General features: G+C 38.6%; 2 protein-coding genes and 1 pseudogene across 3 annotated transcripts in view; 2 read left to right on the plus strand and 1 right to left on the minus strand.

The window, feature by feature from the left end:
• LOC143564318 (transmembrane 9 superfamily member 4-like) overlaps nucleotides 1-2,304 on the minus strand; it is a 3,713-nt pseudogene extending 1,409 nt beyond the window's left edge. Inside the window, exons 1-4 of the transcript XR_013140848.1 lie at nucleotides 2,200-2,304; nucleotides 700-861; nucleotides 571-611; nucleotides 1-494 (exon numbers count right to left, since the gene is read on the minus strand). The exon at nucleotides 1-494 is cut by the window's left edge and continues 91 nt beyond it. The product of XR_013140848.1 is annotated as a transmembrane 9 superfamily member 4-like (transcript). The remainder of the gene's footprint in view (nucleotides 495-570; nucleotides 612-699; nucleotides 862-2,199) is intronic.
• Nucleotides 2,305-3,497: 1,193 nt separating this feature from the next.
• Nucleotides 3,498-4,241, plus strand: LOC143564329 (uncharacterized). Its single transcript, XM_077051640.1, has one exon. The coding sequence runs from the start codon at nucleotides 3,498-3,500 to the stop codon at nucleotides 4,239-4,241; it is 744 nt and encodes a 247-aa protein (XP_076907755.1).
• Nucleotides 4,242-29,473: 25,232 nt separating this feature from the next.
• On the plus strand, nucleotides 29,474-36,928 carry LOC143564330 (CASP-like protein 4D1). Its single transcript, XM_077051641.1, has 4 exons — nucleotides 29,474-29,598; nucleotides 29,661-29,780; nucleotides 29,881-30,016; nucleotides 36,602-36,928. Exons 1-4 carry the CDS (start codon nucleotides 29,474-29,476, stop codon nucleotides 36,848-36,850), a joined length of 630 nt encoding a protein of 209 aa, XP_076907756.1. The 3' UTR covers nucleotides 36,851-36,928.
• The last annotated feature ends 35,161 nt before the right edge of the window (nucleotides 36,929-72,089 follow it).

Consider the following 72,089-nt stretch of genomic DNA (forward strand, 5'->3'; position numbering starts at 1 on the left):
GATGATGAACCGGTAACTGGTGTGGTAAAATTGAAGAATCGATGTATTTCTCCATTCTGTTTTCAAAAGTCTGATCTGTCTTCTTCCACCTAACAGAATATGTGAAGCTGACATTAACTTCTTTGTCCTCTGTCATGAATGCCAAGGATTGAGTATCTGCTCGATGAACGACCTCTTTAACACGGTCCTTATTGTAGAAAACTTCAAAATCAAAATGTGTGTAAACGATAGGTACGCTATCGATTGCTTCATTTTTATAGTTGTTTCGCATCCATCCAATGAAAGCCCATACAGGCAAGTCATCAAAATACAACTGCATAAAGTAATCCTTCGCGATTGCACTTATAAACTTAGAAAGTCTCTTTTGCTCAGTGTCTTGTTGCATAACACTTCATAATCTTTATCCACAAGGAATTCAATCTTGTATGGAGTTGAAACAAGCCGATCCCCGTTCAACATTTCACCTAGATTAAGGTTTTCTTCTTCCACAGTATCTGTTATCCAATAAACAATTAGTGCAAACTTAACAAAATACCAAAGAAAGATAAATATATCTCAAAAAAGAATTACCTGCAGAGCAATAGGGAAGATCATAATAAGAATATGTTTCCCTGCACACAAAATAAGCATATTTGTATAACCTGTAGACACATGATACCTTCTACATATTAAATATATATTTGGAGAACTGAAACTCACAGGGAATTACGGTATGGACCAATTCTATCGGCATAGAAGGGGACTATATCTCCTTTACTAAATCGATTATTAGAGGCATCTGATTCTGCTTGACTTCCAAAGCAGATCAAATGAAGAGCAATAATAAATAGCATTTTAGGTAATCCCATCAATCTTATTATACTGAGAAAAACAAGTGAGAGTATATAAGCAACTAACAAATAAACAGATGTACCCAGTAATATCTCACTGAGAATATATGAGTAACTATGATCTACCAAAGCAAGGGGTGTTCGGAATTCAACTCAGATTCGAAAATTTTGAAATTCGACTCTATTCGAATTCGCATGTCAAGGTTGAAAATCGGTTTTCAAAAATTTGATACAAATTTGAGTTCAGTAATCGAATTTGAAGCGAATATGAATATATGATTTTCAATTTGATGTGATTCGAAATTTGAATTCATAATACATATATATATATAGGGGAAAGTTAACGTACAAATGAAATTAACGTGTAAACTGTGAGAATCAAGTAGAGTAATTATATAATTACTCTATGATGTAATTACATAATTACTCTACTTATATATAATTACTCTACTTGATTCTCACAATTAGCACGTTAATTTCATTTGTACGTTAATTTTCCCCTATATAAATATTAATATGTATATACACACACGCATAGGGATGAGATCGGTACCAACCGGTCCCGGTCCCCAAAAATCGCAAATTTTTGGTACCGGTACCGAAATCTTTGGTTCGGTACCCTACCAGTATTGAAGGTAAAAAAATCGGGAAATACGGTACCGGTACCGGTACCGATACCGAAACTCAAAACTTTGGTACCGATTCGGTACCAAATCGGTACCGATTTCGGTACCGGTACCAGTACCAGTCCCGAATTTGCTTCTTCTTCTTCTTTTTTTTAATATTGATTGTTTCTTAAGTTTGTAGATCAGTAACATAGTTTATTATTTAAAGTGAATTTGAATTAAATCGAATTTATTCAGATTCGAGTTTCAATTATGATTTGAATCAAATTTTAAACTGGGCATAAAATTCGAATTCGGATCCGAATCGAAAAAAAAAATCTAAATCGGATATGAATTCAGGTATAAAATATAAAAATTCAAAAAAATCGATTCGGCTAATTCGAGAATTCGTTATTTGATTCGTTGAACACCCCTAACTAAAGTTGAGGCTAATAAATTAATAACTATGATCATTAATTCATGTAACTAGTGAAATTTTAGACCGAACAATGTTAAATCCTCGTGTTTGTTAATCCTATCATACGGGATTGCTATCACAAGAGGCTAAAGTCAACCACTTGTTCTACTGAGTTCAACTAAGAACTCGATAAATGAATCTAACAATTGCAAGTATATTTCAAAAATCAAGCTGAATCATAGCGTCTAGATATAAACAGTTTAAAAGTGATGAAACTAACATGTTAGCACAGTTGAGATAATCGAATAACACAGCTACAATGATCAAGTAAATTTGAACAACGTACAATTGAAAGATCAGTGAACTAGAGAGATAGAACCTTTTGTGTTGACCTGATGAAACTGGTCTTCACTGATTGAAAGTTTCGAACCATAAATGGTGTTTACTTGGAACTGGTCACTGGAGGAGACTTTGACTTCGACTTTGAACTGTTTAAGTTGAGTTGTGTGCTCGGTGGTTAACTAACTTTAATAAGTTACAAAATGGTCCTTTGACTTATGCTTGACATGTAACTTAAGGCTATAAGTTTTCTCAAATTGTTTACACGTTTTCATCTATATTAAGGCATCTTATATGAGTCATTTGATAATATGTGATTTGGTTTCCAACGAGATTTATTTTGGCATCCTACGAAATTTACTTTGGCTTTCGACAAGATTTATTTTGGTTTCTGACAAAATTTTTATGGATCTGACGAGATTCTTTTGGCTTCCGATGATATTTTTGGAAAAGTACCAGATGTAGGTTGGTTAAAAATCCCATCAAGTAATGATTAAAATGTGATCAAGTCGATATAGGGTTGACATATAGTGAATTGGTTGGTTAAATACACACTTTGTCGACATTGACCGGTCAAATAGATATTTTCAGTATCAGTTATTAATTTATATATATATATATATATATATATATATATATATATATTTGCAAACACTTATTAACATTTTTCAAATGAACATAAAAGGATATTATATAAGATAATTCATGACAAGTTTGGTAAAAGTGTTTCTGTTTAATAACATACGTTAATTTAAGAATTTTCTATAAATGATATGATAATAAGAAAAAAATGTGAAAATTATAACAATACCACCTTAACGGGCAAAACGGTTAGTACGGAAATAAACTAGGGTGGTTCGGTAATCTCTAAAGGGGTGGTTGGAGGAGATTAATAAAGTCCAAGGTTTAGTTCGAATTACTTGGAGGCTAAGTTCGTTTATTATTATCTGTTTAATTTTAAATGTTTAGATAATTCTGTTTCTTATTTGAGTTTGAGTAGGACTAGGTTGCTGGGTAGTATATAAGCCATCTATGTTTAGTTTATTTTTATAGTAATCGTATCTTGTTTTTCAGTTTAATAAAAACAAAAGAGTCAATCGCCGATCAATCTCAGCGTGTTTATGTGTTTGTGTATGCTTCCAGTTTAACAATTGGCATCAGAGCATACTTACGATCAAGGGGCCAGAGCAGAGTTCAATTGAAGAAAAGAAGAATCCAATTGAACCCTAATTGGAAATCGTGACTAACATACCAGGCGGTTCGTTTGAAGATTGCACAGCAACAAAAACCCAATTAATTCCGAAGATGGCAGATTCTCATATTGCAAGTGGGATTAGGAAACTCAACCAATCTAACTATACGACCTGGGCTACGTGTGTGAAGTCGTACTTGCAAGGGCAAGATTTATGGGGAGTCACAAACGAGCCTGATACGGAGTTGCCCAGGATCGATACGAATGGAGCGGTGCACAAGTGGAATGTTAAGGCGGGCCGAGCAATGTATATCTTGAAGACGACAGTAGAAGAAGAGATGTTGGAATATTTCCAAGAAACCGAGTCTCCTAAAGTTGCGTGGGATACATTGGTGAATCTTTTTTCTAAGAAGAATGACACCCGGCTTCAATTGTTAGAAAGCGAGCTGATGTCATTGTCTCAAGGTGAACATTCAATTCCACAGTTTTTCAGAAAAGTGAAGACTTTGTGCAAGGAGATTGGTGAGTTGGACCCACAGTCTAGAATCGGAGAACCTTGGATGAAACGAATCATCGTCCATGGTTTGAAACCGGAGTACAGGACCTTCGTTACCGCAATCCAAGGTTGGCCAACCCAGCCTACTTTAACCGAATTTGAATACCTGTTAGCGGGTCAAGAGGCACTAGTAAAACAGGTCACCGGGGTTTTGGTCAAGAACGATGCCGAGGCGCTTTATGTCAAAAAGGGTAAACATAAACAAAAGTATAATCGGTATCAAAACCGAAACGGTGACAAAGGAAGAAAGGTGGCTGAGAGAAAACAAGGGTTACGGAAAAGAACACAAGGTCGGGGATAGGAAAACAAATAAGAATAGCAAACGTTTTCCATGGAAGTGTCATAAGTGTGGTGTTAGAGGTCATATGGCAAAAGATTGTTGGGAAGAACAACAAGAAGAAGGAAATCATGCCGAGGTTGAAAACGAGCAAGCGTGGGATGTCGAGGCCCATGTAGCTCAAGTTGAAGATGTGGTAGCACTTACGGTAACCACCGAACAACAACTGAACAGCCTTGACGAGTGGATTGTTGACTCGGGATGCTCCTACCATCTTACCGGAGATAAGAGTAAGTTATCCAACCCGAAGAAGTACGAAGGAAGCCGGGTAGTTGTAATTGCGGATAACTCGAGACACTCGATCTCAAACATCGGTAACGTTAATTTTCCTTATAAACATGGCCAAAACGAGTTAACTCTCGATAATGTATATCTTGTACCCGGGATGAAAAAGAATTTAATCTCGGTACCACAAATAACCGAGACCGGGAAATATGTTTTGTTTGGGCCCAATAGGGTGTAGGTGTTTGATAAATTCGAGACGAAGTCGAAACCAATGTTGGTGGGGCGAAAGAAAGATACTGTGTACGTGTTATCTGTTGAATCAGCCTATGTCGAGAAGACAAGAAACCAAAGTAGCACGGATCTATGGCATCAACGACTCGGGCATGTCAGTTATGACAAACTCGAGTTAATGACAAGAAGAGAGGTAGTGAACGGCTTACCCAAAATGAATTTTTCCAATGAAACGGTGTGTGCGGGTTGCCAATTTGGTAAGGCTAGTCAACAACCTTTTGAAAGATCGAAGATGAAAACAGTTAAGCCTCTTGACCTTGTCCACACGGATGTGTTTGGCCCGGTGAAACAAAAGTCCCTCGGTGGAGCGGGGTTCATGATCACTTTTATAGATGATTATTCTCGGTTAGTTTGGGTTGATTTCATGAAGGAGAAAGCTGAGGCGTTTGTTGTAACATCGTGAAAATTTCGAGTTCAAAATATTAAGTTTTACAAACTCTAGGGACTGAATTTGCCAAATTCCAAACCTGAGGTTTAAAAATAAAAATTTTGATTTCTTGTCCTATCGCGCTACGCGACGGGACAAAAGACAGGCCCATCGCGTACCGCGATGGGGCTTGGTCAAAGCTTCTGGAAGAGGTCAACAGCGATACGCGATCGCTGCTGAACCAACGTCATCGCGTATCGCGATGACGTGGTCTGACAAGTTGTGACACGTGGCACACGGTGGCATCGTCTGCCGCCACGTGTTGCCATGCGGCACAACGCCTGTAACGTGTCGCCACGTGGCAGGTCTACGTGGTGACGCAGAAGGCCTACGTCGCGATACGCGACGGGCCTGACCAGGAGGTCATCGCGTATCCCGATGGGCTCCGAAATTTTGTCTATAATTAGCAGGTCCGTGGTCTTCACATTTCACATCAAAATCACACACACAACTCCCTCTCTAACATCTCTCTACACCTCGATATTTGTACCCTCGATCTACCTCGATAAACGTGCCATAATTCCTCGATAAGCGTGCCCAATCCATCGATTTCCGTGTCGACGTTACCTCGAAGTGCGTGCTACCCTCCACCCACATACGACCAAGGAAGGTGTTTGTTCTCAAAAGGCGTGCCAAAGAAAGGTGTGTCCAAGTTGATCGAGAAAGTGAAGCGGCGTTGGAGTGCTGCTCAAGTTCTTAGGGTTTCTAAACGCCAAAAAGGTTAGGTGTAATGACAAATGTATATAATATAAGATTATATTAAAGGCTTAAGCCTAAAGTTGAGGTTATATTCGATACCAAGATAAAAAGATAAATAAACATAACAAAGAAAAGAATAAAAGATTGAATAGTTGATAATATATATGTGTGTAAGTATATATTATTCTTTGTTATGAAAATATTATTTAAGCAATAATAGTTATTCTTAAATAATAAAATAAAAGAATACGTTTCTTGGAGAAGAAGAAATGTCGGGTTTTATATATAAACTAAAGATTTATAATTACTTTTTAACTAAAGGTTTTCAAGTAAAAGAAAATTATGAACTAAAGGTTCATCGAGGTAGAGATATAAAATAAGACTAAAGGTCTTAAGTCGGATTGTATATCCGACTAACAAATGGTTATACTCGTACTATAGGTGCGAGATAGCAAGGGAAAGACCCTCGGACGGTGTTGAAGCCGATCCCAAAGAGAAAAGGTGAATACGTCCCCAAACGTTTATAAACTTGTTTTCAAAGGAGTCAAACATGTTATATGAAAATTGTTTACAAGGAACTATGTGTTCCTAAAACCGTTATAAATAAGAGTATAAGCCTAGCTCTCAGGCTGCAGTATATGTGTGTCTGGATCCTTACATATGTGGTAGTACGCGGTGGGCGCATCGCACCACGCTTGGTCGTAGGACGCTCTCCTATAGGAAGCACGACCATGTGTATACTTACGGGTACTTAACTAAGTCGAACGCTGCGGTGTTTGCTGAGGTAACCTAGTGTAGAGGCTCGATTTTATAATTGTGTTATTTAACTTTGTTATTCCTAAGCCACGATGGGCCGAGGCAGGCGTAGTCTCGAGGGGTAATAAAGTAAAAGAAAATGTTTTAGCGTCAGCGTGTTCACCAGCATTCGTTGCTGACGTATTTTATTTACATTTTGCAGGTGAACAACGAGAGCGCTTGGAGAGACAAGGTGCTATGAATATCCAATGGCTCGAATTTGTTTTGTATAAACTTAATATATATAAATGGTGGTTTTGTAAAAACAAGTAAACTTAATCGGGAACCTTTTATAATCCCGACTTTTGTATATGTAAATATTTACAACTTTAATCCACATGTTTATAAGTCTTCCGCTAAATTAACACAACTCTGTTTTATTTACAATTGTGGTACCAACTGTTGATCGTACTCCTAGGCCCAAGATGGGGGTGTGACATTTGTGAAATTCAAACTGTTTAAACAGGAGGCGGACGGGTTACCGGGTTGAAAATAAGAATGTTACGGTCAGATAACGGCGGGGAGTACACGTCACGGGAATTTAATGAGTATCTAAGGTCGTGTAATATTGGTCGGCAGTTAACGTGTTCGAATACACCGCAACAGAATGGTATCTCGGAACGTAAAAACGGACACCTAACCGAAGTGTGTGGAAGTATGACGCACGGTAAAAACGTACCTGGAAGATTTTGGGCTGAAGCGATGAAAACCGCTGAGTATATAATCAATCGCTTGCCTCAACAAGGACTCGATCAGGTGTCACCATACGAACTGTTGCTGAATATCAAACCCGATGTAAGTTACTTAAAAGTGTTCGGATGTGTTTGTTATGTGTTCATACCGAACCACTTACGACACAAGTTAGAGAAGAAGGCCGTGCGTTGTATCTTTGTCGGGTATGACCAAGAGAGAAAAGGATGGAATTGTTGCGACCCAACTACCGGAAGATGTTATGTATCCCGGAATGTCGTCTTCGATGAGAATTCCTCTTGGTAGTCACCGGGAAAAGAAGCATTACCGGATACAGATCAGTTGAAGGCATATTCAGAGTCCTCGATGAACAAACTTAATGAGTTTGATAATAGTGAGCTGGTGGAAATTGAACAAACAGAAGCCGAGTGTTCTGTTAATGAGGAACCAAGGGTCGAAGAAACCGAGGAACAGCCCGTGAGACGTTCGGGCAGAAGCCACAAACCGAACCCCCGGTACGCGCATTATGTAACCATTGAAGAAGAGGTGAAAGAGCCAAAAGACTACTTTGAAGCGAGTGAGAAGCCAGAGTGGGTAGAGGCTATGAAAGCTGAGATAAGTGCACTCGGAAGCAACGAAACGTGGGAGTTGGTTCCAAGACCGGATGGAGTAAAACCGGTAACGTGTAAGTGGGTATATAAGATCAAGAAGAAAGCGGACGCGACGATTGATCGGTATAAGGCGCGGTTAGTTGCGCGGGGTTTCTCACAAGAATATGGTCTCGATTATGATGAGACATTTAGCCCCGTTGCTAAGCTAACCACGGTTCGGGTTTTGTTAGCACTTACGACGAGTCTTGGGTGGAGTCTAGAACAAATGGACGTAAATAATGCATTCCTATATGGTGATTTAAATCATACAATTTATATGGAACAACCCATCGGTTTTGAAGAGAAGGTCGTGTTCGGTTATGTATGCAAATTGAAAAAGGCGTTATACGGGCTCAAGCAATCACCGCGGGCGTGGTACGGTAAAATCGGAGAGTTTCTCAAGCATTGCGGATATAGAAGTACCGTTGCGGATGCGAGTTTATTTGTCAAGCAAGACGGGCCGAATATTGCTATATTTTTTATCTATGTAGATGACTTGATTATAACCGATAATTGGAAAGAAGAAACCGAGCAGCTTCGAGTTAACCTTAGTACTCGTTTTAAAATTAAGGACCTGGGCAGATTGGGTCATTTTTTGGGTATGGAGATTGAATACTCAAGTACTGGATTGGTATTACATCAAAAGAAGTATATGTTAGAGTTGTTGCAAAGGTTTGGAATAATGCCAAATTCAAAATTGGCAACAACACCCATGGATGAAAATTCTCGGTTGTATCAAGAAGATGGAAAGGAGTTGGAAAACCCGACTGAATACCGACAGATTGTAGGTAGTTTAATCTACCTAACTTTAACGAGGCCGGACATCGCGTTCGCGGTTGGTGTCTTAAGTCAGTTCATGCAACAACCTCGTCGTCCACACTTGTATGCGGCTTATCGTGTTCTAAGGTATGTGAAAAATTCGATCGGGCTCGGAGTGGAGTTTAAAAGGGAGTCGAGTACCGAGTTAAATGGGTTTTGTGATGCGGATTACGCGGGAAATCCAAACACAAGAAGGTCGACAACCGGGTTCGTGTTTTTCGTTGTTAAAAACATGGTGTCTTGGTGTAGTAAGCGACAACCAACGGTGTCGTTGTCGAATACCGAGGCGGAGTATAGAGCCTCGACAATGGCAGCTCAAGAGTTAGTTTGGTTGGTTCGACTACTTGGTGAACTTGGGCAGAAAGTTGACTATAAAGTAAAGATGTTTTGTGATAATAAATCCGTGATTCAATTGGCCGAAAATCCCGTGTTTCATGCACGCACCAATCACATAGAAGTGCATTATCACTACATATGTGAAAAGGTGTTAAACGGTGAAATCGATTTAACGTACGTGGATACGAAAGAACAAGTAGCCGATATGTTGACTAAGAGTTTGTCTGAAGTCAAAATGTTGAAGTTTTATTCAAGTATGGGAATGAAGAAGGTTGGTATTGAGAGAGAGTGTGAAAATTATAACAATACCACCTTAACGGGCCAAAACGTTTAGTTCGGAAATAAACGGGGGCGGTTCGGTAATCTCTAAAGGGGTGGTTGGAGAAGATTAATAAAGTCCAAGGTTTAGTTCGAATTACTTGGAAGCTAAGTTCATTTATTATTATCTGTTTAATTTTAAATGCTTAGATAATTATGTTTCTTATTTGAGTTTGAGTAGGACTAGGTTGGTAGTATATAAGCCATCTATGTTTAGTTTATTTTTATTGTAATCGTATCTTGTTTTTCAGTTTAATAAAAACAAAAGAGTCGATCGTTCGATCAATCTCAGCGTGTTTGTGTGTTTGTATATGCTTCAAGTTTAACAAAAAAAGATGTTAAATTTGACGATTATATAAAAGTATGATATAGTGCATTTGGGCGGGTGTTTTGGTGTTTGGTTTTCTAGCTTCTTGCTAGTCTTTGGCGTTCAATAAAATTGGTTGTTCAAATAAATAAATAAAATATTTTACTTGGGCCAACCAAACATTAGCAGGCTAAAAATGAGGTAAGCATGTGCACGTCAATGCACACCACCAGCAAATACAACCAACAATGATCATTAATTTCTTGTAGTTTCTTGTTTCAAACAAACTGAGGTTACAATCTTAACCTCAGTTTCTTGTAGTTTCTTGTTCGATCAATCTCAGCGTGTTTGTGTGTTTGTATATGCTTCAAGTTTAACAAAAAAAGATGTTAAATTTGACGATTATATAAAAGTATGATATAGTGCATTTGGGCGGGTGTTTTGGTGTTTGGTTTTCTAGCTTCTTGCTAGTCTTTGGCGTTCAATAAAATTGGTTGTTCAAATAAATAAATAAAATATTTTACTTGGGCCAACCAAACATTAGCAGGCTAAAAATGAGGTAAGCATGTGCACGTCAATGCACACCACCAGCAAATACAACCAACAATGATCATTAATTTCTTGTAGTTTCTTGTTTCAAACAAACTGAGGTTACAATCTTAATAAATACTAAAACGTAGTTAATAATGTAGTTTGACCTTTAATCTTGGAATCTAGTTTGAAGATGAGAGTAATATTGTAATTGACAATGAGTGTTCCTTCATATATAAACAGCAGGCATTACACTTGTTGATATCAAACAATATGGGACAACCTGAATCACCTGATCAGCAGCCTCGGTCTCAACCCGATGAGCCCCTAAAGATTCAGGTTTCTGACACTCCCCAAGCTGATGATCATAGTCAGGTTCAAATTTTTAATGACTCTAAGCCTCATTCTCCTCACGCCCCCGTTAGAAATGTGCAAGTATTTGCGATTGTCTTGTTAGGTGTAAGAGTGGTTACATGGCTGTGTCTCTTAGCGTCACTCATCATTCTAGCATCCAACACTACTCCAACCATTTATACGGAACTTTTTACATACAAATTCGGGTTCAACGATTTCCATGCTTATCAGTAACTCTCTTTCTCTACAAATTAATAAAAGAAATAAATTCATTATAAACTCGTGCTTTTTCGAATGATCATATATTATTTGCAGGTACATGATGTCCGCTATAGTGATAGGTTTTGCATACACATGTGTTCAAGTAACCTTTGAAGTCTATCAATTAGCCACGGGTAAAAGTCTTATAACAGGCAAATGCTCCCCAAGATCATCTTTTATGGTGACAAGGTTAATTTCTTTTATTTTGTTGTTATTTTTTTACAAATGAAAGATTTCATTTAAATGAGTAGTGTTTACATCAAAATAGAAGGCAAACGGGCAACAAAATGTACCGCTAGCCTTTCTGAATAACAATCTAAATCGTTTAAAAGTTTAAAAAACTTTATTATTATCATATTGTGTATGATAAGGTGTACACAAGGATGAATATATCATATATGTGTTCTGTCACAAACCTGTATCGAATTAAATTAAACTCAAACTCTAAGACCACCGGGAATTGGAACAACTTACAGATTCAATTGCAAATATGTGATTAATTCCTAAACCAAATCTTCACCAAAGGGATGATCGAGATTACAATGAGTCAAAAAATAAAGAAAAAAATTACAAACCAATCTCTCAAATGAACACTCATATTACAAAACAAGAATCACCTAACAATCTAGAGAAGATTATGAACGGGCCCTAGATTCATTGATGAACACAAGAAAATAAGAGTAAAACAAGAATCCTTTTAAAAGTATTCATTCAATATATCCACTCCTAATTATCAGCTGTCTGGTCCAGCGCTCCATCTTCAAGTATACTACAAACAATATTTCAAGTTACCAAACAAACTCAAATTTGTTAATGAATTGACTACCTTTTAGCATGTTCAAAGAACTGAAGAGTGTATTATGTGTAAGACCAAAACTATGAGGCTATCGTACCAAATAATGTTTGTGCAGCTAGTTGTTTGTTAGTTTGTTTTGTATGTTTTTACTCGTAAACTGCCAGTTTGTTTTATTCCATGACAATGCTATACTGATTAAACGTTATTTTCAGATTCTATTATGCTTTCTAGCTACTGGTGTTGGTGCGGCATTTGGTGCGACAGTTGATTTAAAGAAGAAACTTGATTGGATTGATGACCTTCTTTTGTTAATAAATGATGGGGATTCATTTCTGACTCCATTTCGACCAAAGCTTGATAACTTCTTCAACGTGGTTTATGTTTCGGCTTCTTTCCTTGTTATTGCCTTCTTGAGTTCAGTAGCTTCTTCAATTCTATCTTCTTTGGCCCTTCAAAAGAACGGATCATTTACAACCTTTGTCTGTCTTGCTTCTCATGTTAAAGAATAATTCAGATCATGCGAGCCGTTGAATGAGTAGCCATTGAGGAGATTTGCTGGTTCCAGGCCGTTGTGGGAGTCTTTAGGTGATAGTAATTCTTGAATAATTATAGGTTGTTTCATTTCTGTTTTTTTATTACCTTTGTTGTAAGTCTCATGTTTATTTAAGCATTGTCTTTGCGATCAATAAAATCACCTTGTTCATGTTGATGTGTATGTACATGTTCGGATCGTGCATCATGTTTGATCTCAAACCCATATGAAATCTGGCCATTGGACATTTGGACTCAAATTAACTGATTGACATACTCGCTTTTATGATAGGTTCATCTTCATTTCAAAATAACGCCTCTTTCTCTTTCCCCCTCTCTCCATAGTCGTTCTTTATACATAAATGACCTCGTCACTTGAATGATAGTAATTTTTGTTTCTTAAAATTTCATGTTAGATTCTTGAAAGCGAGCTAAAAAAGATTCCAGGTAACTAACTGATCTTCAAAATAGCTCGATTTTGGGGGATGAAAGTGATGCATGCGTTAGCGTTTGATTTTTCTTTATTTACTTAAAAGTGGTGGTTGGACTAAAATAAGTACCCTCAGCTGCTGAGACTGACATTTAACGGATAAACTGGACGATAGCCATAAGGACTCAAATCGATAACATTCTAAAACCTGAGGCCTGATAAAAATGAGAATTCGTACTCAAGTAGATAGAGTGGCCAAACCAGCTTAGGGACTCAAACCAAAATTGACTAAAAAAACATGTTTCATAGAGCTAGGTTCACTTTTGAATATCCGGTACCTATAAGGTTTAATGTCGATTCAACAATTTAATTTGATAGCTAATGAGCTAAACATTGTATTGAAAAACAAAAACAAAAAACCATGTATCATCATGATCAACTTATTACTGCAGCTTTAGCCTAGATAAATAAAGAAATTTTTAAAAAATCATCGATTTTAAGGTTACATAACGGATGCCTTTGGTTGCTAAATTTGGCTTCAAGTGATACTGTTACCACTTATTTGCAAGGGCTCTAGAAGAGATAACCGAAGAAATCACTGAACAAAAGCATCCAATGAGAAGAAACACTGCTGATATATTGGCCAACATGCAATATTTTCTCATTTCCGAACGATAGTCTTTGGCATCATAAACTTTGTCGGATCCACCGAAGAATTCTATGTTTTGAGCACCGTCGTTTGTTTGAACGGTTGCTCCAAATAATGCTCCAACAGCCGTTGCTAGTAATATCATGCAAATCTAAAAAATATGTAACGGAACAAAATTGTTAGCTTGATATATCATTAGAATGTAACATGGCAGTATAAAGTAATACTATATCATGCATATTGATCATAGACTAATTATTGATTTTTTTATACAAATAGGTAATAGGCTAGCAGCTACACTTCTGTTTGCTTTTGTAAATTTTTTTTGTTTTAAGTCAAACTTAAATTCAGATAGGAAAAGTTTAATAGAAAGTAGCATGTTAGTAGGTACTAATGGTGATCAGCAGCACGGATTTGTCGATGATAAGATTATCTTTCGGTTAGATCCGTTGCATGTGGTTATAGAGCAGTATATTATAAGAAGGAGAATATATTTTAGAGGACTTTTCACAATTTATTTTCGTTGTAATTTAGTCATAGTCCCGTGATTTACTTCAGTAAAAAGTTCGGTTAGAGAGGCGCATGTTATAAAGGGTTAGTGGTACAGCTTGTTGGTTTCATTCTATTTCAATGAAAAACTACTTAAACAGTACTGGAAAATATGCGCTATATAATAATAGTCCGCACTTCTTAAAAAGTTATTATTTTTTGAATCAAATGTTCCATATAATTCATGAAAATAATCTATACACTAAAATAGTGCCAGTAGGTTTTTTTTACAGTAAAACTAAGTTTTTAAATATTACATTAATAGATATTGAGGTTATAACATTATTATTCTTTATAAGTTAATTCTTTGGTATTGTAGATAAATCAATTATGTGATCAATTCCTATTCAGAGTTTTAAATAGGATATGACGAAACTTGTCGCCATAAAATTCAAACGCGAGGAAAGCTCTATTGTTGATGAGTCGTTTCTTGCTGAAAAAGAAGTACATAGCAAACGGAACCTGCAAGAAGGTGTAACACAACCCGACAACGGTTCCAAAGAAGACATACCTGCAAATGATGATTAGATTTTAATGTTATAAAAACTGCAAGTGTAACAAAAAATATAAAAATAAAAATAAAAATTCTAAAGGCCAAGGAAAGAAGTGGTTCATACTGATATGTTTGAACCGACTTAAAAGTGAAGGTTTCGCGACCTTGACCCCTGTCATAGGTTACACTATTAGACCTCAAGAGACCCATTGATATCACAAGTGTAACCAATGTGGTGACTCTTAGTGTTAATGCTGCAATTGGTAACTTTGATGCTTTTGGTTCTTCATAATGAAGATCTGACATTTTCATTTACCTAAGGAACTTTGTTCTAATGTGCTGTATTCTGGCATCTCGGACTACAGTCTTATAGCAACACAGTTTTGTCATTTGCCAGGATCCATGGACTTATTAATAGAGAAGACATGGTCAAACAAAGAAAATATACATTGAATTTCATATAAATATTTTATAAGCCTATAGGAGTGTTCGTACCGTATACAAGTGTCATGATGGACCAAACCTATTCCAACCGAAAAATATTGATACCGAAATTATTTCAGCAACAAACATCGGCGCCCAATGCGTACTATTAGAATCTATACCTGTATTCGTTCTATTGTTTTCGGTCGATATCCTTTTAGTCATATCACAACGTAGGTTTTCACATATGAGAAGAAACAAAATATGCATAAACAAAGCAAAACCGGGTACGTATAATTAGTTGTAATTCAAGCTTCTTACCACCACAACAGTAATCAAAAGTTTTTTTAGTTTCTTGGTGGTGTTACTATTCATACCGATCATCAATATTAATATATGCTAATATATATGTATTTGTTTAGTTACTTATTATTTTTTTGAAATGATAATTTTCTTGTGTGTTAACTTTATTTCTTGTTAAAGTTTATTTATTTGTTTAAAGTTCAAATAATTTTTAACATTTTTAAGTACTTCTGTTGTTTATACTTGCTATCTTGTTTCGGATGTTACAATTCACCCACCAAGTGTCCAAGCAAGAAAAGACAAATAGCGAGTAGCTTTGGTTGACCTCTTTGATGATTGGCATAAATTGTTTTCGGATATTACGAAGCATATTTGACACACACACACATATATAGTAAGGATTCTAAGAGAATCTTTTGCAAATTAAGAACTTAAAGAATTCTTTTGGACCATTAAAAACATCTTTAAAAATGATATTTAAAAAATCATAAAACAAAAAATAATAAAAATTAAAAAAAAAAAGTAAAAAAAACCAAAATTCTTATATTTCATTCCGGTTTCATTAAAAAAAATAAAAATAAAAAAACGTCGTATTATACACATATGTATAATTTTATATAATCTTTATTACGTAATATACACATATGTACAGTATCATTTATCTTAAATTATACACATGTGTACAAAAAAAACATGTAAATGTACATATATGTATATATTATACATATGTGTATATAATTTAACTAAACCGAGGTTTTTTTTATGAAACCGGGATGATAAATAAGAATTTTGGTTTTTTTACCTTTTTGATTTTTGTGTTTTTTTATTTTATGATTTTTTTTATTTTTGAGTTTTTTGTGGTCCAAAATGGTTCCCATAGTTCTCAATTTCAAAAAAAGTTATCTCATGATCCTGATCATATATATAGGGGAGATTTCAATTAAGAACCCCTTTGAGTTTTAAGAACTCGAAAGTACTCAGTATAACGATTTTTTTTCAATTTTTTTACACACACATAATATATGTAAGTTACATACATGTAAAAAAATTACAAAATTTTTTACGCACCGAGTCGACTTTTTACACATGTGTAACAGACGTAAAAGTTAGTGTAACCACTTACATATTTATTCTCTCTCCTACTTTGACTTTTTTGTCAGATTTAATCTCAACCGCATATTCCAATCCATTTAATTAAATGTGTGACCTATAATTGAGTTCTTAAGTTCTTAAAACTCAACATGGTTCTCAAAATATCCCTCCCTATATATATATATATATATATATATATATATATATATATATATATATATATTGGATAGTTCAAGAGAGAAATGATATTACTGCGAGAAATGTGGGAAATGAATACGAACCACTAGTTTTATTTAAGAGTTTAAAAGCTTAAAGATAAATTAAGAAAATATAAATGCATTATCTCACTTCAATTAATGTAACTAATAAACCATAATAATTATCTATTTAACTAATATAATTAATCAAATTACTATAATTGAAAAATATTAAGAATTCTTTATTTTTATAACTTATTTTTTGTCTCTTAAATTTTTGTCATATACAAGTACAATTTATTCATACGTTAAAATTTATTTCTATCCAAAACCAATTTCTTCCAACTCAATATATTAATATCCATCAACACGTAGTTACATTGTGATAAATAATACAAAAAACTATTTTACACTTGTTTGTATTAAATATCAACAAAAAAAGATACAACGTACACCAAAAACATATAGCCTACACTTGTTCTAACAATAAGAAAGCATATAACCTATACACAAAATTCATCATCAATAAAATAAACACACACACGAAAACATATAACCTACACACGTAAATTTTATCCTACACAAATACAATTTATTCATACATTAAAATTTCTTTCTATTTAAAACCAATTTTTCCAACTCAACTTATTAATATTTATCAACACGTGGTTACATAGTTATGAATAATAAAAAAAAGTATCCTATACATGTTTGCATTAATGTTAAATATACAACCTACAGGAAAACATATAACCCACACTTGTTCTAAGAATAAGTGTGGGCTTCTATTTTCCTTTTTTTGTCACACACCATAATGATATTTTCTTTACATGTATTATTATTATTATTATTGTTGTTGTTGTTGTTATTGTTGTTATTGTTATTACTGTTGAATTTTGATTTCTTTGTATTGCTTCATACATATGTACTTTAGAGCTGAGGGTCTCTCTGGAAACCACTTCTTTATCCCTTTGGATAGAGGTACGGTGTGCCTGCATCCCACTCTCCCCAGACCCTACTTATAGCTTTGCTATTGATGTGACTTCACTGGGTATGATTGATTGATAGTGTTCTAAGAATAAGAATATATATAACCCATACATGAAAAACAAATAACCTACACACTTGTAGGATATGTATATCTTTGTGTAGTTTATATAATTGTGATGTCCGAATTAAATATAGAAGTTGTATGTTTTTTGTATTTGCTCAAAACAAGTGTAGGTTATATGATTTTGTGTATGTTGTGTATTTATTGTTTATATTTAATGGACACATTTGTATGACATTTTTTTATTATTTATGACAAGTTTTTCTAGATATATCAATTGAAAAAAAAATTATGTTAATAATATTTATTGTTAAAAATTACGCATTGATAAATGCTAATAAATTGAGTGGAAAGATTTTTTTTAATATAAAGAACTAGTATTATATGAATAAATTGTATTTTTGTTAGATAAAACGAAGAGAATATAAATAAATTATAAAACTAAATTAGTGTTTTTTATCTTTTTAGTTATTATAGTTAAATTAGGTATATATATTAATTAGAGGGTGATTTATTATGGTTATATTAGTTGTATTAATTGAAGAGAGAGAAAGTGTATTTATTGTTGCATTTACATATTTTTTATTTATCTTTAAACTTTTAAAACCTAAATAAAACTAGTAGCTCATATTCATTTCTCGCGATAATATCATTTCTCTCCTGAACTTAAGCATATATATATATATATAGGGGCGGGTTCAAGAAGGAACTCAAAAAAAGTAGTGAACTGGTAAACTCATAAAGCTCGATTTCACGTGTAAAAAATTAGTTTTAGCTTAAGACTTTTTGCTTATAAATACATGTAAAAAACATTCCAATAAAAAAACGAATTTTGTAAAAAAAATTGCGTTTTTAGACTGAAAATTTTTTAAAAAAAGTTTTTTTTTATTTTTGAAAAACACTTCTACATGTGTTTATATGCAAAAGAAACTCTTAAAAGATTATATAAAAATGTGTTTCTTACATGAAAAATGAATTTTTTAGTACTTTTTTACATGTAAAATGAAAAGTTTCTTAGTTCTCTATTTTCTTAGTTCTCTCTTTAACCTGCCTATATATATAATTTTTTTTTAAAAAATAGAATACAATTCTTTAAATTATATCGTTGATTTTAAACCAACTACCCTCATGGTTTTTAAACTTAATAAAATTTCATACGTTAATATTTTAAAAAAGTAAAATTACATTATAAAAATGGACATTTTATTGTCATAAATTTAAGTTTGGTACACTACAAAAAAAAATGTCATATAGTGACATACAAAAAGTGCTACTAAAAAACAAAAAAGTGTCATTAAAGACTTCAGTAAGATTTTGCAGCACACAAAAGAAGTGTCACTAGAAGCGGTGACGCTAATGCCTTTTAGTGTCACTTTTTCGATGTGTCGCACAAAGTTTTGAAGCTTTTAGATGCACTTTTCTTTTTGCCACAATATAGAAAAAGACTTTAGTGGCTTAATTTTTGTGCCTTTAAAAAGTAGTCCTAGTTATATATCCATACTAGTTTTTGTGACACATTTCTTTTACCACAATCTAAAAACATCTTTTGTGACACAAATTTTGTGTCATTAAAAAGGGTTTCTATTTAAATATATACACTATTTTTAGTGGTACATAATTTCACATAAATCACAAGATTTTAAATATAAAATATACTATAAAAGTTCGATCAAATTGTAAATGACGAAATCATAATATTATAACTTAATAATATATTCAACCCGAAACATACTACAAATGTTAAAAAAAACTATGTAATAATTTACATATTCTAAATGTTTACACGATGAGTCTAAGCGTTCTTTTGGGTGAGAATTTCACTTTCATAAAACTTAGCTCCAAAGCTTTTCATGATATCTAACCTACCATCATCAACCGAATAACAAGCATTAGTATTGATTCAAAAAAACCTAAAGTTTCTAATTTTTCATTTTTTTATGAAAGTCATTTCTCTTTTATTGAAAAGAAAAACATGTATAAAAAATGGCACGAACGCCTAATAATTAGACAAATAAATAAATAAATAAATAAATAAAAACCCAACATATTACCTTAACTGCAATGTGAACAAAAATTTAAAGATCAATTGTTCAAATGTCTTTTTACCCTGTAAAATGAAAAGTTTTAGCTGACTAATTTCATATGAAGATTACAACAACATAAGCACAACCATTTAATATAGCAAAATAAAGAAAAAGTAACAAGTTAAAAGTTATTACCAATATCATCATGAATTCTTGAGTATGATATTTCGTTAACTGATAAAGAGTTGTTATGGAGCAACGAACCAATACCAAGGACCTAAAAGATATAAATGAAACAAATGTTAGTACATAAAAACGTAATCATATATAAAAAAAACAAATAATGGTTCATGTGTGCAATTACATGTATGTTCATATTGCTCGAGAACCGAAGACAAATTTGCATTGAGAATATGCCATAACAACTTTTTGATAAATATTGATTTAACAATGTTTTTATCATTCATTTGCTATCACATACGTACTGAGTGAGCATAAAGAAATCCGAGGTTCATTAGCTCAAACATGATTTGTGGTCCATAACCTGAATCTACAAATTTTGGGTTCTTAAAGTAACAGCTTAAAGTCTCTGTTTTTATTTTTTGAATGGCATTCTTTAGCACAGCAGGTGTGTAAGCCTCTAATTGATACTCCATTAGTCTAAAAACAACAATTTACCTTATATATAAATAACAATGATCGACATCCAACTAATTTTCCTTGAGTAGGGGTGTAAATGAGCCAAGTTGGATGGTGAGTTACTCGAGATCGGCTTCTTATAAGAAGCTTGTTTAATAAACAAGCTAAGCCTTGCTATTATTATTATATAATTTTTATTTAATGTATAATGTATTATATATACACACAGTAACATTTATTACATAAAAATTTTATAATCATAATATTATTAAAATTAATTGAGATGTGTATAAATTAATTAATAAATAATAAACAAGCTATTAATCTCAAGGTTGATAAAACGTCTCACTAGCCGAGGAATATTAGAAAAAGAGCTCCAAATGAGTTGAGCTCGAGCTCGTTTACAGCCCGATCTCAAGTGTAATTATTCATGCATAAAACAAAGAAATCGTGTGTATCAATGCCAATTTCAATAATAGTTTGTATTATAAATATTGGAAAAACAGACTGCAAAAAGATTATTATCAGATTCTGTTGGAAAATTTTGGCCAGCTCGTCTAATTATATATATATATTTAGAGCAATAGTCAAAGTGTATTTTTTACCTAGTAGAATGATGGAGAATGGCAGACTACCATCCATGCAGGTAAGAAATGCTAAGCAGCCCACTTCATATTTCAAAACTAGAATACATATAACTGGACCTGAAAACAGTTCAAATGTCAGTGTTATGAAACCAGTTGATAAATCCCCTCAACATTTAATATCAGCCTACAACAAAACTGAATAATTACTAATCATTCTTGATATCAGAGTTGGTTACTAACGCTTGATGTCAAGGTTTGATCCTAAAAGTAAAAACATAAGCGAGTTAAATAGGCGAAAAATGATTTATTTATTTAAAGAAATGGAAGAAACATACATAGTTAACACCAATTATGTCATCTCCTCTTGCTTAGATGAAGATCTTATCAACAATTCACTAACTCCTCGTCTGCTTTTCCTTATGAACATCTGAAGAAATGGTGAGTAATTCTAGATAAAGTACAGAAAAATAAACGATGTCAAAAGTTTCAAAAGAGGGAAATACATCAAAGTGATAATTTAAATAGAAAACAAAAAAGAATAGTGGGGAAAATGCTTCGTAATTATTGTTCTTTGCTGTTTTATTGAATTAAATATTTGGTTTATTAAAATAACTAGTTTTTAATATACTCTTAAACCATACGTGGTCAAAACTTCTCGCCCTTAGAATTTTGCGCCATGTGGATCATGGCATCCGCATCATCAACTGAGAGTTTTGCAAAAAGTGGCATAGTGAGTACAACGCCATAACTCTTCTACAATAATTACATTGGGTTATATTGGTAGGTAGGTAGAAGAGAGAGAAATTAATGTTTTTTTATTAAAAATTTGGTTGTGTTGGTTTGTGACCAGGAATGGTCTAAAGGTGTATTTCCTTCAATTAAAAGGTTCTGAGTTATGATTTCACTTGAGGCAAGAAGAAAAATTAGCTCTTAAATAAAAAGATTGTATTATACCAATGGAGTCATGGTCCATTAACAAAGACAAGACATTTAAACATCTGGTTTTGAGAGTGGAAGTTCTTGAATTCAACTCCTACAGACGGATAAGGATTAAAGAAAATTTTTGTTAAAAAAAAAAAAGACTACATTAGATCTTTTAATGCAATAGTTATTGTGAACAAAACTGCCTTAGGCCTAAGGGTATACCTTAACGCCTATAGTGTTAAAGCTAACTTGACAAATGTTAATAAGTGGTACACCACTCCATGGGTTATGGGGCGTTAAAAGCAAGATGAATTAAAATGTTGAAATGCTTTAAAATCATTCATACACACAATAATTTAAGAATTAATTATACATAATTCGTTATGTCAGTTCAACTTGTGAGCCGGATCAAGCTCGATATGTTAAGCTCGAGCTTGAGTGTTTTCCATTAATGAGTGTTAACAAAAACTCAAGCTCGGATTCGAACTCGTTTAAGCTTGGCTTAAGTAAAGTTTTTCACGAGTGAAATTTGAGTAGTTTATGAACATTTCAACTTGTTTACATCCATAGATATATATAACCTAGTGACCTACTTATTAGTTGACATAAAATACTATAAATAATACTCATATTGGGTATATAAAAAAACAAAACTAAATCAGTTTTCAAATCTAAATAAGTAATTTTCTTGCATTTACATAATTCTAAAAAAAATTAATATATATCTCTACACAGTATTATATATTCCTCTACTTATCTTTCACCTGCGGTCTAATAGTAGAAGGTTTGTGATCATATAACGGTTGTCAAGTGGCAGCCGGTGATATGGATTCCCATGGGAATGATCAAGTCAAATTCCGAGGCCAGCATGAGCCCGGTTAAGACAACATAGTCTGGGCATAGTGGGGCATTGGGGCTCTTCAAATTTTAAAAGTGTGGTAGCCTAAATTAGGGATGAGAATTTTGTCCCAAATACCTGTACTCGTACATGTATCCGTACCGATTTAGCTTATTCGGTAGATGTATTGGTACTCATTTTTGTTGAATTATGGTACGGGTACAATCGTGTACATGTATGGATACATTTGGTATTTTGTACTTGTTTAGAGTATATAAAGGTTTAATTGGGATTCTTCATATTTAATATATAAAATAAACTCTTCAAGCTATTATTGAACAAGTACCAAACGTTTTTTCAAAATTAAATAATATAACATCCAAGACTGGAACCGATAAACAAATCACTTAAAGTCGGCGGCTGAATTAAGGTTCTTCAGTACAATCTTATCAATAAATTGACGGCCAATATGGTACATGTACTAATTTGGTACCCCTCACGTACCTGTGAAAGTATCGATACCCGGACTAATTCATGTTGTTTTTTACTCGTACCGGTACCGGTTTCAAGATCTTCGAAGATTTGGAAGTAAAAAAGGAAAGTGGTACAAAAACGGGTATTGTATCGAAATACCCGTACCTGTACCATACCGAAAAATTTGATACGAGTATTGGTACGCGTTTTTATTGATTTTTAGTATATGTATTATCAGGTATGAGTACGAATACATGTAATGTCTCACGCTCATCCCTAACCTAAATAAAAGAAAGTCGTTGTTTAAAAAATAAATAAATAAAAATATATATATATATATATATATATATATATATATATATATATATTCTTCCACTTTGATAGTTAATTAATTGATATTTGCCCTCCCTCCCAGGTAAACTGTTTTCCCGCCAAGTCCATAAATCCATTTCACTTACTTAAAATAAATTGTTGATCTATCTTAAACCAAATACAACATAAAAATCCTATCATGTTTCTTTATACTCTCCAATAGTCCAATTTGGGAAATTGACCCCCTTCGTACTCTAATTTGAGAAATTATACCCTAATACGCGATTACGCATTTAATTACAAGGTCGTGCGATATGATTACGCATTTAGTTATTTACATCGGGAAATCAATCAATGAAACCCTATGATTTTACATTTAGCGATTTAATGTGTGTGTTGTTTGTTCTGATTTATATGATTTGCTTTTGCTTCTTGTTTGAGACTTGACTTCAAGCTTGTTTTCCTGCACTCTGATTCTTGATTGCTTTATGTTAACTTTTTAGTTTGCTTTACATTATTTGTCGTGATATTGCGTTAATAATTTAATTTGTTAACTGACTTGACTTTTCGAGTGTTAATTCTTATGCGTTGTTAATTATTATTTTTTACTCTAAAACATTTGCCAGCAAACACACATCATGATACGAGTCTTTGACGTGGGCATATTTTTGATAATTAATTTGCACGTTTATAATCGTACTTGCAAAAACAGCTACAAAGATCGAGTGCACCGAGGTGAAAGATTTCATGGAAAAGAAATAAATTAATCCCAAGGGCCCTGATTTTCTATATCACTGTGGTAGGTCAGATTTCATACTGTTATGTTTCTACATTGCTAATTGTGTTTCATACGGGAGGTACTAATTCAAGCAATCACACTATTTGTATATGATCTTTTTGTGCTTATGTTTATTGTTTTTGAGTTTAAGTGAAACTAATTGTGCTTTTGGTTTGATTTTGCCCGTGTGTGTTTGCTGTATGGAAAAGGAGGTCTCAAATAAGGCTAATTAGAGGTGGGCAAATAAACCGGTTAACCGAACCGACCTGAAAATCGAACCGAAACCGAACAAGTTTGAAACCGATTATGTAGAAACCGATTGAAACCGTAGGTTTGGAGCCGGTTTGTAATTTTCTCTACCAAAACCGGGTCCAAACCTTAAATTCGCCCTTAAAATTACTAAAAGCCAAATTCAATTTTTTTGTTTTAGGTAATTTAAGGTATTAGAACCTTAAAATTACTCAAACAATCCATTATCTGAAAGGTATTAGGTCACATGATTATTAATTTTATAATTATATGGCTTACTTATTCGCCCTTACTTTTATTAACACATTCTTATTGTTATTCTGCTGTATGCAGGATTCGTTGGCTCATTTTATTGCAGATGAACATGCAGAAAGTGTATACAAAAGAATTGCACCCTGCATATGCCCCTTTAACTGTTGATGGGGTAGATGTGTGTTTTTAGTTTTCTACGTCGGCTCCATTTTTGAAACTATGTTCATGTTAGAAAACTTTGCGTTTGTATTTTCTTGATGCTGATTTATTTTGGTTGCAGTATTTATTAAATTTCATGTAAATTACCTAAAACAAAAAAATTGAATCCTTAAATTCTGTCAGAATATTATTGGACGCAAACGTATTATGAAAACTAAAAGCCAAATCGTCAGTTTTAGTTTTGCTTATTTCAGTTCAGTTTTTTTGTTTACGAGTTAGTTTTGCTGGTTTCGTTGATGATGAAAACAACACTTTGGATAAATGAAATGACACAAAGTTTCAAAGGTTGAAAAGTTAACTCAAATGATTTTAGCTCAAAAAAGTTGTTTTGGCTGGTGTGGCCATGCTAATGATTTGTGGGATCATAGATGAGAGTGACAATGAATAAGAGGGCTAAAAACAAAGAAAAAATTAAGTTGGAAGTAGAATCGAAAAAAGATACATGAATTCTTTAAAGACTTTGACGAGTTGAACTATGTGCATTTACCCATATTTCTTTTTCATTATAGTTATATTTTCTCTTTTTTTTTTTCGAATGTTATATGCAACCAACTAGATATTATTGATGAAAAAGCTATAGAGGATGAAAAAAAAAAGGAGCAAACATCTTCTGTGCTAAATACCATTAAAAATGTTTGTCAACCAAATATGGCATACGCAAAATGATACTATAAACTTAAATGTATGTGACATAAATGTTAAATGCCTTTATAAATATTGTCAAGAAAATATGGCATACACAAAGTGCCATTAAAAACATAAACTTCAGTGATACAAATACCAAATGCCACTACAAGTGTGTGCTAAGCAATTATGGCATACGCAAAGTGTCATTAAAACCTAAATTTTAGTGGCACTAATAACAAATGCTACTAAAAGAGTATGCCAAACAAATGTGGCATACGCAAAGTGCTACTAAATCCTAAAATAGTGGCACAAAGCCTAAATGCAATAAAAAGTGTGTGCCACTATATGACATTTTTTTTGTAATGGTATTACTATATTTGTTTTATTTTAAACTTTTTTAGCATGCTATATGTTATTGGTGTGTTTCCCGTCATATTACGGGGGACCCCTATGGTTTATATATGTACGTTTACATGCGTCTCTCTCTCTCTCTCTATATATATATATATATTCTCAAGTGAGAACTAAAAAAATGAGAAATTTTTTATTTTACATGTAAAAAAAATACTAAAAAATACTAGAAAAATTCATTTTTCATGTAAAAACACATTTTTATATAATCTTTTTAGAGCTTTTACATACAAACATATGTAGAGGCCGTTTTAAAAAAAAAATCTTTTCAGTTAAAAAAGGTAAAAAAATTATTTTTACAAAATTAATTTTTTTATTGAAATATCTTCTACATGCATTTATAAGCAAAAAATCCAAAAAAGTTTATGCTTACACAATTTTTTTTATATGTGAAATCAAGCTTTATATTACCTTTTTTTACATATAAAATGTAGAGTTATCTAATTTCCTACCTTTTTAGAGTTCTCTTTGAATATGACCTATATATATTTATATATTGGTCGTTGGAAAAAATATATATTTATATATTGTTTTGAACGTTACGCGACTCACATACCAAGTCTCCAAACATAAAAACAAAGAGCGAGCTGCATTTTGGGTTGACCTTTTGAGTTATTGGCACAAACTTTCGTGGGAAATTACGAAGCATATTTGACATTATTCTTTGTACTACACTAGATCATGTCATTAATGTATCCGAAAACAAACAAGTTAAGACAAGCACAAGCTATCTAATAATCCCTTTAACATATGACACATTCTAGTTCGTATTTCAAGTTATATTAATTCATCAAACATAAAAAATAACAAAGTAAAAAGGACGCGTTTTACGTACTTACTTTTGATTGTTTTTGTTATTAATTGATATTAGTATTTTGTAATGTTTGAATAAGAGAAAAAAAAAGGAAAGATCAACCTCTCATGTTTTCGATTTGAAGAGAATTGGAGAGAAGAAGATAGTTAAAATGTTTAAATAAATAAGCTTGGAGCTTAATATAGGTTTTTTTTCTATAGCAAGTAAATTTCAAAAATGAAATGATAATTACATGTGCAGAAAAAATATTGTTGGCAATTCCGTCAGTAATTCATCGACGGATTGATGAAGGATACCGTAAATATCCGTCAGTAATCTACGGCGATCTAAGGATCGTTGGTGATCCGTCAGTGATTGAGGGCGGGGCTAATTATTGTCTCCTGTCAGACTTTTTCAGGTTTGATTCCTGACAATTATTTGTCCACTACTATTTACCGATGGCTAATCTACTGGAAACCTTACGCTTTCCAACACCTATGCATCGGTTATTTTTTTCATAAATGAGTGAATTTGGGCTTAGTGATTGTAAACTTTTAAACATACTGATTGTACAAAATTATGCAATTATAAAATTTTGTAAAAAGGATGAAACTTTGGTTTAATAATGTAACCGGTTATCAGAAGTTAATTTGTAGATTGATTTATTTGTCTCACACACGTTGTGATATCTCATATTAAGTGCTTTTTCTTAGCCAGTTTAAAAAGGTAATAAATTCTCATTCGCAATTAGCCATGCGGTTACTATGGTATCTTAAAATGTCTTAAGGAAAGTACAACTTTTCAACTTAACGCGCATGCAGATTCGGATCAGGCAAGGGTTTAGAGTCTAAAAAATCTATAAATAGTTTTTTTTTTTTCATAGTTTTAGGTAAGTCTTTAGTATCATGGAAAAGCAAGAAATAGGGGCCGAATTATGGGGCCTCTGAAGAAACCGAGTACTGAGCTATGTATAATGTGAGCTGCAACGTTTGAAGTAATGTGGCTAATAAATTTGTTGAGAGATTTTGATGTGTCTTTTTAGATACCAGTAGAGTTGGTATGTGATAATAGTGTGGTGTCTGTAGATGCAAATCATGTGCTTCATGATCGGTCAAAACACTTTATGAGATTTTCTTGTTTTCTCTTCAAGAGAAGATAGTAGATGGAGTAATTGAGATTTTGGCCACAAAATTTGAAAACCAATTAGCCAATGTCTTAACCAAAGAATTATAAGTAGTAAGTCAACATGAAACTATTACTAACTTGTAGCATATGTATGATATGCTTGCCTTATCGAATCGAGGGGTGTTGAAATACGATTTTTTATTTATCAATTCTGTAATAAAAAATTTATAATAACAACTTGTGTTTTTTTTTTTTTTTGAGTGTTTAATAAATGTGTATGTGTTTGTTTGGCGTGGACATATGGGTTTGATTTTATGGCCTGGAGTTCGTAGCTAGGCTGGTTGGAGTGTTGGACTAACATGTTGTTATGGGCTTTGCTGCGTATGTTGAAGGTCTAACTTGCTTTCTAGCCTGCATCTTATTTCTTGACCCGTTTACTCTCTGAAATACTCTCAGGTCGATCATTATTCACTCTGTCTCTTGTTTTGCATTCTTTGAAGATGTTCTTTGAAAGCTTTGGCGTTAGCAAATGCGCTCTAGGATTTCATCGCATTGATTGTTCTAACATGTTTTATTTGAGAGATTGATAATGTATTCTTTAAGGTCATGTTTATGATCTAATTCTTGTAAAATGTTTTGTTAATTAATCTCGTGGTTTTGTTTGTAACGTTAATTCTTGGTTATACATCTTTGGTTTGGGTTTAATAAGAATTTAAATTATTATTAATTTTTATGAAACTTACACTTGGTGAACTAAGGTGTTTTGCTAACTTCCTCATGTATGACCAATTTTAACTATATCTTCTCTGGTAAAAAAAAATTTCTTAATTTATTTTGTTTCAAACACTTATTAAGATTATAGGCTTGACACCATGTGTTGAAGTCAGGTGGGGGCCACTCCTTGCCACCTCGCCTTCTTTCTTCTTTTCGACGTCTCACTATTTCATCAATTTTTATCGTGCGCAAAACATTAAATGTATCCTTTAGGCGCTATGCAGTAACACGGGCTCAAATTATGGGCGGGGCCAGCTACAAATCAAAGCAATCAAATTAACTCGTTCATATTTTTATATACAAAAAAATTGTAATACTTTCTCCGTTCCATTAAAAGTGTCTATATTTTCTTTTATTTGTTTCATTACAAATGTCAACTTTCAAATTTATTAGCCAATTTTCAAGTTTACCTTAAACACACACAACTAACATTAATAAACAATATTGATTGACCCAATTTTCAATGGCATTATTGTCATTTGGTAAGCAAAAAAATAATCATTTAATCTACCTTAAACTTTATGTTTTTCAAACCATGACACTTTCAATGGGACCAAGGAAGTAATTGTTTATTAGTTAAACCATTACGAGTTTACGAGTAAAAGTTAAAAGTTAATGAATTCCCCCCCCCCCCCCCCGGGTGATAGAGACGTACGTGCCAAATTTTTTTGTGTTACTTAAAGCCCCTCAGTAACACTCCATCTAAAGATGTCGTATTAAATATTTCCAGGCGTCAATGCAAACTAGCAAATATAGACAACATTGATCATTAATTTTTTGTTTCAAACACATCAAGGTTCCCATCATAACATATACTAAAACGGAGTTAATAATGTATTTGGTCTTTTACTCTTGGAACCTTGCTTGATGATGATGGTAATGTTGATATTGACTTAATGATTGTTATTTAATATATAGACAGTAGGCAGTACCACTAGTTAATATCAAACAATATGGGACGACCTGATCAGCAGCCACGGTCTCAACCCGACGAGCCCCTTGCAGGTCAAGCACAGATTCAGCCTTCTGACATACCCCAAACTGATGATAATAGTCAAGTTGTCATTCTTAATATAGAGTCTCAGACTTCAGACACCCCCGTGACCAAAGTGCAAGTATTTGCCGTTGTCTAACTCTTAGAGTCGTTACATGGTTGTGTCTCTTGGCATCACTCATCATTCTAGCATCCAACACTTCAAACATTAAGTTAACTCGCTTTACAGAGATCAAAGTTCGGTTCAACAATATTTATGCTTATCGGTAACTCTCTTTCTCTGCAAAGAAAAAAAAATTAAACTAACGAAATAAGAGACTGTGGCATACTTACACTGTGGGAATGATCATGTATATTTATGTTCAGGTACATGATGTCCGCTATAGTGATAGGTTTTGCATACACATGTGTTCAAGTAACCTTTGAAATCTATCAATTAGCCACGCGTAAAAGTCTTACCACAGGCAATATGCTCCCCAAGATCATCTTTTATGGTGACAAGGTTAATGAGTCTTCTTTACACATGGATGGAACTATTAAATTTCCAAGAATCGAAAATTATAATATTGAACGCTTGAAGCGATAATTTATCATAAAGTTCATAGCCCTTAAACATTTCATAAGATTCTATCAACATAAAGACATAACAAGTCGCTTTTATTTGCAGTTTCTGTTATCCATTCTAGCTACGGGTGTTGGTGCGGCATTTGGTGCTACAGTTGATTTAAAGAAGCAGCTTGATCAGTCGGATGACATTCTTGAGTCCATCGGTGTTACACTTATTTCTCAATATCGATCAAAGATTGATAACTTCTTCAACTTGGCTTATGTGTCTGCTGCATTCCTACTTATTGCATTCTTGAGTTCATTAGCTTCTTCTGTTCTATCTTCTTTGGCCCTACATAAGAAGTGATCACTTTTAATTCTTGTATGTATGTATTGCTTCCCATGTTGAAGAGTAATTTAAAACGTGTTGGTTTAAGGTTGAATATATAATTATAGGTTGTTGCATTTCTGTTTTTGATTACTTTCATAAGTCTAATGCTTATTTAAGGAGCGATTTCGTGATCAGATATTCATCGATACCAAAGAACTATAACTTTGTTTTCAGTAGCATCGGCTTTGCCATTTAAAAGAGAGTGTCAGCGCAGCTTCTTGCCCGCTTTTATGTCTCTCTATTGTAATCAGTTTCTTATTGTTCTGACGAATGAAATTATAGAAAAAAAGATAATTACTAACCTAAAATTAGCAACATGCAAACTAACATAAAAACGACAACACATTTGAATGTAAAGTAACCTAAAATCAACAACACATTCTTAAATGCTCTAATTCATATAGAATCGTCTGAACTTTTTTATTTATTTATTGTTGAAATATCTTATCAATTTGATGTTGGTGAGATAAATGCTTCTAATTTAAACGATACCATTAAATCCTTAGAGAAATTCACAAGTCTTGGTTATATATGAAATACTAGTGGCATTTGGAGCTGAGGTCTAATTTCAAGTGGCCACAAAATGTTCATCATGCATCGCGTAATGAGGTCAACTTGATGATAGTCTTATATTCTCAATCTAGCATCACTACATATTCTTTAAGTAAAGAACCAACATATTAATTAAACCTATATGGTCATATATTTTCATAGTGCAAACTGTGAGAACTATGTTAATTATGGCCTTATTAAATGACCTTGAACATTTGACCCAAATTGACCTTTGACTTGTTGGAAGAAATTTCGGACTTTAAGTCACAAGTTTGTGAACTTGAAGGACCAATATTGACAAGTAGGTCATAGTGGTTATGTTTCCTAATTGTAATGTAATTATAATAGGTAATGTCTTTGCTAGCAAGTTAGGTTAATCTATATAAACCGATTTATGGTTTGACATTATAGATTGTGTGGTGTGAGATGTAACCGAGATAGGGTTCATCCAAGAGACACACACGAGATGTAACCGAGTTAAGGTTTCTCTAGATGTAACCGAGTTAAGGCCATCAAGAGTCAAACCGAGTTAGGGTTTGAGGTTTGTAATCAGTTTTTTGAGTTATATTTTCTGATTAATATAAACGAGGGTTAGTCGTTTAATTCATGTGTTGATTATCGATCTGGGACTTGAATTGGTATCAAAGCCAAGTTCAAGAAATCGATAATCGAGTTTACTGGGGATAATCGGCTAATGAGTTACGAGTCGGTGATCATAATACATGTGGAAACAACGAGTTTCTAATCGGTGACTTGTAGGTGAGTTATACCTGTGGTCGGTGCTATTCAAGGGGTTCTTTTGGATCCGATTGATTTGATTGTTGCTGCCATCGATTGAGGAAGGAAAAGAAAAGACAATTTAATCAAGGTTACGAGCATTTCTTGTTTACATAAATTGGTGAGGTTTTATGATTAATTAATTAAAAAGTGAGGTAACCACTTGGGCTAGCTAAGTGGTCAGCCAAAATGATGGGTAAGAGCTTGATGCCAGTTAGCCTCTCAAGTTCAAATCTTGATGGCGACACGAGTTTTCTATTAGAGTGTCCCTTCTCAGAGAGCTTACTCTTGTAGGCGGACAACTCCTGTCAAGTGGCAGGGGGCTCGAAATTTTCTCGTGGAACGCCTAGCCAAACTCGGATGCCAAGCGTGGGGCCGGTTAAGACAACATAGTCTTGGCCCGAGTGGGGCGGTTGGGGCTCTCTCCAAGAGTTGTGGCTGATTATTCAACCACTATGAAAGTCACCGTTCAAAAAAAAATTAAAAAGTGAGGTCACAAAAGTCAAGAATTGGTATGCCCAGGTGGTTACGAAGGAGAGAGAAAAAAACATAATAAATCGTTAAAATTAATGTTTTTCTTTTGCTTGAAGTTAATTAAATAATATTCAGTTGTGTTTGTTTGTAGCGACGGGTTGCGATTGAGCAGGTTTGGTGACCAGATTCCGTGTTGTGAGTGAGTAGGCTTTAGCGTACGGATTTTTGGTTGAGTTTGTTTGAGACTCATTTTCTGAGTTCGATCAAAGTCATGATCTAAGAACATGTTTTATTGATCAAGTTGTGATCGGGAAATTGGGTTGAACAAGCCGGTTCAATTCAAAGTTTGTTTTTATACGGGTTGAACTAGCTATGTTTTAACCAATATTTTGATTTGAAGGATGTGTTCGTGGTTTGATTCGGGAACAGGAGATGATCAAGGAATATTGTTGTTCGCTCGATTAGATGACCAGGATTGCAGCCAAAGGAGTGGTTATGCGTTCTCATACGATCGAGGGAATGGTCGGGGACAGGTCACAAAGGTAGTCGAGTTCGAGGGAGCCGAAGAACACATCTATGGATCAAGAAAAGTTCCGGGGAGCTTAAGGCCAAGATAGTTGTGAAAACCGAGAAGGTCAAGTTCATGGGTCAAATCAAACAAGGCGAAAGAGACATGCTTGGAGTTGGAGAACCACGTATTTCAAGTCGGAAATTAAGGGTGATTGTTGGAAGTAATTTCGGACTCCAAGTCACAACTTTGTGAACTTGAATGAGCAAAATTAACAAGTAGGTCATAGTGGTTATGTTTCCTAATTGTAATGTAATTATAATAAGTAATGTCTTTGCTAACAAGTTATGTTAGTCTATATAAACCGATTTATGGTTTGACATTATAGATTGTGTGGTGTGAGATGCAACCGAGTTAGGGTTCATCCAAGAGGCACACACGAGATATAACCGAGTTAAGGTTCATCTAGATGTAACCGAGTTAGGGTTTATCAAAAGTCAAACCGAGTTAGAGTTTGAGGTTTGTAATCAGTTTTTTGAGTTAGATTTTCTGATTAATATAAACGAGAGTTAGTCGATTAATTCGTGTGTTGATTATTGTTCCAGGACTTGATGACCTTACAAAATTAGGTATTATAGTGAACAAAATTATGACCTTATCATACTAATGACCAAAATGACCATTTTCACCAATAACAGTCCCTGACTAGCCAGCTCAAACCATACCCAAAATGGTCGCTTTCTTAACTATCAGATCCAAGATTAGAACTTACATCTAAACGAGTATCCTAACATCCTTCTGTTTTTTAAACAACCACATCTTGACACGTATACACTTTAACGGTCGGCTGTTGATTTATTCCGTCGGACCTCAGGGAATAATATTACAAACGAAAATGAAGCCCAAGGGAATAGATATGGAGGGCCGACAAAATATATATGAAGCCCGACACAAAAGATATGAAGCCTCACGGAAGTGATCATTTTAAGTGTATACGTGTCTAGATGTGGTTGGTTAAAAAACGGAAGGGTGTAACATAGATTCGACAGTTTTTTCGAATGTGATCATTTTTGGTTTAGAGAGGTTGGTCAAAAAATGTTGGTAAAAAATACAAATTTAGTCATTATCCCCTAACAATTAGGGATGAGATGGTACCGTACTGGTACCGAAAACCCCAATCCAAAAAGTCGCAAATTTTTGGTACTAGTACCGGTACTGATATTAAAGGTAAAATTCAGGAAATACTAGTAGCAGTACGGTACCGAAACCTAAAACTTTAGTACCGATTCGGTACTGATCAATACCAAATCGGTACCGATTAATACCAGTACCAAATTTGTTCATCTTTACCTAACATTATGCATATATACTTTTGACCATATAAACACATTATTCATGTGACCTTAAAACTTCATCTCACTTTATAAATGACTTGTGAAATAATAGACTTCATAGTCAGCGATTCATAAATATCAACCAAACATTGATATTCCCAATGTTGATCGTATTAAACCATTACAAAAATAATTAAATAACGGTCCCCAGCTAATTAAAAACGAGTCACATTCTTTCTCTTTCTCATTTAATCAACATGCGAGGTTTAAAACATGAGAAGATTGATCAAAAAACACTATAAAGTAGTAAAGTCGTCTCGTGGGTAAGCTAAATCAGATCATAACTTAAGTCTCTAGTCTTGTAGGGCTTTTGCCTAAAATACGGGTTATGTATTATGGATTTTTAAACAGACTTTTTTTTATATAATTACTAACTTACTGATTGGCCACAAGCTAAGGTGTGTCTCATATCCATTATCACTTCATTTATCCCTATTCCATAATTTTTTGATACTCTTTAACACTATTCGCATATAAAAAAAGGTCTCGACATTTTAATTAGTTTTAGGTCTTCGCATACATTGAGCCGGCCCCTGTAGAGCAGGCACCATCTATTGAGGACGTCCACATTTTAACTTTCTAAACTTGTAATTTTCATAAATAGTTCGTCACGGTTGTTTCAAGTAAACACAAATAGGATATTATAAAGGATATTTTGTGACAAGTTTGGTAAAAGTGTTTCCCCTAAGTATATTACTACGAATGAAATGACAAAATTTGACGATTACATTATTAGCAAATGATTATAAGCTTGCAATATAGTTGATGTTATATTATGTTTGTATTAATTAGTTTGTAACATTTGTAGCAATATACTTATGTAATTCTTGTATTAGGTACTCATGACCGACGGTCATGTTGGTTAAACATTTAAATGCTGGGTGATGGTTTCTTTGTAACTGTATTTTACAGTTACAGAACTGCTGTCTCGGTAATGTATATGTACATATGTCGCTATGGTGATCAAGTATGGCGTCAAGTTCTATCGATATCAATCTGTTCATTAGAACTCTCTAATATTGTACAAAATAGTTTGGCCATCTAAGCATTAGCAGGTTAAAGATGAGGAATTATGTTAACTAGTATTTTAAGCATGTCAGGACATCAATGCAAACTAGCAAATACAAACAAAATTGATCAATATTCTTGTTTCAAACATATCGAAGTTCGAATAATATATTCTAAAACGGAGTTAATGATGTAATTTGGCCTTTTCTTTTGGAACCTTGCTTGACGATGAAGGTAATGTTGATATATATTGACTTAATGATTATTAATTACTTTATAAACAACCAGAAGTACATTAGTTGACATCAAACAGTATGGGACGACCTGATCCGCAGCCTCGGTCTCAACCTGATCATGAGCCCCTTGATCAAACACAGATTCAGCTTTCTGACATACCCCAAAGTACTGATGATAATAGTCAGATTGTAGTTCTTAATGACTCTGTGTCGCATACTTAACACGCCCCCATTAGCAGTGTGCAAGTACTCGCCATCACCTCGTTAACTCTTAGAGTGGTTACATGGCTCTGTCTCTTGGCCTCACTCATCATTGTAGTATCCAACACTACAACCTATAGAGTAGGCTTCTTTTAGAGCTCAAATATGGGATCAACAATTTCTATTCTTATCAGTAACTCTCTTTCTCTACCAAAAATATTGAGAACGAAAGATAAATTCTTGTTTTCGCACGGAGTAATACTAACACGTTTAGGAATGATCATGTATATATGTGTGCAAGTACATGGTGTCCGCTATAGTGATTGGTTTAGCATACACATGTCTTCAAGTACCCTTCGAAATCTACCAATTAGCAACGGGTAAAAGTCTTACAACAGGCAACATACTCCCCATGATTGTCTTCTATGGTGACAAGGTTAACTAGTTTCCTTTCCGCATGTTGAATGTGATTTCGCAAAAGCGTAATTAGAGATATAATGACCAAAATGCCCATTTGACTGGTCAATGTTGAGAAAATGTCTTATTGATCAACCAATTACCAATATGTCCACCTAGATCTCGTCAACCCGATTACTATTTAATCATTACTCGATGGGATTTTAATTTAAACAACCAAATTATGCCACATGCACATCAAAAACCGTTTGGTCATTACATTTTTTTTTCTACATCATTGACGCCAACGAAAATTTTTTGGCATACTTATTTTGGGTCCAACATGGTTATTTTGGGTCTGACGAGATTATTTGTTGTCAGACGATGTTTATCTTGGCTTCTGACAAGAATTCTTATAGCCAAGTGGCAAAATCTGTTTTGTTAGAAAACCCGTCAAGTAATGATTAAAAAATGATCAGGTGGACGAGCTTTAGGGTGGACATTATGGGAATTGATTGGAAAAAATATATATTTTGTCAGCATTGACCGGTAAAATGGACATTTTGGTCATTATCCATTTTCTTATGCTAAATGTTATTCGCAGTTTCTACTATGCTTTCTAGCTACGGGTGTTGGTGCGGCATTTGGTGCTACAATTGATCTCAAGAAGAAGGTTGATCAGTTGGATGACTTTTATGAGTCAACTTATGGTGAATTAGCTTTTGCTGGAATTCGATCAAAGCTTGATGACTTCTTCAACTTGGCTTTTGTTTCTGCGACATTCCTTCTTATCGCATTCTTGAGTTCAATAGCTTCTTCTATTCTATCTTCTTTAGCCCTTAAAATGAAGTGATCAGTTATAACCCTTGTATGTCTTGCTTCCATGTTGAGAAATAATTGTAGGTTGTAACATTTCTGTTTTTGATTACTTTCATTATAAGTCTCATGCTTAGTTAAGCAGTGTTTTTGTGATCAATAAAAACAAAGGGCGAAGGATACTTGCGAATATTAGGTTGTTGCATCAAATTAATTATTGTATTCCTTTCTATTGCATTTACTTTCAAGTTTCGCCACTCTGCTAACGTATTAGTATTGTATTCCAATATCCCATTGTCAAACTCTCACTCAAATTGGATATCATGTTGCAACAAATTAATTATTGATCCTCATGGAGGGTTGGATACTTGGATTAGTAAGCACACCCATATGTTATTGTTGTAGTTTTCATTTGTTTGTGGCTGCTGATATTTTTAGAATATTCGATCTCTCTAGTTCGGAGTTTAATACGATCATATGGTGCCTGTTCTAGAGCTTTGAATTAAAAATGCTTCTCTAGTATTGTTTTAACTATTATTACTATATTGAAGAAACACTAAGTGACCCCGACAGATTAAGGATAATCTTAGGGTTAAGTAGATGTTTCCCACGAGGGTTAGGTCCGGAAAAGATGGCTATTCTTCTCAACCTGCAAAACAGACACCGTAAGCTCGTCACTGAGAAGGGGGGGGGGGGGGTTCCTCCTTGTGACCACCCTCTAGCGTGAGAATCAGACTAGGTTGCTCTGAATATAAGTGTATATAGAGAGAAATAGCTAGAGAGAAGATGATGATACCGTTCCAGGGTGTTGGAGTATTTATAGCCGAAGGTAGGTTTCCAAGCGGGTACGGCCAACTGTATATAATATTCCTTTTCCACCAACTATGGGCTACGTTCGTGCCATGATGGGAGTTGGTGGGTAGGCAGCGGCTGATAGTGACATTTTGCACTGGAGCGTGCTCCTCCTCGTACTATTGTCAGTGAGCTGTCACCCTGTGATTGGTTCATGGGTTGCTTTTGTCAGATCCTGTCTATTTGTCCATACCTTGGTAGGTATAGTACAAAAGATCTTCTAGAAGCGTACGGACTGGCTCTTTTGGGCGGGAATATTCCCGCCCTGCTCATTCCTTCTTCAGGTGACATTACTGAAGTATTAAGAGTTAGTGCCTTATACGTGTAGCCTTACTGTTAGTGCGGGTAGCCTTCCTTCTTGGCTTGTACCCACAGATGCGGGGACAGGCAGGGTACTGTACCAAGGGAGGCTTTCCTGCGGGGACAGCTGGCTTACTGCGTGTAAGGTCTTCATCTCTCTGAGCATGGTGGGTCCTGCGGATCCAGTTGGTCTTTGCGTAGACGTACCTCTTCAAGGTGAGTCGTGGGTCCAACTGGGCTTTGCGGGAACCTACCTCTTCAAGTCCCCCCAGTCCATTGTTTTTCTCATGAATTGTTAATAAGTGAGGGGAACTTTTGGACTTTAAGCAAGGGGCTTTAAAAAGGGGTTTTCGTTTTTTTAAGGTTCTCCGTGGTGATTCTTCCCGCAGTTTTCCTAATGTCACTTGCAGAAAATTCCCGACTTTTCTGCCTGATCTTTGGGTATGATGCGGGTAGGTGTGTAACCTCTTCGCAAGTCGGGAGCGTTGAGTTTCACTTCTGTAGATTCTCCACGAGGTTTTGGTAGTTTTAGACATAGTGATCAGTTATGTTAAACAACCAATTCCACCTTGAAGCTTCAAAGAATCTAGTTCTCAACGTTCCCGCCATGCGGGGGTGTTATTTCTCTTTCCGCAAGCATGGCCCATAAGATCAATCTTCTTGGCTTCAATTCCCTGCAAGTGCTAAGTATGTGAAGGGTTTCGCCTTGACACTGTACCCGCACTTGTCTTATGGTTTCTTGCTTTCCAAGGTAAGGGGGTATATTCCCTCTTATTTTTGAATCTTTTTAAAATTCGGAGGGTTGGTGAAAGGATAAGGATAGTCCAAACGGTTGAAAGGACGTTGGCGTCTTCTGACGGTTTCAGGATGTGCAGGAAGTTGTGACGACGTGACAGCATGTGTTCAATCTGAACGCATTTTCAGGCGCGTGGGTGCGAGTTTCATGGCACGCGCCATTCTGACATCTGTTGCCAGCTTGCTTTATCCACACGTGTCGCCGTGTCATTGCTTCTACGCTTTCTCTCTCATTCGCATTAAATTCATCGCATTCATTGCGATGAGTATATAAGGTGGAGAGGGTGTATTTCGTCCATTATCTTCACTTCACTCCTCTTTTTCTTTTAAGCGATTTCCGGCGAATTCTCATCTTTTCGGCGAGCATTCTCCTGAAACCGCTTTCTTTCATCCTCAACATTAAAAAATGTCTTCTTCTTCTCATGACCCAGAGGTTAACGTCGAAGAGTCTGACGTTTTCCCCGAGAACCCGACATCAACGTCCGATAAGGACGATAAGAGTACTACTAGCGAGTGTCAGTGTACTCTTTCTCTCGATGTATACAATTACATCGTCAAGAAATTCATGCTGGAGCCCTATGAGCCGGAGTTGCCGGAGACCAACCAGACGGTATACGACGCCCCTAAGGGCAAGATAGGGGTTTACGCTTCGTTCTTCATGTATGGGAATCTAAGATTCCCATTAACGAAGTTCGTATACCATGTTTTGGAGAAACACGGTGTTCATTTGATAGAGGTGCACCCAATGGCAATTGCTAAAGTTCGCCATTTCGAATAGGTGTGCCGTATTTTGGATATCGAGCCTCGAGTCGACCGCCTGATGACCTTCTATACTTGGAGGTGCATCCAGGGTTGGTATACCCTTGTCACTCGGATCAAGGGTTTGAAGATCTGTACTACTGAGCGTAGTCTTCGTTCTTGGAATTTTTCTATATTTCCGCTCGTGTCGTTCCCACTGCGATGACGTTCAAGAATGGGAGGGCACTTCCTAATCTTCCGGCTTCCAATTACCAGGAGACGGAGTGGTTCACCAAGATTTCCCAGATTCAGACTCCTGTTTATCGCTTTTCGGAATCTGGGATGGTCATGCTTGGGATGAGTCGCGTGTGTAAGGATGCCGGGTCTGGGACGCCGCAAATACCCATCGTTCTTGAATACGGTTTGAACTATATTCCTTATGGTACGCCTCGTCTTTTGTGTTGGTTTAGGGTTTCCTTCTAACATTGTTATCATTTTTATTTCAGAAGGGAACGACTTACAGTCGCTTTTGCACCCGCGGGAGACTGGTGGTCCAATGCGGTTGGGTACTCGTGATCTTGATGAGAACGAGTTGCTCGTTTTGGAGAAAACTGCGGATAGATTCATAGAGGTCTACCCGCCAGGCCATGAGATTTTAAGCGCCACTCAGCCAGGTAATGAGTTCTTTAATCCTCGTCCTCTTCATGCTCACACTTCTGCTGGAATTCTTCTGATCTTGTCAACTTCTGATGAGGGATCCGCAGAAGGGCCTTTTGTTGCAAGGAAAAAGAAGGCGGCTAGCGTGAAGGGCAAAACGAAGGTTGCTACCTTCGTTGACTTGGGGGATCAGTCTGATTCCGAGACTGAGAGTGAGGAGGAGGCGAGGAACCTTGGTGGCGGTGACGAGACCATTGTCTCAGAGGTTGAGACAACGACTGTCACTTCCGAGCCGCTAAGCATTGCGAAGGTAACTGGCGTGAAGAGGCCATTTTCATCGGGTCCATCTCCGCCTAGCAGGACTTTCAAGATCAAGAAAACCAGTAAGTGTACTTTTTGTGTACCTTTTCCGCATCTCCTTCCGCCTTCGTTTTTGATACCTTAAGGTTTTTCTTTATGCAGAAGTAGACTTATCTGTTTTTGAGGAGAGTTGTGTGGGAGGAGTTGGTTCAGGACCCACGACGATAGGTTTGGTCAACCTATCCGAGGCGATGACCCAGGCAACTGTTCCGGTTATGACGTCGTCTGTCATGGCTGCTGTGCCGACGATGGCGTCCACTTTCGTTGCTGCGTTGAGCAGTTCAACTTCTTCGTCAGCCGTCAGTGCCATATTTACCACGTCATTCACCGGACCGGCGGTGACTTTTTCCATGAGCTCATCTGCGATGAGCTCATCTGTAGCGACTGCAACGATTATGAGTTCATCTCAAATGAGTTCATCTCCAATGGTCTCTACCTCTGTGACTTCTACGGTGTCACATTCGGCGTCAACGACTACTTCGTCCTTGGCCAGTTCTTCAGGTATGTTTAGAGTTGGGACCTCTAGACTTACCTCTGTTGACGAGGGGGTCCGATCTTTGCCTCCTTCCCATCTCCTTAACCTCTTGGATAGATATCCTTTAGGTTCGGGTGATGGGTTTAGCGGCTATCGGCCTATTATCGACCCTACAGGTGCGTGGGGTTACTTTGGCCTGTTATCCATCCTTAGTCATTTTTTCTTGACTATTTTTTGTTGTTGCAGTTTCGGATTCCAATGAGGTTTATGCCCCAAGGTGGAATATCCGCCGAGGAACAACTCTCAGGACGGCTGCAGACTGCGTCGATTGGACGCGCCATGCCGCTCCAAGTGGTGCATTGGGGGAGGCAATGGTTAGTTACCAGGAAGGCAGGTTGTCCACCTAGCTCCGAATTCTACTCGCCCGGATGCAGCCGCGTGTCGAATTACTTTGTCGTGAAAACGATAAGTTAAGGACTGCGCGTAGCTTGGAGGGGTCTCAGGTGCGATCGCTGAGGGAAGAAAACAAGAAGCTTGCCGCCACCGCTACTGAGAGAGAAAAGGCCTTCAAGGATCTTGAGGCCGAAATGCAAGCTAGGCATGAGGCCCGTTCTAAGGCTTCTCGAGTTGTTAATGAACAGCTTAGGTTGGCTAAGGAAACTGCGCGTAATGCGACTGAAAGGGCCACAAAAACTGAAGCTGTTGCTGAGCCTCTACGCACTGAGAATGAAGAACTGAAAGCTAAACTGGAGAAGCTTCAGCAGGCTCATGAGGCTTTTGGCTTTGGAGGACGCAAAGAAGCTACAGGAGCTCTTGGATCAGAGGGGTGTGCTTGATCGCACTGAGCGCAAGCTTAGAGGCGTTGAGGAGGCTACTGCCAAGGAAGTGTTGCTTGCCAACCTAAATAAGAATGAGGCCGAACACGCACGCGATCAAGCTCAAGCTACCCTTCAAGAGGCTCTGTCCAATAAGGATTGGCTTCTACGAGAAGCGTTGCCGCAGGTATGCATAGCTCAATTATTCTTTGCTTTTTGCTTTTAATACTTAGAAAAGTTTTTTTTTTTGTAGGTTGTGCATCGGATTTTCGCGAACACATCCTATGATGATGCCATGAGCACAGCCCTCAACGCTTGTCATGAGGATGGAGAGAAAGTTGGTTTCTTACTTGGCCTAGGATATGCAGAGAAAGGCATCTCGCCTTCCAGATTTCCTCTACACGATGTTGATACTAAGGCTGCCTATGACCAAGCTGTGAACCAGTATGCTGCTTTCTCTCATCCGGTCGTGGAAAAGGTGAATGAAGTTGCTGCTGCTGATGACGGGCTAGCTGTTCTCAAAGCTTTCCTTGAACAGCCGCAGCCAACTGATGGTGCGGGTTCGAGTGGGTTTGGAGGGAGTGGTCCCGAAGCCTGGATCTTGAGATTCCTCCAAGCCGTTAGGATAGATTTGCACTTTTTGTAGGCGGGTAGATACCTAGCCATTTTGTAATGTTTGAACAGCTTTTCTCGTGAATATAAATGTTTTGTTAATGCCTTGCCTTATAAACATTATATGATTTGCTCATGCATATTTTAGTTTAACTTAGCAAATTTCTAAGTGTTTTGAATAAGTTAACCTTTCGACGCGTGTCAGATAATAGGTTAATGTTCTGTTTCTTCTATCATGATTGTGCGGGTAGGACCGTCACTTTCACTTAGTAGGATGACCAAACTTCATCTATATCTGACCTGCGTGAAGGTTTTCCTCATCTTTTCCTTAGAAATTTTTACTGTTTATTTGTGTTTATGCGGGTTGTGCCGCTTTCTACACGCAACGACTTACTTCCTCCCTCACTTATTTATGCGGTGAATACCGGCATATCAGTGTGGTCAGATCATAAGTATAAAGGTAAGGCTATCAGCATCAATGTGATAAGGAGAATCATTTCCATTAGAAGTGGCTCTAGGCCTGTTCGTTACAAGTTTGGAATTGATCTACATGTAGCATCTGCGTAATTGAGCTCCATTCCATGTTCTTGGGATGGGGGTGCCATCGAGCCTTTCGAGCCGGTATGCGCCCTTTCCCAGAACTTCTTTAATAATGTATGGCCATTCCCAGACGGGGGCCAGCTTTCCTGGGCGCTCTTGGTTCGAAGCCTCATTGTTACGCAGTATGTAGTCTCCGACATTGAAGTTACAGAGTTTCACCCGCGTGTTGTAGTGCTTTTGCATTTGTCGCTTGTAGTTCTCTTCACGCGCTGCGGCTAAGTCTCTGCGCTCTTCGGTTAGCATAAGGTCTAACCGTCTTTCTGCATCATTGTCTTCTGGTTGGGTTATGACTCTTGGTGAGGGTAGACCGATCTCGACTGGAACCATGGCTTCAGTGCCATAGGTGAGGCTGAATGGGGTTTCGCCCTTGCTTGCTTTTTTTAGCGTTCTGTTTGCCCAAAGGACCTGTGGAACTTCGTCCACCCAGCCGGATCTATGCTCCAAGAGTCTTTTCTTTATGCCGTCGACGATGCTCTTGTTTGCTCTTCCACCTCACCATTACCCTGCGGGTGTGCCACTGAGGTAAAGGTGTGGGTGATTTAAAGCTCTTTCAGCCACTTTTGTAGCTTCTGGTCAGCAAAGTTGGTGCCGTTATCCATCACCAAATTCTGTGGAAGTCCAAAACGACAAATAATATATTTCCCAAATAAATTTTTTGATATGTTTTGCGGTTGTTTGGGCTAGGGGTTTTGCTTCTATCCACTTGGTGAAATAGTCGATAGCTGCCACTGGGAACTGAACGTTCCCTGCTGCTGTGGGAAATGGGCCTGTAACATCGATGGCCCACTTCTGGAATGGCCATGAAGAAGTGGCTGGAACAAGTTCGTTCTTCGGCCGATGCGTGTTGGGTGCGTAGAGCTGGCAGGACCTACATTTTCTGATATAGGCCAGCGCATCCATGTGCATCCCCGGCCAAAAGTATCCCGCGTTGTTTAGCTTAGCTACGACTGCGCGTGGACCTGCGTGTACTCCACAGATGCCTTCGTGTACTTCCCTTAGGAGGTAGTCGGCATCTTGGTCGTCAACGCATCTGAGGAGTGGGCCAAGGAAATTACGCCTGTAAAGTATGTCATCAACAAGTTGATAGTTCAGTGATTTACAGCGTATCTTTCTTGCCTGTGTCTTTGACTCTGGTAGTAGACCCGTCGCAAGGTAATTTATGATTGGCGTCATCCATGTTTCCGTGCCGGTTTGGATGACACAAATTTCCTTGTGCGGGACTGATGGTGCTCCAAGAATTTCAACGTGGATGTCCTTTCCCAAGTGGGTGAAGGCTAACGATGCAAGCTTTTATCGCATCCCCAGATTTGTTTTCGCTTCGCTTGATGTGCACGACTTTGCAATCGTTGAAATCGCGCATAAGGGTTTTTTCTTGTGCGAGGTATAGGGCCATTGTGTCGTTCACGGCCGTGTACGTCCCGTTTATCTGGTTGGCTACTAGCATGGAATCCACGTGGGCTTCCAAGTTTTTTACCCCCATCTTACGCGCAATTCTTAATCCGGCCAAGAATGCTTCGTACTCCGCTTCGTTATTCGTACTTAGGAAATCCAGCCGAATAGCGTAAGTGTATTCTTGGCCTGCTGGGTTAGTTAGTTTCAACCCTGCGCCTGAACCTTCGTTGTTGGCTGCTCCATCAGTATAGAGTCGCCAGACATCGTTAATGTCTTGTGCTGGAGAGGGTTGAGCCTCTTCCTGGCACTCTTTTTCCCGCGAAGCGGGGACTTCTGCAATAAAGTCGACCAAGACCTGGCCTTTTATGGCTGGTCTTGGCTTGTACTTTATCGCATATTCTCCCAACTCAATTGTCCATTTGGCTAGGCGCCCTGACAACTCGGGTTTGCCTAGAACGTTTGCAAGTTTGAAGTTGGTGAGAATGGTGATTGGGTGGCCTTGGAAATATCGTCTTAGCCTGCGTGAAGCCTGTACAAGCGCTAAGACTAATTTTTCCAGGGTGGAGTATCGGGTTTCCACGTCTGTTAAGACGCGGCTTACATAGTAGATGGGCATCTGGATGCCCTTTCGTTCTACTAGTAAGACTGCCCAGTTGCTCTGTCTGTGGTGGAGAGGAAGAGAATTAATTCCTCCCCCACTTCTGGTGCTGTGAGTGTTGGGAGTTCGATCAAGCGTGACCGAATCTCTTGAAAGGCTGCTTCCGCTTCTGGTGTCCAGCGGAAGTGCGTTTTCTTCAAACAATTTCTCAATGTTGACACGAATGGGAACGACCTTTCCGCATGGTTTGCCAAAAAGTGGTTAAGTGCGACTAGTCGTCCATTCAGTGTCTGAGCATGTTTGATGGTAGTAGGTGATTCCATTTTCATAACTGCTTCAACCTTTTCGGGGTTCGCTCTGAAGCCATCTTTGGTAACGATGACTCCTAAGAACTTCCCATCTTCCATCCCAAAGGAACACTTGCTCGGGTTGAGCTTCATGTTTATCTTTCGGAGCGTGTTGAAAGTTTCTTCGATGTCTTTCAACATCGCCTCTGGCTCGAGGCTTTTGATGACCAAGTCATCCATGTAAACTTCCAAGTTTCTCCCGATTTGGGCATGAAACTCTTTGTCCATCAGGCGTTGGTATGTGGATCCGGCATTCTTTAGTCCGAATGGCATCATTTGGTAACAAAATGTGCCATCGGGCGTCCGAAATGCGGTTTTATCCTGATCGTCAACAGCCATGTGGATTTGATGGTACCCTTTATACGCATCAAGGAAGCATTTAAGGCGAAACGGTGCTAATGAATCTACCTTAAGGTCAATTTCGGGTAACGGGTAACAATCCTTGGGGCATGCCTTGTTTAGGTCTTTAAAATCTATGCACATGCGCCATTGATTGTTGGATTTTGGTACCATGACGGGATTGGCAACCCATGTTTGATATTTACTAACGCGTACGATGCCTGCGTCAAGGAGTTCCTTGACTTGGGTTCTACACGCGTTAGCCTACTCAGCACCCATTACGCGACGCTTTTGTATGACCGGGGCAAACGCCGGGTCACACTTGAGCTTATGCTCAGCCTTACTTCGAGGTACACCAGTCATGTCAGCTGGTGTCCACGCGAAGATGTCGGCATTTTTTTGCAACAAGTGTTTGAGTAAGGTGCGTGTGGGATTAGTGATCGTTGGGCCAATGGTAACAGCCTGGTCAGGGTATTTGCCATTGAAGGCCCATTATTCTGGCTCAGAGGTGGTTGGTTTAGCCATTTTTGGTTTGGGTTTAGATGAGACAGATGCGATGCATACCTGGGGAATGCCCGTGATCATAGCAACGCCCTCGGCTGTTGGCCATCCCATCATACCATGGACCGAAGACACCACGGCATTAAATCTTGCCATCCCATCTCTCCCGAAGAGAATGTCGTATGTGTGGTGTGGCTTCCTCATTACAACGAAGTCCACGTCTTCTGTGCGGGAGTACTTCCCGTCCGTGAGAGTGACGGGGAAAGATAGGATTCCCAAGGGGGTGTTTGTGCTGCCGTCGAACCCTTCCATCGAGGCGTAAACTGTTTCTAGGCGTTCTTTGTCTTCGTCGTCTAGCTTGTCGAAGAACTGCCTATACATGACCGTTGATGAAGCGCCATTATCAGCAAGGGTGCGGGAGGTGATGTAGTGCCCCAGCTGGCTTTTGATGACTATGTGCCTTCTTTGTTGGCCCCCCCTGGCACACGCGGGAAGCGCACTTCTGCTTCCTTCCACGCACTTGGCTCTGTTGTTCGTCGTTTTCTTTCTCTGATGCTGCCGTGAACCATGTGAATGCTGATGTCGACCGGCTTTCGTCCATTGCCCTTGTACCGATTGTCTTTCCTCCCTCCGTTCTTGATTGACGCCACGAGGTGTGTGAGTTTCCCATCTTTGACGAATGTTTCGACGACATCCTTCAGGGATGTGCATTCCTCCGTGGTGTGGCCTTTTGTCCCGTGAAAGTCACAGGATTTGCTCTGATCAGTGTTTTGACGCTGTCGGATTATTGGAGCCTTTGGCCATGGGAGCTTCTCGGTGGCAAATATCTCGGTGACGCTTTTGGTGAGTGGCGTCCATCTGGGATTCCGGTTCGACGACTGCATGTTGTCCCTTCCGCCTAAGAGAGGGCGAGAGCTGGACGAGGTGTCAAAGTTTACCCTTGACTGCCAAATACCAAGCTTCCTCTTTTTGTTTTGTCGGGCGGTACGGACGTTATTTTCTCTTGTTCTCTGGGTGTAGAGGTTTGTGCTCTGGGAAAATTTTTACTCAGTTGCTTCTCCGTTTCGGCAAAGCGTTTAGCTGCCGTCATGATGGCATCCCACGTGAGTGGCATGCTGTCTTTACCTGTCAACGTGCGGATGAGCTCTGGGTACTCAGCGCCCGGGATGAAAGCGGCGCGAACAAGATCTTCGCTAATAGTGCCCAGACTTAGCTTCTTTGAGTTGAAGCGAGTGATGAAGTCTAGCAAAGATTCGTCTTCTTCTCGGATGCAGTTGAGGATCGTCCATTGATCTTTAGTATATTTTCTTTGTTGACTGAAGTGCTGGCTGAATTTGTGCTGGAAGTCTGCCCAATCGTAAATGTGGTGGACCAGTAGACGATCAAACCACGCTCTGGCTGCCCCGACGAGCGTCGTTTGGAACATGTAACACCATGTGGGTTCCGTCCAATTACTGATGGTTGCCCCCGCTATAAATCTGTTCATGTGATCGTCCGGGTCAGATATGCCATCGTAAGTGCCTATGTTGGACATCTGTTTGGCACTCTTTAGAGCGATTGCTTCCGCAATGTCCCTTGCAAATTTGGACGTTCCCGCATTCGCAACAGTTTTTCTGAAAGTTTTGGAGAAGTCACGTGGGTTTCCCCCCGTGTTCTTTGGTTTGATATTTTCTTCAAAATTTCTTCTCGAGTGAAAGTCTGCTTCTTTACGCTTCCCTTTCGCCTTATGACGTGGGTTTGCGTCACTGTCAGATTCTTCCCAATCTTCATCATCCACATACTCGCAATCATTGCTCATGTTGAGCTGTTGTCGAGTGCTTCCGAATTTGTCATTGGCCTGTTGGAGTGAACGTAAACGTTCGTCCAACTCGGCTTGGAATTCTTTCTGACGTGCTTCCGCCCCAGCTTTAACTTGTTCTGGTGTTTGTCGGGGAAGTCTCGTCTGTTGTTTCCCCAACTAGGTATCAATGAATCCCAGGAGATGATTGTTTACTGCACTTGCCCCGGCTTGGGTAACCGGGGTAGTGTTCGTAACAATCGTGTATTCACCGGTATTCCCCCCAGTAGCTGGGGTTGTGGTTACCGGAGTTTCTTGGTTACCCGGTGGCTTTGGCATCGGAGTAACCTTAACCATCTTTCCAGAAGTTTGAAAAAACTGAGAAAAAGAAGAGTAAGTTCTAGCTTAATGCACGGATGGCGCCAATGAAGAAACACTAAGTGACCCCGACAGATTAAGGATAATCTTAGGGTTAAGTAGATGTTTCCCACGAGGGTTAGGTCCGGTAAAGATGGCTATTCTTCTCAACCTGCAAAACAGACACCGTAAGCTCGTCACTGAGAAGGGGGGTTCCTCCTTGTGACCACCCTCCGGCGTGAGAATCAGACTAGGTTGCTCTGAATATAAGTGTATATAGAGAGAAATAGCTAGAGAGAAGATGATGATACCGTTCCAGGGTGTTGGAGTATTTATAGCCGAAGGTAGGTTTCCAAGCGGGTACGGCCAATTGTATATAATATTCCTTTTCCACCAACTATGGGCTACGTTCGTGCCATGATGGGAGTTGGTGGGTAGGCAGCGGCTGATAGTGACATTTTGTACTGGAGCGTGCTCCTCCTCGTACTATTGTCAGTGAGCTGTCACCCTGTGATTGGTTCTTGGGTTGCTTTTGTCAGATCCTGTCTATTTGTCCATACCTTGGTAGGTATAGTACAAAAGATCTTCTAGAAGCGTACGGACTGGCTCTTTTGGGCGGGAATATTCCCGCCCTGCTCATTCCTTCTTCAGGTGACATTACTGAAGTATTAAGAGTTAGTGCCTTATACGTGTAGCCTTACTTTTAGTGCAGGTAGCCTTCCTTCTTGGCTTGTACCCACAGCTGCGGGGACAGGCAGGGTACTGTACCAAGGGAGGCTTTCCTGCGGGGACAGCTGGCTTACTGCGTGTAAGGTCTTCATCTCTCTGAGCATGGTGGGTCATGCGGATCCAGTTGGTCTTTGCGTAGACGTACCTCTTCAAGGTGAGTCGTGGGTCCAACTGGGCTTTGCGGGAACCTACCTCTTCATATATATAATTAAAGAGTTTGTTGCCGCAAGTGGCCTACTAGGCCGCTTGGCGGCACCGTATTAGTCGGTGAATTTTTTAGTTCAGTTCCAAAATAAACGTAATCGAAACCGACGAAACATTAATTTTTTTTTTGTGTTTTAGTTATGGTACCAAAACAAATTTGAAAGAAACCGATCGAGTTCGAGCAGACCCGCCGCCTTATATAAAGCCCATGACCGACAGCGCTACCGACCCCCCCCCCCCAATTGGTCGTTGGTTCACCTCAAGTTTTATATTTTTTTTCGTATTTTAGTTCCGGTACCGTAAGGTACGTAATCAAAACCGATCGAATTTGTGTCAGGTTACCGCCTCAATGCTTAAGACTGACAACACTTGAGTTTACCACCGCCCAAGTTTGCCAAACAAATAAACATCGCCTTAATTATTTTATCTTTTTTATTTATATGTTAATGTTTTTTGAAGAGGTATGTACCCGCCTCAACATCGAGCGGGGCGGGTCAACCCACAAGATATATACAAGACATTAGAAATCAAAGATATTATCAAGGCACAAAGCCAAAACTTATGCTCAAGCATCACATGCTTGCACATATCACATATGCTCAAGCATCACATATGCTCACGCATCACATGTGCTCATGCATCACATATGCTCGCGCGTATCACATGCTCACGCATCATATATGCTTATGCATATCACATCGTGCGTGGCGCATCCGCGCGCGGCGCATATCACATACTCGCGCATCATACATGCCCACCCATATCACAGTTGCGCATGACGCAGCTGCGCGTGGGGCATCCGCGCGTGACGCGTATTACATGCTTGTGCGTATCACATCTGCGCATGAAATATCTGCGCGTGAGAATAAAGAGAAGACCTCGCGCATCCTCAGGATGGGCGCATATCACACGTGCACATAATCAACCTCGTCCTTATCCAAATCAGGATTAGGGCAACCTTGATTGTGCACGTCAGACAACCTTCCAGAAGGCATCTTTTTAAGGAACAAGGATATGCTGATGTTGACAGCTGCTAAATGAAAGGTGGACAGCTCAGCATGACTCATGGGTTACCACGTGATTATAACCAATGAAAAAGCACCAGGTGTCTCCGAGGACACGTGGCGCAAATCGATTGGAGGAGGCCAACAAAACCCTAATCTGGTCTCAGCTCAATCAGTGGAAACCCTAGCACTATAAATACATCATAACATACACAGTTACAGAGACATTGATTCACATTGAAGCATATTTAATCACATAATCATACAGAGTAACATACAGTATTGAGCATTTTAAGCAATACTTTCCAAATTCCCTTAATCTGACATTATCATCTTCTCCTACATATACTTATTCTCACGCCGGAGGGTTACCCCAAAGAGGACCCCTCTGTTCCTTTCTGAGGGGTAAGTAACGGCGCTGTTCATTTTGTAGGTGGAAGAACACAGATCCAGAAGAACCATCGGTGAAATAGTATAATCACACCCGAGGAAAGTAGATCTGCTACCAGTGAGTAGAACCACGTTTCTTCATTGGCGCCATCCACTGTTACATCGGCAATCAGATCTCATCAGATCTACATAAAAAATCAATCACCATGGTTTCTGGCGTTCGTAACGTTGATCAAGCTCTAGAGGATATTGAACGTGAGGGTGTTAACGACGGACAGCAGGTTCTGAGGGTTCCGCGTGATTCTACGCATACCACCAGCAACCGTCCCTTCGTCACAACCCCTCATGGCCAGACTGAAACTCCTCCAGACGATCTCACGTTACAAAATATGGCCGGCGCGAAACTGAAAGGACCAATGGGTCCAGAAGAAGAAACAAATGATCCGAATGAATGGCTCATAAAAGAGCAGCGGCGTCTGATGGAAAAGTACAATGAAATGGTCAAACAGAAGAAGCTAGCCGACCAAACACAAAGGCAAGCGTTTGATAAGCAGACTACAAAAAGGCCGCGCGCGCCGGAAGAAGGACATTCTGTTCACACTGCACACACTGAGTTCAGTGATGAAGAAGTGCATAGCATGAGGAAGACGCGGGATACTCATGCAGGAGGCTCGCAGCTCCGCGCGCCTGTGAACATGGCGCCTGGAGCCAGAGCCGATCTGGATCTGCACATGCCGTACAGCCCACCAGTCAGAGGGCAAGTGGACGTAACCACACCCTACAGACCAGCCATCTTGGTGAAACACTCAAAGTTCACTGCGCGCATCGCGCAGGCTCCCATCCAGCACAAGACCAAGATGCCAAGTGGTTTGGGTAAATATGACGGCACGACAGATCCAGACGATTTCTTGCAAGGTTTTTACAACACGGGAAACCTAGAGAGCTGGACGATGCCAACATGGTGTCATATGTTTGCTCGCTGCCTAACGGGCGCGGCGCGGGTATGGTTCGAGAGCTTGCCGACTGGGCAAATTGATGGGTTCGAGGAACTATTAGAAAAGTTCCAAGCCCACTTCGTACAGCAGCGCAGGCACACGCGCGATCCTGATGACATCATGCACTGCGTACGCAGGAATGATGAAACGATTGAAGATTACATCACTCGGTTCAATCAGGAGTCTCTGGCAATCGGAGGTATAACCGAGCAACTCCTGCGCGTGGCCTTTATACAAGGCGCGCGCAGTGATCAATTACGACGAGCTCTCGTAAGCAAAGATGGCATGCCCACCACGTGGGCCAAGTTAATGGAGGCATCGCAAGTTTTGGCGAGAAATGAAAAACAGATTGCCCAAGATAGGGCAAGAGAAAGAGCGCATCAGGCTGAATCACCGCGCAGCAAAGAGAAGAGGGCCAAACAGAACTCTGTATGGTCCAGGTTGCAGCCAACAAGTTTTTCTTCCGCAGAAAAGCAAGCGCAACCAAGCTCACCCCAGCCCCAAAAAGATGTTCGTAATCGCGGGGAGGGTGACAAGAGGGAGGGCGGCAGAGATCCAAGCAGACCTCTGCCAAGAATATGGACTCCTCTCACTAAAACACCTTCACAGGTGTTAAGTACTGAGAATGTCCAATTCAAGCCCCCCAAGCAACTACACTACAAGGGACCACAAAACAGTGGCAAATATTGTGAATTTCACAGGTCCCCGGGCCACAACACCGACGCATGCCATCATTTAAAGGATGCGATCGAGAAGGATGTAAAATCAGGCAGGCTGGCTCACTTGGTGAAAAACCAAAGAATAGAAGATGAGCAACCGGAAGGAGCCTCTGCCAGCAAGAAATACAAAAGAATCTGTGTGGCTGAGGGGGGACGACAAGGGCAGGCGTCAAAAAAGAGAAGCGCGCAAATCCACGGAGATTGGCGCGAGCAGCAAGTCATCTTCCCGAGAATCAGGGGAGGCCCTTCAATCAGCAGTCCTCTCGTCATCACCACACACATTGCTCATTACGAAGTGTCAAAAGTCCTGGTGGACACTGGAAGCGAATCTGACATTATGTATGAGCAATGTTTCAGAAAGTTAGACCCGGCAGACCAGGCGCGGCTCGAAATTGTGAATGCACCAATCTGTGGTGTTTCAAATGAAATCATCCATCCCCTAAGCCAGATTCAGTTTGAACTAACTATGGGGGATGATGAGCACAAGCGAGCCGAAGTTGTCAACTTCTTGGTCTTGCCCACCACGTCATGCCACAATATGATCCTGGGTAGGGGAACGATTGCTCAATTTAATGCTGTACCGTCGCCAGCGCACGGCGCATTGGGGTTCCCTACACCAACAGGCGTAACATTTGTCTACCGCGATCATTTGTGCGCAGTGACAAGTACGCCGCGGGAAGGGAGAATGAAACTTCCAATGGCGGACAATGCGCCAGAGAAGTGGATTTTAAACCCAAAATTCCCAGAGCAAACGGTCACAATTGGCGCTACCATTTCAGACGAAACGAGATTGAGAATGAAAAGGTTGCTCACAAAATACACGTCGGTCTTCGCGTGGCAACACTCCGATATGACTGGGGTCCCGCGAGACTTGGCGCAACATTCTCTTAACACGTTCAAGTCGGTGGAGCCAATTGCTCAGAAAAAGAGAATCATGGGGGATGAAAAGGCGAAGGCCATGAATGAGCAAGTTGAGGACCTGTTGCGCGCAAACATCATCCGCCCGATCCGATACCAGACGTGGGTAGCCAATCCTGTGATGGTAAAGAAAAGCAACGGGTCATGGAGGATGTGTATTGACTTCAAGGACCTCAACAAAGCATGTCCGAAAGACTGTTACCCCCTTCCAAACATCGACGCAAAGGTGGACTCCGTGGCGCCATTCAAGCTCAAATGTTTCCTGGATGCCTACAAAGGCTATCACCAGATTCAAATGGCACCACAAGACGAAGACAAGACTGCCTTCAGAACCGACAAGGGTGTTTTTTGTTACACAAAAATGCCCTTTGGTTTAAAGAATGCGGGCGCCACCTATCAGAGACTTATGGATTCGGTTTTCAGTGAACAAATCGGAAGAAATCTAGAAGTCTACGTTGATGATTTGGTGATCAAGAGCAGGGAGGAGAGACAAATGCTCAAAGACATCGAGGAAACTCTTCAGCGCCTAACGGAAGTTAACATGAAGCTCAACCCGACCAAATGTACTTTCGGCGCGGAAGAGGGGAAATTTCTTGGTGTAATGGTCACTAAGGATGGTTTCAAGGTGAACCCTGAAAAGGTGGAAGCCATCCTTGACATGCCTTCACCATCCACCATGAAAGAGGTTCAGAAGCTGAATGGTAGATTGGTGTCAATCAACAGGTTCCTAGCGAACCACGCCAGCAAATCTACTCCATTCGTTAACACTTTGAGGAACTGCTTGAAGAAGAGCCAATTCAAGTGGACGCCTGAGGCTGAGCAAGCTTTCAGTGAGATAAAAGAATGTCTCATAAAGCTGCCCGCGCTCACAGCTCCACTTCCTGGCGAAACCCTAACATTGTACTTGTCAGCTGGAGACCGCGCCATCGGCGCAGTATTATTGGTGGATCGCAAGGGGATCCAAACGCCAATATACTATGTGAGTCGGGTGCTGACAGACCCTGAGACGCGATATTCCATCATGGAAAAGTTAGTTTTGTCACTAACACACGCGTCGCGCAAACTTCATAGATACTTCAATGGTCATCCTATTGAAGTTCTGACTGGTTACAACATCCAGCAAGTCTTGCGACGCCCCGCGCTCTCCGGAAGGCTGACAAAGTGGGCGCTGGAATTAGGTGAACACACGATCACTTATAAGCCCCGTCCAGCAATAAAGGGTCAAGTTTTAGCGGATTTCATCACGGAAATCCCAGAGGGAAAGATTGAAGAAGCTCAGCGCGAGGTAGACCCTCCGCGAGCAAATGATGAAGAAGATGTTTGGAGGCTATTCACTGATGGAGCCTCCAACAGCGAAGGGTCCGGTGCAGGCCTCAAACTGGTGGACCCTGATAATCATGAATATACTTATGCTATTAGGTTGGACTTCAAGAGTACCAACAATGAGGCTGAGTATGAAGCCCTGCTGGCTGGTCTGCGCATTGCGCGCAAGTTTGGAGTTAAAAGGATAGAGGCCCATGTTGATTCTTACTTGGTAGCTGCACAGGTCAATGGCCTTTATGATGCCAAGGAGAACACCATGCCTCTATATCTAGAGCAGGCAAAAAAGCTCGTTGAGCAGTTTGACTTCTTCAAAATCATACACATCTCGCGCAGCGAAAACAAGTCCGCTGACGCGTTGAGTAAGATGGCATCAACTAATTTTGATCACTTTGGCAAAGATGTCAGGGTGGAAGTGATGAGCAACCCGTCAGTGCAAACGCAATCTGTCCTTGTAATTCATACAACCCCTTCATCCTGGATAACTCCAATAATGGAATTCCTGAAGAAGGGGAAGTTACCGGACGATCGCGCACAGGCGAGAAAGATAAGACACAAGGCGCAGAACTATGAACTACTTGATGGTACATTATATCGACGCTCTTATCTTGGACCGCTCATGAAATGCCTGGATGCTGAAGAAGCAAGCTATGTGATTAGGGAGATTCACGAAGGAATCTGCGGAATACACGCTGGCCCGCGCATGGTGGTTGCCAAGGCAATGAGCTCAGGCTACTATTGGCCAGGCATGTACTTGGATGCGCTAAAAGAAATCCAAAAATGCAAGGCATGTCAGAGCTACGCGCCAAACACCATGCGGCCAAAGAACAACTTGATTCCGGTGACCTCCGCATGGCCTTTCCACAAATGGGCCATTGATATTGTGGGGCCCCTGCCGCAAGCGCAAGGGCGAGTGAAATTTTTGGTAGTGGCGATAGACTATTTCACAAAATGGGTTGAGGCCAAGCCACTAGCAAAAATCACAGCTGAGGCGATGAAGCAATTTATCTGGAGCCACATCATTTGCCGTTTTGGCCTTCCTATGGAAATTGTGAGCGACAATGGCAAACAATTCACTGACAGGAAGATATCCAGCTGGCTCAAAGAATTGCACATCAACCAAATCTTCACTTCGGTCTACCACCCTCAAGGGAATGGCCAAGTGGAGCGCGCGAATCAAAGTTTGTTAAATGGGCTGAAGAAAAGGTTGGAGGGAGAATCCCATTCTTGGGTCGAAGAGTTACCTAATGTCCTGTGGGCGCACAGGACATTAAGCAAAACTAGCAATGGCGAATCCCCGTTCAGCCTAACCTATGGGACAGAGGCTATGATCCCAGCAGAAATTGGATGCCCATCCCATAGGGTACTCATGATGAGCAAGACTGATAACGAGCGCGAAAGAAGATTGGACCTCAACTTGCTTGAAGGGCGCAGAGAAGCGGCTATCATCAATGAAGCCAAATACAAGAAAAAGCTGGAAAAATATTATAATCAGCGCGTTAAAGAATGCCACTTCAAGAAAAATGATTATGTCCTTCGAAACAATGAAGCTAGCCGCGCGATACCCCCAGGAAAAATGTCCCCCAATTGGGAGGGACCTTATCAAATTTCAGAAGAATTGGGGAAAGGCGCGTACACTTTAAAAGATTTGAATGGAAAAAAGATACCGCGCGCGTGGAACGCAGCACAGCTTAGAAAATGCTTCATGTAAAAATTCGAATATGTAATCAAGGCTTTTAAGCCATCATGAATGATGATTCGCGCTATCTTTCAATATTTGTTCTATTACCTTTGCATACATGTTTCACACTTCCTTTATTAATTTGGAGCAATATGACAACACTATATTGACTTCAAAACAAAATAAAACGAAGTAAAACATACATGCGCGAGCCTTAGCTCAAACGCGTTAACGAGTCTTAACTCTAAAACGTCAGGGCCTTAGCCCAAACCTACGAGCCTTAGCTCAAACACGTTAATGAGTCTTAACTCTAAAAACGTCAGGGCCTTAGCCCAAAACAAAGAGCCTTAGCTCAAAACACTCACAAACATCCATCTTACATCCCGCGCAGCCTGATCATAAAAATCCTTAAACACAACTAAGGCAAACTACATGCCAAATCATAGTTGTTAAGGTCTCAGGTTGAGGTCGCGCGCGGAATCATAGTGGATATCTGAGTAAGACATGCTGACATGTAATGGCTAAAATTCATAATTCCATATAAAAAACGCGCGACAACGACGCGCAAAAAAGGAATAGTGAAAAGTCATCGCGCGTGTCAGCATAAACAAGATACTGCGAAACCACTTACAAAATAGGACTATGGTTAAGTAAATAATTTCCTTACAACCTTGTTCTTATTTTAACGTGCAAGCATATCTTATATCTATACAAGCAAACATGAAGAGATGAATGGAAATGCGCAAGATGTAAAAAAGGGAAAACAAATTTCATTCCATTGCATTGAAATTTACAAGTGTGATGAGTTACAAATTACAAGTATAACAAAAAACAAAAAAAAAGTTAGAAAGATGTAGGGCTTCTCAAGTCTCCACGTCGACGTCAGCCACTTCATCACCCTCATCATCTCCCGCAGCATCTGGCGCGGCCCGCTCCTCATCTCCAAACTGACCATAGTCAAGTTCTTCCTCCTCCATGGAGTCTTCTATCACGACGGTGTCAGGAGCAGATTCCTTCGCCGCGCCAGAGCCGCTGGCAGGGCCAACATCCCCCGCGCCACCATCATCGCCACCAGCCCTCTCGCATTCATCGAGCAACTTCTTTAGCGCGCCGAGGTCGGGCTGGTTAGCAAGCGCAGCTATCTGCAAATCATTAGAAAAGTATTGAGTACAAAACACTTGGAAAATTAATCAAGAAAAACTCATTAAGGTCAAGGTACCTGCATAAGGATGGGGATGGGAGTATTCATATACTTCTCCCCCACCGCGGCCATGTCCGCGCAGGCCGCGTCCCTCTTGTAAGGGTACTCGGATGGGTTCTTCTTCAACATGCCATATTCATACCCATCCGTAAACCCTTCAGCTCGACCCACCAAGCGCGCGGCAGCATTGCAGTCCATCACAAGGGCCTGAAACTCGGCAGAATATTTCATCGCCAAAGCGCAACGAGTCATGCCCTGTGACACCAGCCATTGGCGATCCTGCGCGAGGCCAGCAACAGACGTCTCGAGGGCAGGAAACTGGGAGTTTAATAACTCAACAGTTTCCTTGATCTTTTTTAGCTCCTCTTTATCAGACGCTGCTGCCGCCAAAATTTTTTCTTTCTCTGCCTGCGCAGCATCAAGTGCTTCCTGGCTAGACGCTGCCGTCGCCAAGGCCTCATCTCTATCGGCCTGCGCGGCCGCCAACTCCTTCTTCAGGCGCGCAACCTCACTCTCCAGTGATGATTTCTCAGTGATACTCTGGACGATAGCTTGGTCACGCGCCTCCGCCTGCTGTTCCAAGACACGCACTCTCCGCGCGTACTTGGCAACTTCGGCCTCCGCCACCTGCTGCTTCTCCCGCGCAGCTTGGAGCTCATGCCCGCGCTTAATAAAGGCGGTGTTGGCACTTGCTCGGTTTTCGCTGAGCTCTGCCTGGAGTTTCTCAGCTCGCGCGCGAGCAGAAGAAAGGTTCCAGGCGGCCACCTTAGCCTCTCGCTGGGCTTCCACAAGAGCATCGCGTACTTTAATATAATCACGACGAAGCTCCTGGGAGGCAGCAAAGAAAGCCGACCCAGCGAAAATATGGTCATTCAGCAAGTCCGCGCGGGTGCGCTCCTCCTGATACCTCCTTTCAGTAGGAGGCACGGCATGAGCCCAGAAGTCCTCGCATACGCCCATGGATTGGGAGGAACTGCCTTCATTAATATTCCATCTCGGGCGGTAAACGTGGTCATCTTCCTGCAAAACACAAGAAATGTTCTAAGTCATAAAACATACTTATATGGAGGTACGCGCAGCGGAGCAACAAATTAAAACATACCTGCGGGGATGAAGCAGAAAAGTCAGCGCCAGCCCCACCAAAAGTCTGCGCTGCGAAGTCTTGTGGCATCGCAGGGCTGGCGCGGTCTCCCAAGGAGTCTTCAGCTTGAGCCCCCTCATCCTCCTCATCTTCTTCAATAGGCCTCTTCTCCTGCGACCTGGAGGGCTCCAAACCAGTCTCGCGGGGAGGGCTGCGTGTAGGAGGAGGCGAGGGAGGTCTCGACGCCGCCAGTTCGGCGCGCAATACGGCTTCCTGCTCCTTGGTAATCCCAATAAGGGGAGACTCAGCACTAGCAGGAGCAGGAGCAGAACCAGCGGCGCCGGCAACGGCGCCAGGAGTGTCACCAGCAACTTGTACGCCAGCTACAACTCCTATGAACAAAGCAACAAGGAAAAATGGTTTATGACTGGATCCAAAAGAAAAAATTCAGAAGACAAATGTGCAAAACATACCTTGGCGCAATTCGGTTCGCGCGGCGAACATCGCCATAAAGTTCATTCTACCCTTTTCAGAGGGTAGAACAGGGGACTTCGAAGCAGCCCCCGGCGCAGCCTCAGCACCTTGTGGCGCCTGCGGCTGATCTGCGACAGTCGCCAATCATGCAAACATTCAAAGGAGCAAAGGTTTAATAATAATTCAATCTGATGAAGATAAGCAAAGTATACATGTCGCAGGCGCGGCACTGCTTCTCTCTTCAGCCGCGCGAACGGAGGAGGTGACGCCACCATACCTCAAGTGGACAGGAGGTCTGCCCACTTTCACAGGCAGGGAAGCTAAAGAAACCTTGGTGGTAAACACCTGGGTTTCTTTAGGTCCCTTCGTTTGAGCATGGGGATGAGCGACAGGGGTGTCATCTTTCTTCTGTTTCTTACTGCCCCCTGCGCCAGATTTCCCCTTAGCTTTGCGCATTAGTAGGGGCGCCTCCTCTTCCTCCTCCTCCTCTTCCGCGAGCTCCAGCTCGTAGTTTTCGAGCGCATCTGCAAATACAATCAACAGAACTGTTAATAAATTTTGGTATTCTAAAGGAATAAGCATAAATGCGAAGGCTTACCAGGCGCGTCGCTATCAAAATCAAATTCCAGATCCACAGGGATGAACATGTCATCGAAGCGATCTGGGAAACCAACCTCCCCAGCGCCAAGCGCGACGGAGCCACCCTCCACTTGATCATCATAAGCGGCGTGGATATAATCCTTGGTGACTGCACAAAAACAAGTCAAGTGATATCAGCAAAAAGAATTATGTTCGCGCAGAAAAATAAATAAAGCAATGAAATAAACTTACACAACCCGTCGACTTGGATTACGGGCTCAAGCGCGCTGTCAGCCCACAGCTTACTCATGCCGACCCCCACCAGCGCCTCCTCGCGAATGCTCTTGGCGGGGGATGGTTCAGTGGTCAGCTTATTAACCCAGGCGCCAGTTGGGTTCTTGAGGACACCCACATCCGCAGGCGCAGAAGAGATAGAGCGCATGGTCATACGGATGGGGATCACACCAGCCCTTATGTAAAAGAACCTCTCAGACCAGTCATGAAGGCTCTTGAATGAAACAGTGGAGCACTTCACCTTCTGACTGCGAGGAATAAAAGAGAACCAATTGTCTTGGATCTTGGGCTTGTAAAAATACTGAAAGCGCCGAGGAGTGGGCTCCTCGCGCTGGGATTTGCACATGAACTCAAAGTGAGTCATGCGCACGAGTCCAAACGGATGGACTTGGGATATATGAATCCCATAGAACTTCAGCAGTGCACCCACAAACCTTGTCATCGGGAGACGAAGGTTGCAGTGGGTGAAAAAATGGCTATATAGGGATATATAGCCGGCAGGCGGGTCCGCCGCCGTTTTCCCGGCCCCAGGCAACATGCAGCCAAACAGGGTGGAAAAGCCCTGAGAGGCGATAAGGCTGTCAAGATCAGCCTGCCTCAATTTGCAGGGGATTTCATTCCACCTCCTCACCACCTTGGTCCTCCTTACCTCCTCCGATGAGCCCTCAGCAACCTTCTTCCCCTTGCCTTTCTTCTTCAACGTCGACATCACTACGGATTTCACGCGACGTTTTCGGGAAACGATTGAGGTGATCGACGGGTTTGAGGAGTCCGAACTATCAGACATACAACTGAAAAATCAAACAGAAACTTCTGAAGAACAGATATTTGGGAAGCAGAAAAAAGGATAATCAGAAGATAAAGAAAGAAAAGATCAGAAGAATAAGCAAGAAGGTGAAGGATAAAAACTCTAAGGGCTGGATTTTATAGGCCCAGGAGAGAGAAATTTTGATGCTGAACGGACTTCACGCGCCCCCACTCGCAGGTCTTGGCCAATGCGAGCGTCACACGTGTCCCTGACACTGTGTGAGGAGACATGAAAGGAAACTATACGGCTGCTGCCAGAGTTCACGCGCTCCCACTCGCTGGAACGGACCAACGCGAGCGCGACACGTGTCCCTGACAGCATGTGAGGGGACACGAAAGGCAACTGTAGCACCTCGAGCACACGAAATGTCTGACACGTCTCCATCACTGACCCACGTCAGCAACCTTCACGTACACAGACGATTCGTTTTCAACCAAATGGATAGAACTTCGCGCAACGATGGAAACAACCAAGAAAAAGACAAAACCCCATTAAAAGACCAAATCAGTAAGTCTAATATCTATCTTACCGCGCTCGCGCGAGATAAGACACACATTAGACTGGGGGGGCTTGAAGAGGTATGTACCCGCCTCAACATCGAGCGGGGCGGGTCAACCCACAAGATATATACAAGACATTAGAAATCAAAGATATTATCAAGGCACAAAGCCAAAACTTATGCTCAAGCATCACATGCTTGCACATATCACATATGCTCAAGCATCACATATGCTCACGCATCACATGTGCTCATGCATCACATATGCTCGCGCGTATCACATGCTCACGCATCATATATGCTTATGCATATCACATCGTGCGTGGCGCATCCGCGCGCGGCGCATATCACATGCTCGCGCATCATACATGCCCACCCATATCACAGTTGCGCATGACGCAGCTGCGCGTGGGGCATCCGCGCGTGACGCGTATTACATGCTTGTGCGTATCACATCTGCGCATGAAATATCTGCGCGTGAGAATAAAGAGAAGACCTCGCGCATCCTCAGGATGGGCGCATATCACACGTGCACATAATCAACCTCGTCCTTATCCAAATCAGGATTAGGGCAACCTTGATTGTGCACGTCAGACAACCTTCCAGAAGGCATCTTTTTAAGGAACAAGGATATGCTGATGTTGACAGCTGCTAAATGAAAGGTGGACAGCTCAGCATGACTCATGGGTTACCACGTGATTATAACCAATGAAAAAGCACCAGGTGTCTCCGAGGACACGTGGCGCAAATCGATTGGAGGAGGCCAACAAAACCCTAATCTGGTCTCAGCTCAATCAGTGGAAACCCTAGCACTATAAATACATCATAACGTACACAGTTACAGAGACATTGATTCACATTGAAGCATATTCAATCACATAATCATACAGAGTAACATACAGTATTGAGCATTTTAAGCAATACTTTCCAAATTCCCTTACTCTGACATTATCATCTTCTCCTACATATACTTATTCTCACGCCGGAGGGTTACCCCAAAGAGGACCCCTCTGTCCCTTTCTGAGGGGTAAGTAACGGCGCTGTTCATTTTGTAGGTGGAAGAACACAGATCCAGAAGAACCATCGGTGAAATAGTATAATCACACCCGAGGAAAGTAGATCTGCTACCAGTGAGTAGATCCACGTTTCTTCATTTTTATATGTTAATTTGACGAATTAATTTTTTGGGTTATGACCCTCAAATTTTACCAATGGTGTCTATATTATAACAAACGCAACATCGACCGAATTCATGTTAACTTATCGTCATAACACTCGGGTTTTACCAACGCTCAGATTTCAACGATGGGGTTTTGCCAGCTGCCCCGGCGCAACACGCCGGGTAGAAAAACTCGTTTTATATATTAGTCATTCATGAATAGCGTATTAATTCACCCATATATATTTATTCTGTAACTAGCGGTAGAAATCCATAATGTACAACACTTAATAACTGTAGCATATATAATATGTATAGGCGCACAAGTGGTTGAATATAGTTTGTTTCATTTTTTTCCTTTTCATGTTTTAAGTTAATTTTTTTACTTTTGCTTTAAACAACAACAAAAGTTATTAAATAGTTTCGCGGCAGAGTTTGTTTTTCTTTTTTTTTTGAACGACCAACTAAGTAACGCCGGATGCTTCGTACGCGGCCCCTATTGGTTAAAGGTAGCCCGAGCCGGCCACTAGTCCGGACGAACAGAGCCCCTAGCAGTCCACCTATTGAGGGATTCACCGGATAAAACCCGACCCCCACGCCCGCCAAATGGCACGACAGCGAGGAGACGGTAAAACCGGGTGAGATCAGGACTCGAACCCTGGAAGCCAGGGTCATCCCTCATATCCCCTATATAAATTGGTGATAGTGAGGTTTGAACCCCCTACCTCTCACTAGTAAAGTAAGTGCTTTATCATTGAGCCACGTCAAATTTCACGGCAGAGTTTGTAACCAAAAAAATATGAAAGTTGGTAAACAGTTCCGTTGCTACTTTTACAATAAATACAAAATTAAAAAATCCATTTGTTGAATACATCTTCAACACGCTAACTAAAATATAAAATTTTTAGCACACTATAAATTTAATTTCAAGCAGACATTTAAAAACAGAAGATAAAATAAATCATTTCTAACTTGGTTAACAAGATAAACCAAATTAAAATTCCCAGTCTCCTAACTTATGATCTCATGCATCCAAACCATCTATTCAAGATCGTCCGAACCACCCCTTTTATGTTGTAAACTTTATTAGATCGTATTTGTATTTTAACTTGCATATATTCGTTTCCATTTAACTGGTGTTTGTTAGCTTTATGTTCCTTTTTTGTAAAGGCTTTTGGGCTTGGGCTCAGGTTGGCGCCAATGAAGGCAAGGGTTCGATGTATTTGTTTATTGCTTATTAACTTGTAAACCTAGTCATTATATTAACCACATTTGTAATTATAACCTTTGCATCATGACCTAATTAAGATAATCCATAGTTACATCCTTAGACGTTTGTTTTACACCGAAACCAAACCATGTTATACTATCGTCTTCGTTTATTAATTTTCTGTTTTGCATGTTAAGTTGTTTGTGTGTGTGTTGATTGATCCGTTGCCTGACAGTTTTATTTATAACACTTATGGGTTTATACACTCATTTGTTTATGTTTATTTACATTCCTTATTTTTCATTCAATAATGTTTGTTTGTGTAATGTGTTTGTTTAGAATATTGATTCTCAAGAAACAAATGAAGCACTGTAGTGTAACATGATCCCTTAAAAGGACTTGACATCATTCCTTAATCAAACTGTCAAATCACACTATTTCAATAAAACAAGAATCAAAGAATCTTGGGGGAAATCAAACAATTTTAGTAGATCAAATGAACTACTACTGCATTAGGGATAAGCTTGGGATAATACCGGTATTGATCCTGAAAATTTGAATTATTTGTTACTGGCACTAGTGCTGAAATGTTCGGTTCGGTACCCGTACAGTACCGGTATTTTATGTAAAATTTGGGAAATACCGGTACCGTAAACTAAAAACTTGATATCAAATTCGATAACACCGGTACCGGTACCTACCGAAAATGTTCATCCCCAGTGTAACTTTAACCCTTAAAAGGACTTGACCTAGCTCCTTATTAACAACAGTCAAATCAAAACTATTTTAATAAAACAAGAAAGAAAGAATCAATATAGCAAACAAACACCACCAACCTACCAAGAACATGAATCTTTGTTTTACTTCAGTACAGTAACTATTTGGGTTTGTTCATGAAAAGATAAAAATGGAATGAACAATTGAGGTATCAAAATAAATGAAATGGGAAGGTGGGCCCACATGTACGTCCATGATTCATAATTAAAAAAGTGAGTGCCCTATGAGAGCCTACCACAGTGCATAGAGAAAAGAGAGAGAGAGAGAGCAAGGTATTTCTGTTCGTGCAGCGTATTGTATACATCCATGAGAGTGACGAGTGACTGTCCAAAAACCTTTCTACTGTGGCACTGAAAAACATGGCGGCTTTATACAAGCATCATTAAAATATATATTAACTATGAGAGAGGATTTATACATGCAGAGATAATATTGTACGTACTTAAATAGGCTCTGCAGCATCGCTTTAGTGTGTGCAATATATGGCATACGAGTGGAATTTAAACACATGACGTCAAATGAAAAAAACTCTGATCACCTCACCAATCCAGGAATTAAGGATGGGTTATATATGTAACAAATAGGAAAGGACTTCATAAAATAAATTAGTCTATAATTTAACGTATAGTCATTTTTTTTTAGCTTTCTTCCTGAAAAAAATCATTTGTACTCATAACTCAAGTTCAAGAATTCTAAAATATCTTAAAGATATTACATTGAGTTTGGGTTTACCTAATTGGTTTTAATTTATATTTCTATTCTTCTATTTTCTTTTATATTTCAAGTTTTTACATTTACACATTTTTTTTGTTTTTACAATGCTTTTAATCTTTTATAAATTTAAATATTGGATTAAATAACTAACAATTTAAAATAAATAAAAATTAAAGTTAAAAATAAATATTATTGGTACTAAGGATGATGCGGCGGCGTTTTTGATGGTTTTTTGTCTTTATTACCCGAGAGCAAACTTGTGTTTTTGAAACATTAGTGTTTATATTATAGCTAATTAGACACCTCGATCGTTGACGGTATTTGCTCTAGTGTCATGGATGATTTTAAAAGTTTAAATTACTAATTTTTTCAAGAGTAAAGTGTCATTTTCGTCCTTATGGTTTGACAAATAATACGAATTTAGTTCAAAAATATTATTTTTTGCATATGTACTATTCGCGTTTCTAAATATTCAAGAAATCTTAGAGAAAATGATTGAAATACAATATTTATTCATCTCTCTTCAAATTCAAAAGAAAAATATGAACACAAATTACACATGTGCTAGTCTTATGTAAGTTAAATCAACTATATAGGCATTGTCGGCTATTAGATGTCATAATATTATATGGTATCCTAGGGAAGTAGGCCCTTCTGCATTTATAGGAAGGATTTGAACCGCGGTATGTGTATCAACAAGATTGTACAAAAAAATAAATTAGTGTCGCACAATAAGCTTGAAATGTTCCCCTAGCTAAAATTAAACTCCTTTTTCACCAAATTAGTTTTGAAACATAATTTTGTATAAGACCATTTATTGTGGGACGTCATCCCCAACCATATAACCTCATTGCGTCGGGAACCCTGCCCCCCACCCCCCGAGACGCAATGGGTGCCATGGGGGAGGGGGGCTTCCCACACAGGGTCGGGCTCCTCTTCTTTTGGTTAACCAAGCCATTAATAACGGTTACTTTTCTTTAAAAAAAAATTCAATTATTTTTCCTATATAATAACCAAACATCTAAACTTTCTAAATAATCTTTACAAATTTCTCACACTTTTAAACACTCTCTACAAACCTTACACCAATCTTCACAATTTTTTTAGAATTTTCTATTCAAAACACCAACAAAATGGATTCTCTCTCTTCCTCGGACAAAATCAATCGATATTTACAAAATAACGAGCACACGGCCGATGACGAAGCAGGGGGTGGGAGACGGTTACAAGTGCAGTTACGCTTGCGACAAGGTATAAACAATCTATTTTATTCTCCTCCTCGACCGTTTTGAGAAAAGAATAATTGAACGAGACCATGAGGGCGCGGACAATCGTTTGATAGAAGACTACGACTACTTCATTGACTCGCCTAGATACAAGAACCCGAAAACTTTTAGACGTCGCTTCCAGATGTCTAAACGGTGCCTGAAAAGAAACATGGTTGCCCGACATGATCGGGAGTAGAGATTGTATGCATTGGAAGTGAGCCAAATGTCCAACTACATGGTGAGGTCAATATACACATGGTAGCCAGAAAGTACAAACGGTGAGTCTTCAAGCGGTTGCTCCATACGACCTTTGGATTTGGTCGGCCTACTTTGGCAACCCCGGTTCTAACAACAACATAAACGTTTTGGAGGCGTCGCCCGTGGTAGAGGGTTACATCTCCGCTACAATATCATTCGCACCGTTTTGGGCTAACGATAACTTCTACCCACACGGATACTATTTGGGAGATGAGATCTATCCGGAATATTCTATTATTGTCAAAACGTTTAGCGACCTGATGGATGAAAAGAGAAACTATTTTAAAAAAGTATAAGAGTCTCTGCGAAAGGACATCGAGAGGTGTTTTGGGGTTCTTCGCCAACATTGGCATTACATGAAAAATCTGTGGCGTCCATGGACATTGAAAAATGACATATGTTATGTATATGTATATCATTTTGCATCACATGATTATAGAAGACGACGGGAGAGCAATATGTCAACATTATATACCGGGGAATGTCCAACAAATTCAACAACCTCAAGCAACTATGGAGGAGATGGTAAAATGCTTATCAAATGCGTCCAAGTTAGATACATAATGGGCTTACGACGAATTTGGTCCAACATGCTTGGTTGGTTCGGCTGACAAAGATGAAAACGTATCAAGCGGGGATGATGAAGGAGAAGATGAATGTGAAGACAAACTCAACGGAGACGAAGACGGCGAAGACGAAGACGAGTAATTTCTAGTCTTTTTTTATTTTAATGTAAAATTTATTTATTTTATTTAATAAATTGTTATTTGCATCATTTTAAATAAATAATAATAATAATAATAATAATAATAATAATAATAAGTTTGAATGAGCCCCATCGACTTCACATGCAACTTTTAATCATAAAACCCTTATGGTGACGTGATGTCACATGACGCATAACATTCCTATAAAAACTCCATCGACTAGACATGGTCTAAATCAAGAAAGAAAAGCCCATCGTCGGCTTGTGGAAATAAAATTATTATGGCCAAGTCAACAGAATCAAACATCAAACAATTCATGGTGTCCTTATATGCAATAGGTAATTTTTTTATTATTGCCTCACATACTAACCTCCCACACATATTGTCACATATTGCCCCAGATTTGTCCTAAAGATGCGTGCCATGTATGACAATTATTGGCCACAAGTCGAAGGTGTATGCCTCAATTGCATAGTTTATATATAACTAGTTTGATCCTTCCGTGTTATGGGGGTTTATTCAAGTTTTTGCTTTAATCGTTTTGTTATTTTATAATTTATTTTATTTTTTAACATAGTTTAGTTTTAATTTAATATATATATATATATTAGTTTGTTATTATATTTTTAGCGTTTTGAGTTTTTTCAATTGAGATGTGTAGGGTTTTTAGATTTTTAACGAACAAACATAAATGGACACGGGCATGTTGATTTTTTTAAATGAACAAACATGAAAACAAATATTTGTCTAATGAAAAAGGGGGTGTTAATGTAGTTGACAATGGTGGATAGTATCGGAAGTTAACTGGTGATGTAGATGATAGACCAGCAACAGAGAACATGTAAAGGAGATAAATTAAATTATGATTTAATGATAGTGTTTATCAATAAATGATATCTTATAACTCATATGAGGGCTATTAGGGTTTGGTAAGACCCATAACCCGTGTAAATTATTTTTTGATGATTAAGGGGTTATTTCACAAATAAATGAGATATTATAACCCGTTTAGGAGATATCCGTGTTTGGTGAGACCCATGGCTCGTAAAATATATTGTTTGATTATGAAAGAGTTTCATAAATATATGAGATGTTATAACCCATTTAAAGACTATCCGGGTTTGGTAAGACCCATACCCGTGAATTCGGGTCAAATGCATGAGAAGCCTGCATTTATAAATCAAGCAATCTGGTGGCTCTAGAGAATGAGGAGAACAACCTGAGAGCGACACACAAGATTTCATGGTAGACAATTATATCGATAGTTAGATTTAGTGTAATTTAGGAGTTAGTATTCTTTAATATTATGTGTCTTTTGAATTATAACACTCTTAATTCAATGCATTTTATTAATGACGGATCTAGAAATTTTAGCCGATGAATATCAAAAAATGTCAACCTAGAATGGTCAAGTAACACTAAAACTGGTCAAACCAACATGGATCGGGTCAAACTAAAATTGGACGGGTAAAAATCTATCTATATTATTATAGCAACACCATTTATCCACTTGTCATAAAATTAAACCCTCCACATAGGCGACAAAGTGTACAAGTTTCATTTTACAATTACCCCTTCATGAATGATAAAATGGAAAATATGTTGTTGGTGGAAATCGAACTCACTACATTGCTTTTAAAATGTTTATAATTACCAACTCAACTAAGATGAATTGATGTTAGCCTCTTCTTTTTTTTCTTAGTTTGTATAGATTCATTCCATTTTGATTTCTTTTAAAATACAAATACAAGTTATTCTTACTAATCTATGTATTTTAGAAAATTATTTATTCCTTATGAATCCATAAGATATGTTATTATGTGTATTATTAAATTCTACTTTTTATTGTTTTATTTTTTAACCACTCGTGTATCACACGGGCTATTTCCAAGTAAAATATTAAATAAACTACATATATAAATTTAAGCAGCAATACAAATTACACAAGCGTTAAAAAAATATTCACCAATTCGATTACATAAATTTTTCTTTCTGATCTTCATTGTGGAAAAAATCTCTCAATTTTTGCAGTTGCAATAACCAAAACTAATGTTAGATTTAATAACCAATAAACTAAATGAAAAGAAATATGTTTGCTTGTTTCCACCTTAAATATAGCAAGATCGACAATACCTTTTAAACTAGCAAATCTTTCATCTTTTCGCACATTATTTATTACGTACAAGCCAAGTTGAGATGCAAGAACAAGTTTACCCCCATTATCAAAATCACAAGGAAAAAACAAACACAATTTTATTAACATGTTCGTCTCTCACTCCCGTATAACTTGCAGATTTTAAATCTTCAATTGTTGACAATTAAGCAGTCTAGGCTTAGTTGTTATTTTTCAAAACAAAATTAAACTTTGATTTGAACAATTAGGCTCAAAAAGTTGTGTTTGGGTCACTAGTTGTTTTTTTAATTGGGGCACTTGGATCTTTGAGCCGAATTTTTATTATAGGTTAAATAAAACTATAGATTTGAGGGTGTTCCTACACCCTCCTAGCCCAAAACTGGGTCTGCCCAGAGGCGGATCCAGTGCGTCACTACGGTGGGCCGGTGCCCACCGTCCGGCTACCCGAGTGCCACGTTCGCGAGTACACTTTTAGTATATTGTGTCTCAAGAAGCAGTTCGTGCCCACTGTCTGCCGCTGGTCCGTGCCCACCGTGGGTGTCACAGCCCCCGACCCCTATATTCGGTAGTGAGCAATGAACATCGAGTGGTGGTATCAGTGTTTATTAAAACAATTTGGAGTGGAAAATTTCATTAGAACCATAGTTAGGAAAAATTACCAAAGTTATAAAAACACCATGATTCTTATTTCATAAACTGGTAATAAAACCCATTTTTATACAAACATAAGTTTTATAGGGATAAACCTTAATTTACAAAAACACGTTTCTTTATTTGGTGACAAATCCCTTATTTAAGCTGGAAACCCGCAGACATCATGCCCTTGTCTCTAACAAATCACATGATACATGTTTAAAAATATTTGATCATCTAGATTTACTCATTATATTAATTCACAATTTTTTTTCATATTATATTATTTTTGAACTGGTGATTACTTGCTCAACTTTATGTTGACAAAGCTATTGTATTTTGTACGCCTATTGCATGTCATATACATGGTTGAAGTGAAGATATGGAGACTTAGTTTGGATTTAGGTTATTTAAAGAACTGGATATTGTTTGTTTTGAGTTGTTTAGATTTATCTGGTTGTTTGTTATTTCTTTTGAATACTTTGTACTTGATTTATTTAATAAAATAATTTAGATATTGTCATAAATTAATATTGCATGATAGTGTCTTGTTAGCTGTGAGCAATCAGTTTGCGTCCTAACATTTTCGTATTAGGTTGGGGTGTGATATGTAACACGGGATCTAACATAGTATAAGATTATTTAGGCATACACTCACACAACTTTGTTATGTGTGCCCGTAACACTTTACATGTGCTCAATTTTAAGATGGTTTAGTGATCATGTTCGAGTTTTCTACCAAAATAGTGTACTTACAAAAAATATTTACTAATTTAGTGTAGTTTTAAAACTATTTACCAAATTGGGTATTTTCTTGAAACTTGTTTTTCTCTCTCAAATTTTAATTGGATAAACAAAATCCTTAAATTAACATCTTTTAAACATATAATTTTATGTTTTTTATCAACTAAAATATTATTTTAACACCAATTTCCTCTGTCATAATTAAGAATAATTCTATTATTCTATTAATAGTTTTCTTTTTATTGTTCACTGTAAATATTTTCCATACATAGTATTATAATAAAATAAATTATATTAACTATTAATTTATTTCAGGTACACCGTCACAATATTCAATAGTATTGGTTCTAAGAAAAAAAATCCCATTTAAAATAAGTTTTCTAACCTTTAAAAAACTGAATACGACACAAGTGTTTAAAAAATTTCTTGATGTTGCATTATAAATTTCATTGAAAATGAAGTTCTACTCACAATATAAGTTTGTTGATACGTATAAGCTATAGCAAATGTCAGTACTCACAATATAAGTTTCTTGGGGTTAAGATGTTGTTCGAACGGTATCGCTTTGTTTTGTCACAGTGTTGGTACAAATGCGACATTCATTATAACTTGTGATACGAAAAATATAATATTTTCAATGACAATTAATATCGGAAAATCAAGAAATATACAAACAACTATACATTCTGATTTTTTTATTTATACAAACGATGCAAGTTATATAAGTTACTTTTAAATATATTTTTCTAAATTCAATACTGTTGAAAAACTATGGCTGTGTAGGAAAATAAATAGTAATTAATTACTATTATTAATTTCATTACGACGGTTGTGTGAAAGAAATTTGTGTTTTGAATGAATATTTATTTATTTATTTATTTATTTTACGTACACTGTAACTTCAATCAATAAATAAAAAGATGCTAATAGAATTATTCAAGACAAAAAAAAAAGATTGTGAACTACAAAAGGGGGAATTGGTGTTAAAATAATATTTTAGTGGATAAAATTATTTGTTTAAGGAGATATTAATTTAAGAATTTGATTTATTCAATTGAAATATGAAAGAAAAAACAAGTTTCAAGAAAGTACCTAATTTTGTAAATAGTTTTCAAACTACACCAAATTAGTAAATACTTTTTTTAAGTACACCATTTTGATAAAAAATTCTCATGTTCCAACATATTAGATTACATTTTATCAACTAACCAATCAAAGAAAATGACATGACAAACTTTAGTTACTTTTATTACAATAAAAA

The sequence above is a fragment of the Bidens hawaiensis genome, unplaced genomic scaffold (assembly GCF_021521415.1).
Source record: "Bidens hawaiensis isolate Kalapana, Puna unplaced genomic scaffold, B.hawaiensis_p1.1 tig00021988_1, whole genome shotgun sequence".
Taxonomy (NCBI): domain Eukaryota; kingdom Viridiplantae; phylum Streptophyta; class Magnoliopsida; order Asterales; family Asteraceae; genus Bidens; species Bidens hawaiensis.

Coding starts and splice junctions, on each gene's coding strand:
- LOC143564330 (XM_077051641.1), top strand. CDS start 29,474: ATGGGACGACCTGATCAGCAGCCACGGTCTCAACCCGACGAGCCCCTT. Junction 29,599..29,660: donor GTTGTCATTCTTAATATAGA/GTCTCAGACTTC, acceptor TCTAACTCTTAG/AGTCGTTACATGGTTGTGTC. Junction 30,017..36,601: donor TCATCTTTTATGGTGACAAG/GTTAATGAGTCT, acceptor TGTTATTCGCAG/TTTCTACTATGCTTTCTAGC.
- LOC143564329 (XM_077051640.1), top strand. CDS start 3,498: ATGGCAGATTCTCATATTGCAAGTGGGATTAGGAAACTCAACCAATCT.